The 72,089-nt window shown below is 40.0% G+C and overlaps 1 protein-coding gene across 1 annotated transcript; it reads right to left on the reverse strand.

Annotated features, from left to right (window-relative positions):
• Positions 1-6,751: 6,751 nt before the first annotated feature.
• On the reverse strand, positions 6,752-46,935 carry ASPHD2 (aspartate beta-hydroxylase domain containing 2). Its single transcript, XM_053702088.1, is given in 9 exon segments — positions 6,752-8,171; positions 12,615-12,730; positions 46,022-46,077; positions 46,080-46,163; positions 46,165-46,221; positions 46,224-46,262; positions 46,264-46,301; positions 46,304-46,460; positions 46,462-46,935. Coding segments are annotated over 9 exon segments (1,038 nt in total). The 5' UTR covers positions 46,843-46,935; the 3' UTR covers positions 6,752-8,061.
• Between the last annotated feature and the right edge of the window lie 25,154 nt (positions 46,936-72,089).

Consider the following 72,089-nt stretch of genomic DNA (forward strand, 5'->3'; position numbering starts at 1 on the left):
TTGCCCTGAAAAGGGCATTTGGATGGGCATTGCCCTTCAAAGGGCATTTAGCTCTTTTTCAGCCCAAACCCCTAACCTAAAATTAAAACCCACCCAATAAACCCTTAAAAAAACCTAACACTAACCCCTGAAGATCCACAGTTTTCGAAGACCGGACATCCATCCTCAACGAAACGGCAGAAGTCCTCAGCGAAGCTGGCAGAAGTCTTTATCCAAGCGGGCCAAAGTCTTCATCCAAGCCGGCAGACGTCTTCATCCAGACGGCATCTTCTATCTTCATCCATCCGGTTCGGAGCGACTCCATCTTCAAGACATCCGGTTCGCGGAGCATCCTTTTCTTCCAACGACTTCTGAACAATGAAGTTTACCTTTAAATTACATCATCCAAGATGGCGTCCCTTACATTCCGATTGGCTGATAGAATTCTATCAGCCAATCGGAATTAAGGGGGGAAAATCCTATTGGCTGTTGCAATCAGCCAACAATTGATCTTCACCTGAGACCACCTGACCCACTGTAACTTGAGAAGCCACTTCAGAATCCAGCTTTCTCTATGCACACCAAACTCCAAGGAGACAAGGAGTCACTCTGACACAGATACAAGTCACCACTGGAGGACCAGCACTGATAGATGCGGCAACTTACCTCATATGATTGGGGTAATTTCTAGAGCCACTTCAGAATCCAGCTTTCTCTATGCACACCATACTCCAAGGAGACAAGGAGTCACTCTGACACAGATACAAGTCACCACTGGAGGACCAGTACTGATAGATGCGGCAACTTACCTCATATGATTGGGGTAATTTCTAGAGCCACTTCAGAATCCAGCTTTCTCTATGAACACCATAATCCAAGGAGACAAGGAGTCACTCGGACACAGATACTAGTCACCACTGGAGGACCAGCACTGATAGATGCGGCAACTTACCTCATATGATTGGGGTAATTTCTAGTAAGTGCACTTCCACCAGTATTCTGTATATTCTTTTTACCTTGGACTCTGTCGTTTGGTGTGGAGTAATTCTACATCTACACAATCTCTTTCCTTATTCCATTATATAAGACTTTGCTGATGGTCTATATATACATCAATAGATCAATATTTTATTGTGACTGGAACCATTCACATAAGTATTGTAACTATTCATCTAGGGATGTTGTAAGTGTTGTTTATTTTCATTCTGGGTATATCTGAACAGGCACCCTCTCTTTCTATATATTCGTATATGTTTACACTTTGCTGCCCATCGCTGCGCGACTTACCCCCTTCGCTGCGCTAGGTTCTCTGCCGTGACTATTGGCATGAGAATGAGGCTCCTTTTGGAGCCTATGGAAGCATGGTCTCATGAGAGCAAAGCTTCTGTGCAATGCAAACGCAAGGTTGCGTTCACATTGCGCCTCACTTAAAATATCTCTGCATGCAATTTTGCACTCCACTCGTAATCTAGCCTTAATCAGTGTTATATTGCGTTTTTATTTTAAACCTTATGTATATATTTTGGTTTTGGTTATTTAAACTCCACTTTTCACTTTAAATGTTCAAACATAAGAAAGATTAAACATTACCTCTACCAATCTTGGATTACATTTTGTTCCTTCAGAGATTGCTAGACGCTGACGGCACTAGCCCACCAATAAAACTGATGTACCAGGTGAAAGTTGACTGCATTAGGTAAGAACAATTATATGATTACCCTTTCGACCAACCACATAACATCTTTATCACTTTGCAGTATTTGGAAGAAAGGGCATTTAGAATTATTTGCCATTTTAGAGTCAGCTAATTTCTGGGCCTAAGGAAACAGTTTATGAATAATTGTATTTAATGTTTAAATAACTATTCTTTATTTCATTATTGGACTTCCGACCAGTGGCTGTTCTTTTCCATATTGTTGCAAAGTTGAGTATCTGTATCATCCTATCCTTTATCATCTGAGCTCTGGTTTGATATGGGGGAGGTGGCAATGCTTCCATGCGACAGCGGCTGTTGTGGGAGTGGCTTCCCTAAAAAAATGAGATTCCAGATTCACCAGGTCCCTGGCTCTAAGTTCAGTTGGGGAATTATATAACTACCCATCATGCTTGATTAACACTATCAAGGGCTTGATTTACTGTGAGTGTATTTATTTATGTTATCTTGAAACTGTAGACAAGTTAATTCCCTATGACGAGCCTCCTCGTTTATGTTAAATTACGGAATCCTTGTTGCGGTGAGGTGCCTGGGATATAAGATTGCCAAACACCCCTCATTTCCAGGGATCACCCTTATTTGCCCTGTTTTACAGTCTCCCAGGCTCCCTTATTTATCTGTTCTGAACATTTTCTCCCTTATTTTTTACATTATGTAAAATATTCTTTTAAAATGTTTACTATTATAGTCGTGCTCTTATTTAGTTGTTAATGTTGCTTAATCTGGCAGTTTAATGACTTTACTTCTGATTTGTCTTAAATGACAAATAGCATTCACATATTTGCTGAAAGTTGTTGAATGTTACACTGTGTTAATAAAGATGATTTGTATGAAGAATTCTGTTGTACCAAACAATATAAAATTGCAAAATAAAGTGTCCCCCCCCCCCCCCCAATAACTACTGTATAATTTGTTGATTTCCTATGTGAAATTTGTTGATTCATTATTTTCTTCACAAATGTGGGGTGGCAACCCTACTGGGTATTAATATGGAGTATTACTTGGAATATTTTGTATCATCACTATGGATTTTTTGTCTCTTTATTATTTCGCATTTGATATAAGATTGTAGTCTCATTATAGGGACACAACATTGTGTGCGCCCAGTTATTCCTTGTGTTTATACTTGGTTGTTACATTTTTTGGTTGACATAACACTTTTAAACAAGACAACAAAAACACCAGAGTAGATTTTTTTTAATTACTAAATTCAGCTCCGACGGAGAATTATTTTTAAAGCGAGATCTGTTAATCTAAGTATAAATGTACTCAGCCTTCAAAAGTACAATACACAAATAGATTCAACATAATGCATAGTGGGATGTATGTTAGAAAAAAAGATTATTGCTAGAAAACTCGATCATGCTCTTAAATATATGTCAAAATCAGGAAAAAAAATCAACAAACTGAACCGCTATCATCATCATCTGATCATGAATATTTAAAACATATATTAAGACAACATAATTTGTGCATACCTTACAAATTCCTTTCTTTCATGGTGGTGAGAGTCCACAACCCATTACTCTTGGGAATTGCCCTTCCCTGCCACTAGGAGGAGACAAACATTTCTAAACCCCAAGAGTTCTATAAAACCTTTCCCACCTCACTGGTAAAAGAGGTAGGGAAAGAAATAAAAGCAAAAAATAAGAGCTGGGGGGAAAGATGTGTGCAACCCAAAGGGCAAAACACAATCTTTCTTTTTTTCACAATTCTTTTTTTTTTATTAAATGCAGTTAAAATTAACTGACGGGCAAAAAAATAAATAAACCTGAGACAATTGCCTGACGTACTTTACTACCAATGGCTGCCTCAGAAGAAGCAAAAACATACAAATGGTAGAATTTAGTAAAAGTATATAAAAAAGACCAAGTAGCAGCCCTGCAAATTGAAGCCTTATTCTTAAAAGCCCAAGAAGGGGCAACTGATCTGGTAGAAAAAGCTGTCAAAAAGCTGCGCACCAAGTATGGGGCAATGAGCAGAGGACTGTTGTTAACTAACAGTCATCGATCTTGAGGCTCGTCGGCATTTCCCAGCTTTATTTATATACTGGCACTAAGCACCGCCACTATACTAAACTGTTTAACCCCTATACTGCTGCTCCCGGACCCCGCCGCAACTAAATAAACTTATTAACCCCTAAACCGTCGCTCCCGGAGCCCACTGCCACCCTAATAAACTTATTAACCCCTATTCCTCCGCTCCCGGAGCCCACCGCCACCTACATTATACTAATCTGCCGCCCCCTACACTGCCGCCACCTACATAAAGTTATTAACCCCTATCCTGCTGCTCCCGGAGACCACCGCAACTAAATAAATGTATTAACCTCTAAACCGCCAGCCCCCCACATCGCCATAAACTAAATTAAACTATTAACCCCTAAACCTAACAACCCGCTAAATTTATATTAAATATTAAATCATCCCTATCTTATAATAAATTTAAACTTACCTTTAGATTTAAATTAAACTATATTAAACTAATAATTAACCTACCCTAACTATTATAATAAAATTACATGAAACTATTAATTAACAGACCCCATTATAATAAAAATACATTCAACTATATTAAATTAATGATTAATCCAACCTATCTTTTAAACTAAAATTACATTAAACTATATTAAAATAAAAATGAATCTAACCTAATTAATCTAACCTAATTTTTATACTAAGTTACAAAAAAGTTACACAAAAAAATAAACACTAAGTTATAAAAAATAAAAAAGAAATTATCAAAGCTTTAAACTAATTACACCTAATCTAAGGGCCCTATGAAAATACCCCCCCCCCCCCAAAAAAAATAAAAAAAAACCTAGCCTACAATAAACTACAAATAGCCCTTAAAAGAGCCTTTTGCGGGGCATTGCCCCAAAGTAATCAGCTCTTTTACCTTTAAAAAAAAATACAAACAACCCCCAACAGTAAAACCCACCACCCGCACAACCAACCAAATAAAAAGCCAACTAAAAAAACCTAAGCTCCCTATTGCCCTTAAAAGGGCATTTAGCTCTTTTGCAGCCCAAAACCCTAATCTAAAAATAAAACCCACCCAATAAACCCTTAAAAAATCCTAACACTAACCCCTGAAGATCGACTTACAGTTTTGAAGAACCGACATCCATCCTACAAGAAGCCAGGAGAAGTCTTCATCCAAGCCCGCAGAAGTCTTCACCCAGACGGCATCTTCTATCTTCATCCATCTGGCGTGGAGCGGGTCCATCTTCAAGACATCCAATGCGGAGCATCCTCTTCTTCAGACGGACTAACGACGAATGAAGGTTCCTTTAAATGACGTCATCCAAGATGGCGTCCCTTAGATTCCGATTGGCTGATAGAATTCTATCAGCCAATCGGAATTTAGGTTGAAAAAATTCTATTGGCTGTTGCAATCAGCCAATAGGATTGAACATCAATCCTATTGGCTGATCCAATCAGCCAATAGGATTGATCTCACATTCTATTGGCTGATTGGAATAGCCAATAGAATGCAAGCTCAATCCTATTGGCTGATTGCAACAGCCAATAGGATTTTTTCTACCTTAATTCCGATTGGCTGATAGAATTCTATCAGCCAATCTGAATATAAGGGATGCCATCTTGGATGACGTCATTTAAAAGGAACCTTCATTCGTCGTTAGTCCGTCGGAAGAAGAGGATGCTCCTCGTCGGATGTCTTGAAGATGGATCCGCTCTGCGCCGAATGGATGAAGATTGAAGATGCTAGTGATGTGGGAGGCCAGAGGTTTAGGTGTTAATAACTTTTATTTAGGTGGCGGCAGTGTCGGGGCGGCAGATTAGGGGTTAATAAGTATAATGTAGGTGGTGGCGATGTCGGGTGGCAGATTAGGGGTTAATAAGTATAATGTAGGTGGCGGCGGTGTAGGGGGCGGCAGATTAGGGGTGTTTAGACTCAGGGTACATGTTAGGGTGTTAATTCCAGCGTAATTGCGGTTGACGGCTTGATAAATAGGCGCCTCTATCTGAATCAAAGAAATATTTGGGGTTTAATATCCCTTTAAGGTGCATTACTGAAATATTAAATATAGATATTTTTTTAAATAAATGATTATAAATTAATAAAAACATACTGTAAAATATATAGATATATTCTATTGATTATTTAGAATCAATAACTACATACACTACCATGTTGACGCACTGAGGCTCGAAAGCCGTCGTGCGTTAAAAAATTTACGTGCACAAAAAAAACAGATGTTTGCCGAAAAACGTACACATGCGAAACTCGACATGAGTTTATAAATATATACGTGTGCAAAACTCTGGTGAGCATTAAAAACTTTTTTTTTTAAAGGGGAATTACCAAATTATATATAACTGTCCCAAGGCTATATACGTACATAATAAATAAATAATAAAATAACCTAAGAGGATTATAGAGTACCAAATAATAAAAATATAGTACCTATCAATAGGCACCCTACTACTGGAGGAAACCAGTAGGAAGACAAAACTAGTGCTGAAACATAAAAGCAGAGGATCTGGAATAGAAGTATATCAACGATCAAACAGGACGAGGCAAAGGACAAGTCCCTGTGACACCTGTGGAAGACTTAATTTTGAGAACTCCTCTCACTGAAGCATCAAATGCATCATAATTCTTCACCTTCCTCCAGCAGAGGCAAAGACAAGACTGAGTTACCAGTGAAGCTCTTGCGGTTTAGGAAGCTTTGCCTCCTCCTAGTGGCAGGGAAGAGTAAATCCCAGGTGTATGGATCTTGGACTTTCATCACCTGTATGAAAGAAATATATGTAACCTGAAAAGTAAAAATGTTTTCGCTTTAGAATAAATTATCTGTAGATGTCAAAAGGTGTTTTCTAATACTATTGTGATATGTTTTTATAGATTAAAAACAACAAGAGTCAAAATAAATTTTAGTTTGTTGAGAAACTAGCAATGGAAAAATATAGTATACCTCTTGAAGAAACAATTCAAATGCTACTGATAAAAGAAGCAAAAGTTAAGTGTACTATGGGATAATAAGGGCTAAATATACTACAGTATAACAAATTAGCTGGGACAAAATAATAATGAAATAAAATAACTGTATATATTGTGCAGAAGGAATACCAAAGAATGCATTCTTTATTACAGACACATGTTTTGTTTATTACGGAACAAAATGGAGTCTGTTGCACCGTGAAAGTACAAGACAAGAGTTTGTTTCCACACCAAAGACAAAATGGCTGCTGGACAACCACCAAGAGCAGAGATCCTTAAGTCTGGAGCTGGAACACTAGAGAAACTATATAAGTTCCTTTTATTAAATAAAAAAACAAAAAAGAAAAAAACTTTGGTCAGATAAAGATATATCTCTGAAATTCCTTAAAAATTTACTTTAACCAAGCCCTTCCTATGCCCACAATTATAGGATGGGCACTTACACATCTTAAGTTAAATCTAAATACCATTGAAGAATTATTTCTATATATCAATTCATAAAAGAAGTCTCTTTAGAAATCTGGACCACTGAAGAAAGTCCTTTTTTGACACATGTAAGCTTAATCAGTTTTTAGAAAGACATGGCTACATTGGTTGCAGTTAAGAGTCCTTGATATTTGTCAAAGAACGCAATAAACATGTTTGCGTAGAAAAAAACATTGATAATTCTCTGTTCATACTTGATCTGAGTAAAATATCCTAGCAGGACTTTAAACAAATATCTGAGCACAGTCATTCAAACATCACTTTCTTACCTAGATGCTAATACTAAATGACTGATCCTTTGTTAACATCATCCTAATAGGAGACATATTAGGTTGGTCATGCCAATAAGACATTGCTTTGTCACTTCCTTACCATTTATTTCAGAGTATTGTAAATATACAGTAGCAACATATATATATTAGTGCTGCATTCTTGCTGAAAATGGAAAATATGGCATTAGACGCTATATGAGAGAATTACAATCCTTGAAAACTTTACTAAGGATAGAGCAAAAGTGAGCACTATGGTGAGGGTTTGTGATTCTCGGAATGCTCTCTCACTATTCTTATTATAGTGCCTTTGGCTTCCACCTAATAATCAAAAGCTTGGTTTGTGCTATTTAGTTAATATGGTTCTTTAAGTCTTTATAAACCATATTGAGTGCTCTCTGCTGAGTAGTATTATAGAGCTGTTTCTTTTTTTTTCGTGCTAGAAAATCACAAGTAAATTGATGCATATACACCCTCTCTCTTAAAGTCTATCCTACAATGGAAATCCATGGAAAAGCCAATGATTAAAGAGATAACATAATATGTAGTCCATATACAGAGGATGGGTTTTGTTAGAGACAAGCTTTTCTTTGAGGCAATTTTCCATGAGCATAGATGTTTGGTTGCAAGAGTGGCATTGTGGCATCAGCGTCCAGGAGCAAATATTGAATCCAGTGCTTGACGTTCAGCTGCTGCAACATTAGGGTGCCACAAATCCACCATGAAAATGATTCTAGGTCCGTCTTCCGCTGTACCTAAATAAGAAATAAAACACCTTGGGTCATATAGTTCTATACAGTAAATATCTTAATGGGGACAATAATGTAATGCTTTCCGGTAACTACTAGTTGAAATATTTTTTATTGAACATTTTCATAAATTACCATACAAGCGTTTGGTAATTACCATACAAACATTCAGAGAGCATAATACATGAAAAACTAATAATGAAAAGGTTACACATTCTTTTCTAATTATATATAAGTCCTTAATTGTATGACCTCTGTTGGGCTAGATAGCCCATATTAACTACCCCTGGTATTTTAATGCTTTTTCAAGGAGCATTACTTATTGTGGGGGTGATAGACAGTGTATTATTGTCATCAGGAGCCGTCTTATTAGGTCCATTGTGAGTCATTGAGTATGTGCACCTAAATTTGGTTAGTATTTCAGTCCACGTCGGGGCTCCTGTCTTCCTTTATTTAGAGATGCTGGTTCTAGTAACAGCACATACAATCTTAATAAAAGTCTTAATGTAGTTGTTGAATTTGGGAATCTTCTTGTTAATTAGGGCTTGTGCTACAGTCAGGGAAAATTGTTCTTCTAATATTTTTCTTAAGAATTTGGAGAATTTCATATTGTTTGGATCTCGGGGCACTCCCACCACATATGGATGTACATCCCTGTTTCCCCACACCCTCTATAGCAAGCTCTGGTCAAGTCTTTAATTACATGTGCTGTTTGTATGGGAGTTAAAGAAGTCTTGATGCAGTTTTCTCTCAGGTTTGCACTAAGTAAGCCTTTATATGAATTAAAAAATAACTTGTACCATGTGTCCATGTCTTTTTCTCCTGCTCCATCTGTTTCCCATCTGATTACCGTGGTTTAGTTTAATTTTCACAGATTGAATACTAATGTATAAGTGGGAAATCGTTTTCTTCGGTCTACCTAAAGAACTACAGATACGTTCCAGGGTGGTTAGCGGTTTAAATGTTGTGTTTGCTATGTATTTATGAAGAGCTGTTGTTATCTGTAAGTAAAGAAACCATGTTAGAGGAAGGGGGTCTAATTTTTGCTTCAATTGGTTAAAGGTTAAGGGGGTTTTATTGGTAATAAAGTCTGCTAGTCTATAAAGCCCTTTGTTTCCCCATTTGTTTATCATGAATCTATAGTCTTCGGGTATCAATTATTTTAGAGGTGTAGTCTGGGAGTTCACGGGTAGTATGCACTTATCTTTGTTGATTTCTTTCCATTGTTTTATGGAGAGCTTTGCAATTTGAGAGCATTTAGTGAACCTGTCCCCATTCCCATCTCTGTTTCATAGAAAGTCTTCAAGGGAGTCAAGACTTCCCATATGCGCCTCCAGTATAGACCAGTAACTATTTAATGGGACATTGTACTCCAAGCCTTTCAGTTATCTATATGAAAGAGACTTTAAAAATGTTTAATATGTTTGACTGTAATCTAACACAGCAGTATTGGGTGTGTACTTCCTACAATCCTGGTTGATAGGTAGTTCTTACTTCAGTATACATAAATTGGTTCACAGACAAATGTTCAGCATGTGTAAATCCTGCTCATTTAAAGGAATGCTAGAAGTTTTCTCTCACTAGCTGCAAATATGTATGCAATAATAAAATGCACACATTAGAGCATTATTATATTATATCCCTTTAAAACTTGTCATCTGTTTGACACTGTAAATCAGTCATCAACTCCGTTTTTGCCATCCATAAAAAGAAATCTAAATCAGAATGTTATTCTCTAAATGTAACCCATAATGTTATCTTTCACAAACATTTATATTTCTATGATTCATTTTAAATTAATCTACATTAAAAGTGACACACACACGTATGACTAAACCTAGGTAGGGATGTAGGAGCTTAGGAGCGTGCATGTGTCTATAGTAACTATGTATAACATTGCTATAAACATTGTTGCAAACACTGCTGCCAGATGACTTAAAGTGAAAGTAAATTTTGCACAGTCTAAACACAGTAAGTCATTATCGCCATCTATATAAACATAATCACTATAATCTTTTGTTCTAAAAATATTTAATTCTGCACTTTTTTACTAACTTTTTAATGCAAACGTTTTCGTCATGACTCCTCCCATCTTCAACCTCCTTTCTTGGTCAGTGTTTACGTATAGAGCGGTCTCACCCGGTCTATACGTATCATATATGCACGTTCACAACGAGCCTAGGAATTGCGCATGTGCAATTTAAGGATTCTATACGCAATGCGCATGCGATTGTCAATACCGCTGTTCTCCAAAGCGCATGCGTCTACCCCACTTTGCGAGAAATCTTTAGACGTTTATGGGTATTAAAGTGTGAATGATGTGCGCATGCGCGAAACAGACACGAGCATTCTGATTCCGGATATGCATATTAGATGCTACGCATGCGCAGATGGGCCAATAGGAAGATGACGTAGTGTCACGGACGCCTAACGGCCAGGATTTCAATTGGCAGAGCTGAATACGTAATAAGGAAGTAGGAAAATGATAGAAAAACGGGTTGGTATTAGCGATAACGATATTGAGATTTTAAAACAGGTAAAACTTTGTTTGCAATAAATTATAAGAAATTTGATAAATTAAAGTCATAATGAATTTAAATCTAACATTTAATTATGTTGAGCAAAGGTATAAACTTTACCTTCACTTTAAAGTGATGGTAAAGTTGCGTGTCTGCCCAACCACCATAAGATTACTCTCATTAATTCAATATGACTTTCATTCATGATTTGTAATAATTTAAAAAAATCATTTTTAAAACTTTTATTACTTTTTATTCTTCAGATTTCGATCGTTCCGTAGTCCACCCGGCTCTGTTTTTTTTTTTAAATATTGTGATCACGTTTTCTTTTTAGCCAAATGAAATCCAGGCCGTTAGGCGACCTGGACTTTTTCTGACACTCCCAATTGGTCTAAAGCGCATGCGCGAATCATTGCTGGATGTCAATTATCCCATACACGCTCCCATATGACACATGCATGGTAGTCACACTAGGGAATTCCCAGTTACATATATCATTTTGTATCTCAGCGTTACAGTTGTGAATGTGCCAAAATAAATTTTGTTGGAACGTTATGAAGCAAAATGCTGTGTGCCTGTCATTCATACATTTTACGATCACAATATATTTCAATGTTTCATATAATATTCAAACAACATAATGTTAACAAATTTAATCGTTTACAGTGTGACGTTTATTTTAGAGTAACACATGCGCAAATCGTATGTATTGGGAGCGAGCAAAAATAGTGACGAAGTGAGCGGGGTTGGACCACTCTTGGCTACAGCTCAATCTTCAACAGGAAGTAAGACATGGGAGGAGAAATGAACGGTAGACAATGTTTTAGAAAACAGTTGAACAATAATGTTTATTATGTATTTTTTAACACATAAACCTAGCGACTATTGTCCCACATTAATCTTATACATAAATAACAATAGCATAAGCATCAATTTTACCATCACTTTAAGAGACATGCTTGCCTAGGATTAGTCTTTGACAAAGGATACCAAGAGAATAATGTAAAATTGATAACAGAAGAAAATTGGAAAGTTACTTAACATTTCAAGCTCTAGCCAATTAATTTAAGTTTAATTTTGACTTTACTACTTTGAGAAGAAAGACCTGTTGATGTCTGAAGAGTGTTTGTATGTTAATTGTAAAACATTATTATTTTTTTTAAATATAACTTTTATTACTTTAATTTTTTTGTAATCTAATGTAGTGGGTCTTTTAATAGTTGACTGGTGCTGGGTTAATTTTAGGAAGGTGTTTTCATTGGTGGTTTATTTGTGGTGGGGAGATTTTTCAAAGGCTAGAACACAAGTGTTTTAGAGACAACGCTCAGAAAATCCCTGTGGGCTGACTGTATAAAGGACCTATTTAGTGACCTGCAAATTGTATGCTCTGACTAAATAGCCGACTATGGGCTGGACTCTAAAATAAAACCTTTACAAAAAATGGCAGTGTCGCTATTGTTTGTGTAGCAACTGGCATCTAAGTATTGCTGTTTTAAAAGATCTTCTTCCCTATAAAGAAATATTTGTAAGATCTACAAGACACTAGATATTAGGTGAAAATATGGCATATGCAGGAATTCTCAGGCAATTAAGGACAGAATATATGCTGATGTTTTAGGTCTCTGAAAGGATTATAACAGTTTCCTGGCCTCTTCAGTCTTGTATCCTTTTTTTATACACTTTTCCTTTTATATTCTTTTTTTTCCCTGGCATTTTTCTATTCTAGTTCGTTGGATTCTTGGCTTATAGGCTTATAAAATGATTACTTTACCTCGCTTGAGACCTAGAAATGAATGCTTATATCAGTTTGATGCCCTTTTGGAAATATTTTATTACAGTAAATCGTTTTATTAACAAATTTAATATAGTAGGATCATGAAAAACCTTTATATACAGTAAAGCACAAATTCTTGTTAGATTGTATTCTTACCTTCATGAAATGCTGTGTGCAGGAAAGAATCATCAAAGAGAAGGCAGTGCCCTTCTGCCCAGCACTGAGGCTCTCCGCCAACCACCAGCTCACAATTACTTGGGATTCGTAGACCTTTAATAATAATAATGTATGCAAGTGATTGCCAAAAGATCCATATAATGTTAAACCAAGATACTTGCTTGTTAATAAGCCAATATAGTTATAAAAGGAAGGCAAAGATAAACTATTTAATACTATAGCTGGCTGCTCCTCTCTGCTGAAGGCAGTGCATTAGCTAGGGCATAGCTGACCGCATCTTGCGACCCAATGTTAATATGTATATGAGCATAGGCACCAATCACCAGCTAGCTCATAGTATTGCATTGCCTGAGCTTTCCTAGTTATACATTCCAGCAAATGAAACCAACAGAATAAAGTAAATTTGACAATATAAGTACATTGAAAAGCCTCTTTAAATTGCATGCCCTGTCTAAATCATGAAATTTAAAATTTTGACTTTCATGTCCATTTAGAATTGAAACCTTTACTTTCATGATGCTAAAAGACACATTTATATCAACACCATTCTGAGGAGACGTTGAAGCAAAGGACCATGAGACAGGAATCTGAGGAAGTCAATTTTTCTGACCAAACAGAAGGCCCAGATGCAAAAACCAGATCAAGCTATGTCCAAGATGGGTCCAGAGAAATGCTATGAAAACGTCTTTTTTATATTTTGAATCACACAAAGCAAGCTTACTGGATAGAAGTCATATACCAATCTAACTTCCATTATGTCTTTAGCAATAGGATTTCTGCTTCTGGCACAACACCTGGGCATTTTGAAACTCTTATGTTAATGTTATGAAACCCTCAATACAAAAAAAGTAAGCATTTCCCCATCTAATCAGGTGATTTCTTATGTCTCTGGAAATTTTCCAAGTTGCCCTATGCGGAAGCTTGACAACATCCCAATAAAAATATCAGGAATAAACCAAAATAGACACTTTTTGTGGAATAGAGAGGGGGGCTGCACGTGGGGATCCAAATGTACTAGTGCATGAGAGGGATTACAGTTTTATACCTTTATCTGTAATCGCTAAATGCTACTTAATTCCAAGTAGGAACTTAGTATCATGGAAATAAAAAAAAGGTAAAATCTTATGCATAACAAGCATTTATGAACTTCTTCCTGTTTTTTTTTTGCTAATATCATTGAAATGGTACATATATCCTAATTCATATGCAAGCTAATTCTGAACGGTCTATACTTTATATTAATGGCCTCCTCTAGTATCCCCATGGCAGTGATGCATTAAATCAAAGACATCACATCCATTACAAAAAGAAAATGCTGTTTTAACAAAGATAAATTATTTTGCACATTTTATGATTAGAATTGCTATTTTTTGCTAAATAAAAATGCAAACTTACCTTAGCTGAAAGTTCTAATCAAGCAGCAGTGCAGCCTTGTACCGGGTCTAAGCAGCTTTTGATTGGCTGCACTGAGCAAAGCTGTGTTGAAGAGAAAAAGCAGCCTGAGTGAGGGGGCAGGATTAGAAGATCTATGGTATGTGTGTATTTTTATTTAGCAAATAAAAATGAAGCAAAATCAGTTAGTCTTGTTAAAACAGCATTCTCTTGTTCTGCAATTACAATGATACTTTAAATTCACTTACATATCCCTTTAAAGGATATAAACCTATGACTTCTTTAATCCAAGATACTTTTTTCCATGGAATGTCTTAGAAAGTCTGTTTTGTTGCAAGCTTTGCATTTTTCCAGTTACTCTGTCTTCCCGAGTTTAACTCAATAGACACACAGAGATAGCTTGCATGTTAAATGCAAATTGTGCCCAAAAATGTGTTTCTCTAAAGTGAAATCACAACTAGTTTCCTATCACCATGATCACATGATGTATTTTACTTTTAAGCTCTTTGTGTAAATTAAAGTGACAGCAAGCACCTTGCAATTACAACATTATCTGCAGTCTTCTAATAGATTAACAAAGGGATTTTCGTGGCCCCAGCAGAAAAAATAACGAAATAAGAATTTGTGCAATACTGTTTGTGGCCCTAGGAAAACTTGTTACACAAACTAAAATGTTAACGTGTGTTTTGGGGACTTCTGGTAGGTGTGCACACAAGTGACCACAACTTAAAAGAGCCGTCTGGGGGGGAAAAAACAGAATTTATGTTTACCTGATAAATTACTTTCTCCAACGGTGTGTCCGGTCCACGGCGTCATCCTTACTTGTGGGATATTCTCTTCCCCAACAGGAAATGGCAAAGAGCCCAGCAAAGCTGGTCACATGATCCCTCCTAGGCTCCGCCTACCCCAGTCATTCGACCGACGTTAAGGAGGAATATTTGCATAGGAGAAACCATATGTTACCGTGGTGACTGTAGTTAAAGAAAATAAATTATCAGACCTGATTAAAAAAAAACCAGGGCGGGCCGTGGACCGGACACACCGTTGGAGAAAGTAATTTATCAGGTAAACATAAATTCTGTTTTCTCCAACATAGGTGTGTCCGGTCCACGGCGTCATCCTTACTTGTGGGAACCAATACCAAAGCTTTAGGACACGGATGAAGGGAGGGAGCAAATCAGGTCACCTAAATGGAAGGCACCACGGCTTGCAAAACCTTTCTCCCAAAAATAGCCTCAGAAGAAGCAAAAGTATCAAATTTGTAAAATTTAGAAAAAGTGTGCAGTGAAGACCAAGTCGCTGCCTTACATATCTGATCAACAGAAGCCTCGTTCTTGAAGGCCCATGTGGAAGCCACAGCCCTAGTGGAGTGCGCTGTGATTCTTTCAGGAGGCTGCCGTCCGGCAGTCTCATAAGCCAATCGGATAATGCTTTTAATCCAGAAGGAGAGAGAGGTAGAAGTTGCTTTTTTGACCTCTCCGTTTACCAGAATAAACAACAAACAAAGACGAAGTTTGTCTGAAATCCTTAGTAGCTGCTAAGTAAAATTTGAGAGCACGAACTACATCCAAGTTGTGCAACAAACGTTCCTTCTTTGAAACTGGATTAGGACACAAAGAAGGCACAACTATCTCCTGGTTAATGTTTTTGTTAGAAACAACTTTTGGAAGAAAACCAGGTTTAGTACGCAAAACCACCTTATCTGCATGGAACACCAGATAAGGAGAAGAACACTGCAGAGCAGATAATTCTGAAACTCTTCTAGCAGAAGAAATTGCAACCAAAAACAAAACTTTCCAAGATAATAACTTAATATCAACGGAATGTAAGGGTTCAAACGGAACCCCCTGAAGAACTGAAAGAACTAGGTTGAGACTCCAAGGAGGAGTCAAAATTTTGTAAACAGGCTTGATTCTAACCAGAGCCTGAACAAAGGCTAGAACATCTGGCACAGCTGCCAGCTTTTTGTGAAGTAACACAGACAAGGCAGAAATCTGTCCCATCAAGGGACTAGCAGATAATCCTTTTTCCAATCCTTCTCGAAGGAAGGATAGACTCTTAGGAATCTTAACCTTGTCCCAAGGGAATCCTGCAGATTCACACCAACAGATATACCAAATTATGTGGTAATTTTTCTGGTTACAGGCTTTCAGGCCTGAACAAGAGTATTAATAACAGAATCTGAGAACCCTCGCTTTGATAAGATCAAGCGTTCAATCTCCAAGCAGTCAGCTGGAGTGGGTCGAACGGACCTAGAACAAGAAGGTCTCGTCTCAAAGGTAGCTTCCATGGTGGAGCCGATGACATATTCACCAGATCTGCATACCAAGTCCTGCGTGGCCACGCAGGAGCTATCAAAATCACCGACGCCCTCTCCTGATTGATCCTGGCTACCAGCCTGGGGATGAGAGGAAACGGCGGGAACACATAAGCTAGTTTGAAGGTCCAAGGTGCTACTAGTGCATCCACTAGAGCCGCCTTGGGATCCCTGGATCTGTACCCGTAGTAAGGAACTCTGAAGTTCTGACGAGAGGCCATCAGATCCATGTCTGGAATGCCCCACGGTTGAGTGACTTGGGCAAAGATTTCCGGATGGAGTTCCCACTCCCCCGGATGCAATGTCTGACGACTCAGAAAATCCGCTTCCCAATTTTCCACTCCTGGGATGTGGATAGCAGACAGGTGGCAGGAGTGAGACTCCGCCCCTAGAATGATTTTGGTCACTTCTTCCATCGGTAGGGAACTCCTTGTTCCCCCCTGATGGTTGATGTATGAACTTGGCCCTCGCTAGCTGAGGCCAAGCTTTGAGAGCATTGAATATCGCTCTCAGTTCCAGAATATTTATCGGTAGAAGAGATTCTACCCGAGACCAAAGACCCTGAGCTTTCAGGGATCCCCAGACCGCGCCCCAGCCCATCAGACTGGCGTCGGTCGTGACAATGACCCACTCTGGTCTGCGGAAGGTCATCCCTTGTGACAGGTTGTCCAGGGACAGCCACCAACGGAATGAGTCTCTGGTCCTCTGATTTACTTGTATCTTCGGAGACAAGTCTGAATAGTCCCCATTCCACTGACTGAGCATGAACAGTTGTAATGGTCTTAGATGAATGCGCACAAAAGGAACTATGTCCATTGCCGCTACCATCAAACCTATCACTTCCATGCACTGCGCTATGGAAGGAAGAGGAACGGAATGAAGTATCCGACAAGAGTCTAGAAGTTTTGTTTTTCTGGCTTCTGTCAGAAAAATCCTCATTTCTAAGGAGTCTATTATAGTTCCCAAGAAGGGAACCCTCGTTGACGGAGATAGAGAACTCTTTTCCACGTTCACTTTCCATCCGTGAGATCTGAGAAAGGCCAGGACAATGTCCGTGTGAGCCTTTACTTGAGGAAGGGACGACGCTCGAATCAGAATGTCGTCCAAGTAAGGTACTACAGCAATGCCCCTTGGTCTTAGCACCGCCAGAAGGGACCCTAGTACCTATGAGAAAATCCTAGGAGCAGTGGCTAATCCGAAAGAAAACGCCACGAACTGGAAATGCTTGTCCAGGAATGCAAACCTTAGGAACCGATGATGTTCCTTGTGGATAGGAATATGTAGATACGCATCCTTGAAATCCACCTTGGTCATGAATTGACCTTCCTGGATGGAAGGAAGAAGTGTTCTAATGGTTTCCATCTTGAACGATGGAACCTTGAGAAACTTGTTCAAGATCTTGAGATCTAAGATTGGTCTGAACGTTCCCTCTTTTTTGGGAACTATGAACAGATTGGAGTAGAACCCCATCCCTTGTTCTCCTAATGGAACAGGATGAATCACTCCCATTTTTAGCAGGTCTTCTACCCAATGTAAGAATGCCTGTCTTCTTATGTGGTCTGAAGACAACTGAGACCTGTGGAACCTCCCCCTTGGAGGAAGCCCCTTGAACTCCAGAGAATAACCTTGGGAGACTATTTCTAGCGCCCAAGGATCCAGAACATCTCTTGCCCAAGCCTGAGCGAAGAGAGAGAGTCTGCCCCCCACCAGATCCGGTCCCGGATCGGGGGCCCGCATTTCATGCTGTCTTGGTAGCAGTGGCAGGTTTCCTGGCCTGCTTTCCTTTGTTCCAGCCTTGCATAGGTCTCCAGGCTGGATTGGCTTGAGAAGTATTACCTTCCTGCTTAGAGGACGTAGCCCTTGGGGCTGATCCGTTTCTGCGAAAGGGACGAAACTTAGGTTTATTTTTGGTCTTGAAAAGACCTATCCTGAGGAAGGGCGTGGCCCTTGCCCCCAGTGATATCAGAGATAATCTCTTTCAAGTCAGGGCCAAAGAGTGTTTTCCCCTTGAAAGGAATGTCAAGCAATTTGTTCTTGGAAGACGCATCCGCTGCCCAAGATTTTAACCAAAGCGCTCTGCGCCACAATAGCAAACCCAGAATTTTTTCGCCGCTAACCTAGCCAATTGCAAGGTGGCGTCTAGGGTGAAAGAATTAGCCAATTTAAGAGCACGAATTCTGTCCATAATCTCCTCATAAGAAGAAGAATTACTAATAATCGCCTTTCCTAGCTCATCAAACTAGAAACACGCGGCTGCAGTGACAGGGACAATGCATGCAATTGGTTGTAGAAGGGAACCTTGCTGAACAAACATCTTTTTTAGCAGACCTTCTAATTTTTTATCCATAGGATCTTGGAAAGCACAACTATCTTCTATGGGTATAGTGGCGCGCTTGTGTAGAGTAGAAACCGCCCCCTCGACCTTGGGGACTGTCTGCCATCAGTCCTTTCTGGGGTCGACTATAGGAAAACAATTTTTTTAAAAATGGGGGGAGGTACTAAAGGAATACCGGGCCTGTCCCATACTTTACTAACAATGTACGCCACCCGCTTGGATATAGGAAAAGCTTCGGGGGGCCCCGGGGCCTCTAAGAACTTTTCCATTTTACATAGTGGTTCTGGAATGACCAGATAATCACAATCATCCAAATTGGATAACACCTCCTTAAGCAGAGCGCGGAGATGTTCCAACTTAAATTTAAAAGTAATCACATCAGGTTCAGCTTGTTGAGAAATGTTTCCTGAATCTGAAATTTCTCCCTCAGACAAAACCTCCCTGGCCCCCTCAGACTGGTGTAGGGGCCCTTCAGAAACCATATCATCAGCGTTCTCATGCTCTACAGAATTTTCTAAAACAGAGCAGTCGCGCTTTCGCTGATAAGTGGGCATATTGGCTAAAATGTTTTTGATAGAATTATCCATTACAGCCGTTAAATGTTGCATAGTAAGGAGTATTGGCGCACTAGATGTACTAGGGGCCTCCTGTATGGGCAAGACTGGTGTAGACGAAGGAGGGGATGATGCAGTACCATGCTTACTCCCCTCACTTGAGGAATCATCTTGGGCATCATTTTTACTAAATATTTTTATGACATAAAATACATATAGTTAAATGAGAAGGAACCTTGGTTTCCCCACAGTCAGAACACAATCTATCTGGTAGTTCAGACATGTTAAACAGGCATAAACTTGATAACAAAGCACAAAAAACGTTTTAAAATAAAACCGTTACTGTCACTTTAAATTTTAAACTAAACACACTTTATTACTGCAATTGCGAAAAAGTATGAAGGAATTGTTCAAAATTCACCAAAATTTCACCACAGTGTCTTAAAGCCTTAAAAGTATTGCACACCGAATTTGGAAGCTTTAACCCTTAAAATAACGGAACCGGAGCCGTTTTTATATTTAACCCCTTTACAGTCCCTGGAATCTGCTTTGCTGAGACCCAACCAAGCCCAAAGGGGAATACGATACCAAATGATGCCTTCAGAAAGACTTTTCTATGTATCAGAGCTCCACACACATGCAGCTGCATGCCATGCTGTCCTCAAAAACAAGTGCGCCATACCGGCGCGAAAATGAGGCTCTGACTATGATTAGGGAAAGCCCCTAAAGAATAAGGTGTCTAAAACAGTGCCTGCCGATATAATCATATCAAAATACCCAGAATAAATTATTCCTCAAGGCTAAATATGTGTTAATAATGAATCGATTTAGCCCAGAAAAAGTCTACAGTCTTAATAAGCCCTTGTGAAGCCCTTATTTACTATCTTGATAAACATGGCTTACCGGATCCCATAGGGAAAATGACAGCTTCCAGCATTACATCGTCTTGTTAGAATGTGTCATACCTCAAGCAGTAAGAGACTGCACACTGTTCCCCCAACTGAAGTTAATTGCTCTCAACAGTCCTGTGTGGAACAGCCATGGATTTTAGTTACGGTGCTAAAATCATTTTCCTCATACAAACAGAAATCTTCATCTCTTTTCTGTTTCTGAGTAAATAGTACATACCAGCACTATTTTAAAATAACAAACTCTTGATTGAATAATAAAAACTACAGTTAAACACTAAAAAACTCTAAGCCATCTCCGTGGAGATGTTGCCTGTACAACGGCAAAGAGAATGACTGGGGTAGGCGGAGCCTAGGAGGGATCATGTGACCAGCTTTGCTGGGCTCTTTGCCATTTCCTGTTGGGGAAGAGAATATCCCACAAGTAAGGATGACGCCGTGGACCGGACACACCTATGTTGGAGAAACAGAATTTATGCTTACCTGATAAATTACTTTCTCTTGTGGTGTATCCAGTCCACGGATTCATCCTTTACTTGTGGGATATTCTCAGTCCCTACAGGAAGTAGCAAAGAGAGCACACAGCAAAGCTGTCCATATAGCTCCCCCTCTAGCTCCACCCCCCAGTCATTCGACCAAAGGTTAGGAAGAAAAAGGAGAAGCCATAGGGTGCAGTGGTGACTGTAGTTTAAACAAAAACATTTTTACCTGACTTAAATGCCAGGGCGGGCCGTGGACTGGATACACCGCAAGAGAAAGTAATTTATCAGGTAAGCATAAATTCTGTTTTCTCTTGCAAGGTGTATCCAGTCCACGGATTCATTCTTTACTTGTGGGATACCAATACCAAAGCTTTAGGACACGGATGTAGGGACGAACAAGACAGGTACCTTAAATGGAAGGCACCACTGCTTGCAAAACCTTTCTCCCAAAAATAGCTTCCGAAGAAGCAAAAGTATCGAATTTGTAAAATTTGGCAAAAGTATGCAGTGAAGACCAAGTCGCTGCCTTACAAATCTGTTCAACAGAAGCCTCATTTTTGAAAGCCCATGTGGAAGCCACTGCTCTGGTAGAATGAGCAGTAATTCTTTCAGGAGGCTGCTGGCCAGTAGTCTCATAGGCCAAACGGATGATGCTTTTCAGCCAAAAGGAAAGAGAGGTAGCAGTCGCTTTCTGACCTCTCCTCTTACCAGAATAGATAACAAACAAGGAAGATGTTTGTCTGAAATCCTTAGTTGCTTGAAAATAGAACTTTAAAGCACGAACTACATCAAGATTGTGTAATAGACGTTCCTTCTTCGAAGATGGATTAGGACACAGAGAAGGAACAACTATTTCCTGGTTAATATTCTTGTTAGAAACAACTTTAGGAAGAAAACCAGGCTTGGTACGCAAAACTACCTTATATGCGTGGAACACCAGGTAAGGTGAATCACACTGTAAGGCAGATAATTCTGAAACTCTTCGAGCAGAAGAGATAGCTATCAAAAACAAAACTTTCCAAGATAACAACTTAATGTCTATGGAATGTAAAGGTTCAAACGGAACCCCTTGAAGAACTGTAAGAACTAGATTCAAACTCCATGGCGGAGCCACAGGTTTATAGACAGGCTTGATTCTGACTAAAGCCTGAGCAAACGCTTGAACGTCTGGTACCTCTGCCAGACGCTTGTGTAATAGGATAGACAGAGCAGATATTTGTCCTTTTAAGGAACTAGCTGACAATACTTTCTCCAGTCCTTCTTGGAGAAAGGACAATATCCTGGGAATCCTAATCTTACTCCATGAGTAACCCTTGGATTCACACCAACAAAGATATTTCCGCCATATCTTATGGTAGATTTTCCTGGTGACAGGCTTTCTAGCCTGAATCAGAGTATCTATAACTGACTCAGAGAACCCACGCTTTGATAGAATTAAGCGTTCAATCTCCAAGCAGTCAGACGTAGAGAAACTAAATTTGGATGCTTGAACGGACCCTGTATTAGAAGATCCTGCCTCATTGGCAGTGTCCATGGTGGGACAGATGACATGTCCACTAGGTCTGCATACCAAGTCCTGCGTGGCCACGCAGGCGCTATCAGAATCACCGAAGTCTTCTCCTGCTTGATTCTGGCAACCAAACGCGGGAGGAGAGGAAACGGTGGAAAAACATAAGCCAGATTGAAGGACCAAGGCGCTGCTAGAGCATCTACCAATACCGCCTTGGACCCGTAGAGAGGAAGTTTGGTGTTCTGACGGGACGCCATCAGATCCAACTCTGGGGTGCCCCATAGCTGAGTCAGCTGGGCAAATACCTCTGGGTGGAGTTCCCACTCCCTTGTGTGAAAAGTCTGACGACTTAGAAAATCCGCCTCCCAGTTGTCTACTCCTGGGATGTGAATTGCTGAGAGATGGCAGGAGTGATCCTCCGCCCACCTGATTATTTTGGTTACTTCCGTCATCGCTAGGGAACTCTTTGTTCCCCCCCTGATGATTGACGTAAGCTACAGTCGTGATGTTGTCCGACTGAAATCTGATGAATTTGGCCGCCGCTAGTTGAGGCCATGCCTGAAGAGCGTTGAATATTGCCCTCAGTTCCAGAATGTTTATCGGGAGAAGAGTTTCTTCCCGAGACCATAAGCCCTGAGCTTTCAGGGAGTCCCAGACCGCACCCCAGCCTAACAGACTGGCGTCGGTCGTTACAATGATCCACTCTGGCCTGCGGAAAACATATTCCTTGAGACAGGTGATCCTGAGACAACCACCAGAGAAGAGAATCTCTGGTCTCCTGGTCCAACTGAATTTGAGGAGACAAATCTGCATAATCCCCATTCCACTGTTTGAGCATGCATAGTTGCAGTGGTCTGAGGTGTATCCGAGCAAAAGGGACTATGTCCATTGCCGCAACCATTAGTCCGATTGTCTCCATGCACTGAGCCACAGATGGCCGAGGAATGGAATAAAGAGCTCGGCAAGTAGTTAAGAGTTTTAGCTTTCTGACCTCCATCAGAAATATTTTAATTTCTACTGAGTCTATCAGGGTTCCTAGGAATGGAACTCTTGTGAGGGGGAGAGAGAACTCTTTTTGATGTTCACCTTCCACCCGTGAGACCTCAGAAAGGCCAATACAATATCCGTGTGAGACTTGGTTCATTGGAAAGTTGACGCCTGAATTAAGATGTCGTCTAGGTAAGGCGCCACTGCTATGCCCCGCGGTCTTAGAACCGCCAGGAGGGACCCTAGCACCTTTGTGAAAATTCTGGGAGCAGTGGCCAACCCGAAAGGAAGAGCCACAAACTGAAAATGCTTGTCCAGAAAGGCGAACCTGAGAAACTGGTGATGATCTTTGTGGATAGGAATGTGCAGATACGCATCCTTTAGATCCACGGTAGTCATATATTGACCCTCCTGGATCATTGGTAAGATTGTCCGAATGGTCTCCATCTTGAATGATGGGACTCTGAGGAATTTGTTTAGAATTTTGAGATCCAGGATTGGTCTGAAAGTTACTTCTTTTTTGGGAACCACAAACAGGTTTGAGTAAAACCCCAGTCCTTGTTCTGCAATTGGAACTGGGTGGATCACTCCCATTGTATGTAGATCTTCTACACAGCGTAAAAACGCCTCTTTCTTTGTCTGATCTGTAGACAGAGTCCTTGAATTCTAGAAGGTATCCCTGGGCTACAATCTCTAATGCCCAAGGATCGTGTACATCTCTTGCCCAGGCCTGAGTGAAGAGAGAGTCTGCCCCCTACTAGATCCGGTCCCGGATCGGGGGCTACCCCTTCATGCTGTCTTGGTGGCAAGCTGCAGGCTTTTTGGCCTGTTTACCCTTATTCCAGCCCTGGTAAGGTTTCCAGTTTGCCTTGGGCGGTGAAGCGTTACCCTCTTGCTTTGCAGCCGGAGAGGATGAAGCGGGGCTGTTCCTGAAATTGCGAAAGGAACGAAAATTAGCTTTGTTCTTTGTTTTAAAGGCTTTGTCCTGAGGGAGAGCATGGCCTTTTCCCCCGGTGATATCTGAAATAATCTCTTTCAATTCAGGCCCGAATAGGGTCTTGCCTTTGAAAGGAATGTTCAAAGCTTGGATTTAGACGACACATTGGCCGAGCAGGACTTTAGCCATAGCGCCCTGCGCGCCAAAATGGTGAAACCTGAATTTTGTTTGCCGCTAACTTAGCTATTTGGAAAGCGGCGTCAGTGATAAAAGAATTAGCTAGCTTTAGAGCCTTAATTCTATCCATAATTTCCTCATATGAGGTCTCCGTCTGGAGCGAGTCTTCCAGCGCCTCAAACCAGAAAGCAGCTGCAGTAGTTACAGGAATAATGCAGGATAGGTTGGAGAAGAAAACCTTGTTGAACAAAAATTTTCTTAAGTAAACCCTCTAATTTTTTATCCATAGGGTCTTTAAAAGCACAACTGTCTTCAATTGGTATGGTTGTGCGTTTAGCTAGTGTAGAAACAGCCCCCTCCACTTTAGGGACCGTCTGCCACGAGTCCCGCATGAGGTCAGATATGGGGAACATTTCCTTAAAAACAGGAGGGGGGACAAAAGGGACACCTGGCCTATTCCACTCCCTAGTAACGATATCCGCAATCCTCTTAGGGACCGGAAACATCCGTGTAAACAGGGACCTCTAGGTACTTGTCCATTTTACACAATTTCTCTGGGATCACCAAAGGGTCACAGTCATCCAGAGTAGCTAATACCTCCCTAAGTAAAACACGGAGGTGTTCTAGTTTAAATTTAAAAGCCAATGTATCTGAATCTGTCTGGGGAGGAACCCTTCCTGAATCACAGACTTCTCCCTCAGACATCAAATCCCTCGCTCCCACTTCAGAGCGTTGTGAGGGTATATCGGATACGGCTACCAAAGAGTCAGAATGCTCATAATCTGTTCTTAAAACGGAGCTATCACGCTTTGCAGGTAACACGGGCAGTTTTGATAAGAAGGCTGTAAGAGAATTATCCATGACTGCCGCTAAGTCTTGTAATGTAAAAGGGTTAGACGGACTAGAGGTACTAGGCGTCGCTTGCGCGGGGAGTAACTGGTTGTGACACTTGGGGAGAGGCAGACCGGCTACCCTCGTTACCTTCAGTCTGAGAATCATCTTGGGCCACATTCTTAAGTGCAACAATATGATCTTTAAAGTGTATAGACATATCAGTACAAGTGGGACACATTCTGAGAGGGGGTTCCACCATGGCTTCTAAACACATTGAACAAGGATTTTCCTTAGTGTCAGACATGTTTAACAGACTAGTAGAGTACACAAACAGGCTTGGAATCACTTTAATCAAATAAAAAACACAATTTAAAAAAAATGTTACTGTGCCTTTAAGAGATAGAAAGAGCACACAATTTTACAAAACGGTGAAAAATGCAGTGAAATTTTCACAGTATGTAGCTAAAGCCTTAATAAGATTGCACCCCAAGTTTCAAAACGATTAACCCCTTAATGCCCAAACCGGAGCAGCCTAAAGCCAACACCTGGTTAAATCACTACAGCACCTTGCCACAGCCTTGCTGTGGCCCTACCTTCCCTTAGGGATCAGATTTGGGGGAATATAGCTTCTTTTAGGCCCTCAAACATCAGCAGGACCCTCCATGTGAAACAGCATGAACTTCTCTGCAATTCTAACTGTGCATCTGAGGCAATTGGGCCCCTCCCACTCTACTCTGGAGCTGTGAGGCCTAGTAAATAACTCCTAAGTGACTAAAAAACAGCCATGTGGTAATAACCCCAGAAAAAAACCCCAAAAGGAGTTTCAAAGTGTCTTGCAAAACGATTTTTCCTTAGCCAAACAATCGATTGTCCTGAATAAGTGTCAACCAGTATATTAGCCCTATTATGTAAGCATTCAATTCCTTACTAAGTCTGTGAACATAGCTTACCCTCCCCTCATGGGGATCTTGTCAGTCTTCTAGCATTATCTCAGTCTTGTCTAGAAATAAATGACTTAACATACCTTATTGCAGATCACCCTGCAAACTGTTCCCCCCAACTGAAGTTTTCTGGTACTCCTCAGTCCTGTGTGAGAACAGCAGTGGATTTTAGTTACAACATGCTAAAATCATTTTCCTCTCAGCAGAAATCTTCATCACTTTTCTGCTAGAGAGTAAATACTACAAACTGGTACCATTTAAAATAACAAACTTTTGATTGAAGATAATAAAACTACAATTCTAACACCACATTCACTTTACACTCCCGAGAGAGACCCTAGTGCTTAGAGCCAGCAAAGAGAATGACTGGGGGTGGAGCTAGAGGGGGAGCTATATGGACAGCTTTGCTGTGTGTTCTCTTTGCTACTTCCTGTAGGGAATGAGAATATCCCACAAGTAAAGGATCAATCCGTGGACTGGATACACCTTGCAAGAGAAAACAGCTGATAGAGGGTACCCTGCAACCTTAATACTATATGTGCATTCAATAACTATAAAGTTATATGCGTAGCCTTTAAAGTGATGGTAAACCATTACTAATCAAATGCCATAAAAGTAATCTTTGCCATTAAAAAACATAATTTATGCTTACCTGATAAATTTATTTCTCTTGTAGTGTGTTCAGTCCACGGGTCATCCATTACTTATGGGATATATTCTCCTCCCCAACAGGAAGTTGCAAGAGGATCACCCAAGCAGAGCTGCTATATAGCTCCTCCCCTCACATGTCATATCCAGTCATTCGACCGAAACAAGACGAGAAAGGAGAAACTATAGGGTGCAGTGGTGACTGGAGTTATAATTTAAAATTTAGAACCTGCCTCAACTAGACAGGGCGGGGCTGTGGACTGAACACACTACAAGAGAAATAAATTTATCAGGTAAGCATAAATTATGTTTTCTCTTGTTAAGTGTGTTCAGTCCACGGGTCATCCATTACTTATGGGATACCAATACCAAAGCTAAAGTACACGGATGATGGGAGGGACAAGGCAGGAACATTAAACAGAAGGAACCACTGCCTGTAGAACCTTTCTCCCAAAAACAGCCTCCGAAGAAGCAAAAGTGTCAAATTTGGAAAAAGTATGAAGTGAAGACCAAGTTGCAGCCTTGCAAATCTGTTCAACAGAGGCCTCATTCTTAAAGGCCCAGGTGGAAGCCACAGCTCTAGTGGAATGAGCTGTAATTCTTTCAGGAGGCTGCTGTCCAGCAGTCTCATAGGCTAAGCGTATTATGCTACGAAGCCAAAAAGAGAGAGAGGTAGCCGAAGCCTTTTGACCTCTCCTCTGTCCAGAGTAAACGACAAACAGAGAAGAAGTTTGTCGAAAATCTTTAGTTGCCTGTAAGTAGAACTTCAGAGCACGGACCACGTCTAGATTATGCAAAAGACGTTCCTTCTTTGAAGAAGGATTAGGACATAAGGATGGAACAACAATCTCTTGATTGATATTCTTGTTAGAAACAACCTTAGGTAAAAACCCAGGTTTAGTACGCAGGACTACCTTGTCTGAATGAAAGATCAGATAAGGAGAATCACAATGTAAGGCAGATAACTCAGAGACTCTTCGAGCCGAGGAAATAGCCATCAAAAACAGAACTTTCCAAGATAAAAGCTTAATATCAATGGAATGAAGGGGTTCAAACAGAACACCCTGGAGAACTTTAAGAACCAAGTTTAAGCTCCACGGAGGAGCAACAGCTTTAAACACAGGCTTAATCCTAGCCAAAGCCTGACAAAAAGCCTGGACGTCTGGATTCTCTGCCAGACGCTTGTGTAAAAGAATAGACAGAGCAGAAATCTGTCCCTTTAGTGAACTAGTGGATAAGCCCTTTTCTAAACCCTCTTGTAGAAAAGCCAATATCCTAGGAATCCTAACCTTACTCCATGAGTAACTCTTGGATTCACACCAATATAAATATTTACGCCATATCTTGTGGTAAATTTTTCTGGTAACAGGTTTCCGAGCCTGTATTAATGTATCAATAACCGAATCCGAAAACCCACGCTTTGATAGAATCAAGCATTCAATTTCCAAGCAGTCAGCCTCAGAGAAATTAGGTTTGGATGGTTTAAAGGACCCTGAATTAGAAGGTCCTGCCTCAGGGGTAGAGACCATGGTGGACAGGACGACATGTCCACTAGCTCTGCATACCAGGTCCTGCGTGGCCACGCAGGCGCTATCAGAATCACCGATGCTCTCTCCTGTTTGATCCTGGCAATCAGTCGAGGAAGCAACGGAAAAGGTGGAAACACATAAGCTATGTTGAAAACCCAAGGGGCTGAATAAACATTTTCTTAAGATAACCCTCTAATTTTTTATCCATTGGATCTGAGAAAGCACAGCTATCCTCCACCGGGATAGTGGTACGCTTGGCTAAAGTAGAAACTGCTCCCTCCACCTTAGGGACCGTCTGCCATAAGTCTCGTGTGGTGGCGTCTATAGGGAACATTTTTCTAAATATCGGAGGAGGGGAAAAAGGCACACCGGGTCTATCCCACTCCTTACTAATAATCTCTGTAAGCCTCTTTGGTATAGGAAAAACGTCAGTACACACCGGCACCGCGTAGTATTTATCCAGCTTACATAATTTCTCTGGGATTGCCACCGTGTCACAATCATTCAGAGCTGCTAACACCTCCCCTAGCAACACGCGGAGGTTCTCAAGCTTAAATTTAAAATTTGAAATTTCTGAATCCGGTCTCCCCGAATCAGAACCGTCACCCACAGAATGAAGCTCTCCGTCCTCATGTTCTGCAAATTGTGACGCAGTATCAGACATGGCTCTCGTGTCATCGGCGCGCTCTGTCCTTAACCCAGAACTGTCGCGCTTGCCTCTTAACTCTGGCATATTGTATAATACTTCTTTCATAACATTAGCCATATCATGTAAAGTGATTTGTAAGGTCCTTGATGTACTTGGCGCCTCAATCTCATGCACCTCCCGAGCGGGAGACGAAGGTACTGACACGTGAGGAGAGTTAGACGGCATAACTGCCCCCTCGTTGTCTGGTGATAATTTTTTAAGCGGTACAGATTGATTTTTCAAAGTAACATCAATACAATTGGTACACATATTTCTATTGGGCTCCACAACGGCTTTTAAACATAATGAACAAGCAGATTCCTCTGTATCAGACATGTTTAAACAGACTAGCAATGAAGCTATCAAGCTTGGAAAATACTTTCAATAAGTTTGCAAGCAATATAAAAAACGCTGCAGCGCTTTTAAAAAAACACAGTTGAGTAACTAAAAAATAATTCAGTTATAGTCAACAATTCTTTAAATGTATTAATTAGCAGAGGATTGCACCCATTAGCAACCGGATGATTAACCCCTCAGTACCCAAAAAAACGGATATCAAATTAATATAAAACGTTTTTATAAGAGTCTAACACAGTCACAGGTCTGCTGTGACTGATTACCTCCCTCAAAAAACGAATTTTGAAGACCCATGAGCTCTCTAGAGACGTCCTGGATCAAGGAGGAAGAAGCAGGAAGACTGTGCTAGAATTTTAACTGCGCAACAAGGCGCTAAAAAGAGGCCCCTCCCGCTCATTTACAACAGTGGGAGACCTGATATAACGGTTTCTATGCAGAAATTAGCGTTAGCCATGTGGAAAAAAATTCATGCCCAAAGGATTTATCACCAAAGTACCTCACAAAACGAATAACATGCCAGTAAACGTTTTGAAAATAAACTTCTTTAAATGTCATGCAAAGTTATTACTAAGCCTGCAACCAGTCGCTACCACTGCAGAAAAGGCTTAAGCATTATTTCAGTATTAACAGTATTTTCACAGTCAAATTCTAGTCCCTAGAAAATAACTCTACTGTGCATACATTTATCAGCCTGACACCAGTCACTACTACTGCATTTAAGGCTGTACTTACATCATACGGGTAACAGCAGTATTTTCTTAGTCAATTCCATTCCCAGAAAATATTGTACTGCACATACCTCATTTGCGGTGGACCCCGCATGCTATTCCCATGTTCTGAAGTTACCCCACTCCTCAGAATGTCGAGAACAGCCAGTGGATCTTAGTTACGCCTGCTAAGATCATAGAAAACGCAGGCAGTTTCTTCTTCCAAATACTGCCTGAGATAGAAAAAAACAGCACACTCCGGTGCCATTTAAAATAACAAACTTTTGATTGAAGAATAATTAAGTAAAAACTCCAACTCCTCCCGCGACCTCCTTCTTTGTTGAGGGTTGCAAGAGAATGACTGGATATGACATGTGAGGGGAGGAGCTATATAGCAGCTCTGCTTGGGTGATCCTCTTGCAACTTCCTGTTGGGGAGGAGAATATATCCCATAAGTAATGGATGACCCGTGGACTGAACACACTTAACAAGAGAAAAGTATATGTGTACCTTTTCTATTTTTAATCCATCTGTTAAAGGGTTAAATTACTGCATATGTAATGTTTCTATTGCAATGTTATGCCGGCCCACTTGGATGAACTCTTTTTTTTATGACAATTTTAGTGAACATCCAATCAGCGTGTGTGTCATTTGACATTCTTAGACTCCAGTCCCTTTAAAGCCATTAGAAAGCCTTTGTAGAGAATGGGTGGAACTGCTCTATACTTCACAGCCCAGTCAAAAGAGGAAATGAAGGGGGGCGGAGGAACAGAAAATACCAATTAGGATTATAAATCTTTTATCATAAAATATATATATACACATTTAAAAAAAAATAATGATGTGGTTTTACTAATACATTTTTCATTGCAACATTCTTATAGTCTGAAATTTACCATCACTTAGGCTTTTAAAATATTGATTTGTGGCCCCTGCCCCCATTTGTTATGAAGTTGACCCTCCCTACATTTACATATCAGCAGAATGTGAGTGCTATTATAACCAACTAACATCTTGTTTGCTGCAATTGTTTTTCAAAGATCAAACCCCCACTCACTACTTTCCTTATTTTAAGGAGCCAATCCAGAATTGCATCCAGAGAAGACAGTCTTGATTTTTTTTGGCTTATTTAGAAATGATAAGAAACTGCAAATTAGTAATAGATATGTGTTAGGGTTAGGCTTGTGAAGACTGCTGGAAAATCCACAAGTTTCTGACTTAAAATAAACGGACATAGAGGGCAAAATAAATAATGTATAAATATATAAAGTTGTTTTACTAGATATACATAGTGTTTCAATATCAAAGGAAAGATGTGGGTTTAGCAAAACAATTTTATTTAAAATCCAATGACAATAGAGATATTGCAGTTTCAGGACAATTTGTATATTTCAGTTTCTCCAGTGCTGTGACCAATCATCAGGTCTGCAAAGATACTGTTAGTTTAAAAAATAGCCATAATATATTTATTTGTACCCATTCCTACAAATAATAAAAATATATTAGCACTTGATGTACAAAATAATCATTATTGTTGCACTGTTGCTTGAACTGTGCTGCAAAGAGAAAAAACACATAGTTAAAATCAGCTTCAGAAGGGCAAAGCACTAGCGTTCCTGAGCTGAACATGGCTGCAGAGCCAATAGTTGGTGGCAACCAACCCCTGAGTGAAAGAGTATTGCCTTTAGCAGGTAAGCTCATGAGCCTTCCTGTCCTATGTATCAAATTTTTTACATGGCATGGATGGCAGACCATCGGCAGGGCCCATTTACCCTTCATCATGTTTGTAAATTGTACCATGGAATTATGCACCTATGTAAAGTGTACCATGTCATTATGCACCTATGTAAAGTGTAACATGGCATTATGCACCTATGTAAAGTGTACCATGACATTATGCACCTATGTAAAGTGTACCATGGCATTATGCACCTATGTAAAGTGTACCATCTTGGCATTATGCACCTATGTAAAGTGTACCATGACATTATGCACCTATGTAAATTGTACCATGACATTATGCACCTATGTAAAGTGTACCATGACATTATGCACCTATGTAAAGTGTACCATCTTGGCATTATGCACCTATGTAAAGTGTACCATGGCATTATGCACCTATGTAAAGTGTACCATCTTGGCATTATGCACCTATGTAAAGTGTACCATGGCATTATGCACCTATGTAAAGTGTACCATGACATTATGCACCTATGTAAAGTGTACCATGACATTATGCACCTATGTAAAGTGTACCATCTTGGCATTATACACCTATGTAAAGTGTACCATGACATTATGCACCTATGTAAAGTGTACCATGACATTATGCACCTATGTAAATTGTACCATGACATTATGCACCTATGTAAATTGTACCATGGCATTATGCACCTATGTAAAGTGTAACATGGCATTATGCACCTATGTAAAGTGTACCATGACATTATACACCTATGTAAAGTGTACCATGACATTATGCACCTATGTAAATTGTACCATGGCATTATGCACCTATGTAAATTGTACCATGACATTATGTACCTATGTAAAGTGTACCATGGCATTATGCACCTATGTAAAGTGTACCATCTTGGCATTATGCACCTATGTAAAGTGTACCATCTTGGCATTATACACCTATGTAAAGTGTACCATGACATTATGCACCTATGTAAAGTGTACCATGGCATTATGCACCTATGTAAAGTGTACCATCTTGGCATTATGCACCTATGTAAAGTGTACCATGTCATTATGCACCTATGTAAATTGTACCATGTCATTATGCACCTATGCAAATTGTACCATGACATTATGCACCCATGTAAAGTGTACCATGGCATTATGCACCTACATAAATTGTACCATGACATTATGCACCTACGCAAAGTGTACCATGTCATTATGCACCTATGTAAAGTGTACAATGTCATTATGCACCTATGTAAAGTGTATCATGACATTATGCACCTATGTAAAGTGTACCATGCCATTATGCACCTATGCAAATTGTACCATGTTATTATGCACCTATGTAAAGTGTACCATGTCATTATGCACCTATGTAAAGTGTACAATGTCATTATGCACCTATGTAAAGGGTACAATGTCATTATGCACCTATGTAAAGTGTACCATGGCATTATGCACCTATGTAAAGTGTACCATGACATTATTCACCTATGTAAAGTGTACCATGGCATTATGCACCTATGTAAAGTGTACCATGACATTATGCACCTATGTAAAGTGTACCATGACATTATTCACCTATGTAAAGTGTACCATGGCATTATGCACCTATGTAAAGTGTACCATGACATTATGCACCTATGTAAAGTGTACCATGGCATTATGCACCTATGTAAAGTGTACCATGACATTATGCACCTATGTAAAGTGTACCATGGCATTATGCACCTATGTAAAGTGTACCATGGCATTATGCACCTATGTAAAGTGTACCATGACATTATGCACCTATGTAAAGTGTACCATGACATTATGCACCTATGTAAAGTGTACCATGGCATTATGCACCTATGTAAAGTGTACCATGACATTATGCACCTATGTAAAGTGTACCATGACATTATGCACCTATGTAAAGTGTACCATGGCATTATGCACCTATGTAAAGTGTACCATGGCATTATGCACCTATGTAAAGTGTACCATGACATTATGCACCTATGTAAAGTGTACCATCTTGGCATTATGCACCTATGTAAAGTGTACCATGACATTATGCACCTATGTAAAGTGTACCATGACATTATGCACCTATGTAAAGTGTACCATCTTGGCATTATGCACCTATGTAAAGTGTACCATGACATTATGCACCTATGTAAATTGTACCATGACATTATGCAACCTATGTAAAGTGTACCATGGCATTATGCACCTATGTAAAGTGTACCATGACATTATGCACCTATGTAAAGTGTACCATGACATTATGCACCTATGTAAAGTGTACCATCTTGGCATTATGCACCTATGTAAAGTGTACCATGTCATTATGCACCTATGTAAATTGTACCATGTCATTATGCACCTATGTAAATTGTACCATGACATTATGCACCTATGTAAAGTGTACCATGACATTATGCACCTATGTAAAGTGTACCATGACATTATGCACCTATGTAAATTGTACCATGTCATTATGCACCTATGTAAATTGTACCATGGCATTATGCACCTATGTAAAGTGTACCATGGCATTATGCACCTATGCAAAGTGTACCATGACATTATGCACCTATGTAAAGTGTACCATGACATTATGCACCTATGTAAAGTGTACCATCTTGGCATTATGCACCTATGTAAAGTGTACCATGACATTATGCACCTATGTAAAGTGTACCATGGCATTATGCACCTATGTAAATTGTACCATGGCATTATGCACCTACATAAAGTGTACCATGACATTATGCACCTATGTAAAGTGTACCATGGCATTATTCACCTATTTCCTATCATTAAGGGATATGCTGGTGCTCCACAAATATTATTATTATAACAAAAACAATGATCAATGTGGGTAACTAGCTGCCATTATTTATGTATTTATCTCCTTTTTGGGGCATAAATGGACAGTAAAGTTAAATTAAAGGGACAGTGTATAGTCTATCTGAATCATGCATGTTTAGCAACTTTCCAATTTGCATATCAAATGTGCTTTGTTCTCTTAGTACTTTGCTGAAAAATGAAGCTAGGAAGGTTGAGAGGAACTAAGAAGTGTGTACATGTCTTTAGCAGTACTGTATATGGCACCAGTGTTTGCAACAATGTAAAACATTGCTGTAAACATTGTTTGCAAACACTGCTGCCAGATGGGCTAATGACACATGCACATTCCTGAACTCACTTAGGATATCTATTTAACAAAATATACCAACATAACTATGCAAAATTGATAGTACAAGTAAACTGGACAGTTGTTTCAAATGCAACGCTGCATAGTCAACAAGCGCATAATAAAATACATTGCAATAGCACTGATTATGAATTGTAATATAGCAGTAGATTTTTTTTTCTGACAAATTTCAAAGGTTCCTTTGTTTTTGCTTTCCTAGTGTATCGTGACAGTCATTAGCCAATCACAGACTTGTATATGTCTATGCTGTGTACTCCTGCACATGCTCAGTAGTTGCTGGTATCTCAGAAAGTGTGCATATAAAAAGATTGTGCACAATTTGATAATGTAACTAAATTGGAAAGTCTCTTAAAAAACCTGTTATATCGGGAATCATGAATGTTTGTATTTGATTTTGGTGTCCCTTTCAGTTTAATTTTGACTTCACTGTCATTTTAAACCTTCATGATTCTGCTAGAGCATGCAATTTTAAGACACTTTCAAATGTATTTCTACAGTCTTTTAATATGCAGACTTTGAGTCATCAGCTCCGACTGAGAAAGAGATCACTGTGTATACAAGTCTTCAATTCGCAGATGGCTGTGATACACGTAGAGAAATATTCAAATTTGTCAGAAAAAAAAAAAAAAAACTACTGTTGATTAGAAATTCTGAATACGTGCCACTACATTGTCTTGTTACTATGCAAATTCCACTGTATTATAATGATCCTTTAAGCACACAGTTAATAAAATGTTCTAGCACATTAGATCATGTCATTATTGCTCATTTATAATAATATAATAATACTATATTGCAGAACATATTGTCAGCAAAGGGATTTTAGATTAAGGATTATCCTATCCACAAATAACCCATACAGAATCTACTTTCTCCTAAAGCCAGCAGCAAATACCCTTATAACCTTTTGTGTCTGGCAATGCTACAGCAGACATGATATAATGAAACCTGATTATCAATTAGCGTTATGTTATTGACTTCATCGAGTGGAAGTACTATTCACACCATGTCTGAAGAGAAATCACTGATTGAATAACGCAGGACACATAGCTCGCAAAACAACCATTATTTGCATTTGTGTTAGCGGAATTTCCTTCCAGTCCATTTTGCAGTCTAACAAGATTAACTGTGTGTACAGCAACAAGATTCCTCAATGCAGTAATAGGGAATAGTATGTTCTAAACATTTCCAAAAATGTATATTATGTCTAATTACAAATTCCAATATTACAAACACTCTTAATTACTGTACGTTTTCATATTCACTAGTCTCTAGAGGTTAAAGTAATTGTATAAACATAATTTGATATATCTCAAAGCACTTTTGATTAAAAACAGCTAATAGGATTTAAAAATGAAGACCACTAATTTACACAAGAATAATGTTCAAGTAAATAAAAGTCAGAGCATATTTCATTTCTAAATGGAAATACAATGTCCTCTATCCTGGAGTGGTTTATTACGGGCAAACAGAAATAAGTACCATTTGGTATAACAGATTGATTTGGAAAGTTTTTCTGTCACACAGTGAGCTCAGGTTTAGTAAGCAGAGTATGGAATTATTTTATTTACTATGTCTTGTTAACATAATTATAAAAAAAAGTATAACGGCAGGATTTAATAGAGCAATAGCAAAATTATCTAATAAGATACAGTCTGCACTACTAAGTGCCTCTATGTTTAACAGTTGCAAAGGGGTTAATCATGCACTTCTGCTGTTGAGCTGGATAATCGCAAGTGATTACCTGCTACACTCATATGCTACCCCTGATTGGCTCAACAGCCAGCGCAAAGTTCAGCAGTTGCTGTTTCATGTATAGAAATAAAGACACTAAAAGCTGTTAGTGTGAGGAATCATATTGAACTGAAGAACTACATCCAGGTCAGAGGTAGGAAAAGGAAACAGGAAGTATAAGGCAATGCAATATTACCATAAACAAACAGAGTCACAGTATTTGCATAATAACTCAATTTTTTACATTCAATCCAAAATTTGCTAACAATTTACCTAAAACAGATCCTGATCAGTCTTAAACATAACATACTACATTACTGGTAGATACACTACAGATTGAGTCTATCTGGTGGTCTTGAAACCCGACCACCTACGCAACGCCCACAGGGGATTTTGCCTGGGAGAAGTTGTTCAGCTCCAGAAGGTGTTAAGGAGCTGCCCTCTTTCCCTGCAGGTGTGTTTGTCACCGGAAGAACTTGCTGGTATAAGAGGCTGCATTATGGCATCCTCATTGTATCCTTCTGATATGACAGCAGTATTGTCTCTGCCTTGCTTATGTGGTCCAGTAGGACCTAGGTGCATTGAGAGCCTCGGAATGCTCAAGTGCCGGATGCTTATAGGCTTGTGTGGTGAGATTTTCTGCCAATCGCAGGTCCACTCGGTTGCGGCGGTAGAGACTGTCTTCCACATCCACAAGATATGAGCGAGGAGCAACCCTGCTCTGAACACAGGTACCCAGTCTCCAGCGACCAGTCCTGTCACCAGGGAGTGGCTTCATATGGATTGGCTCTCCAATGCTTAGTTCAGGTAAGTCTTTGACAGACACATCATATGTCAATTTGGAGATCTGTTTCCTCCGTTGCAGCTTCTCCAAGTACCCCTGTTACCACACAAGGTTCAAGTAATTTATTTGCCACTGGCAATGAAGTCTTCAGCCTCCTTGACATGAAGCGCTGTGCAGGACTGCTGTCCAAGCCTTCAGTTGGGGTGTTCCTCCAATGTAGAATGGCTTTCCCATGGGTCATTACCTTCATACTTGACCTTTTTGCAAAGATTCTTCACTATCTTTACAGCTGATTCCGCTTTGCCATTAGCTTGAGGGTGCAGCGGGGGAAGAGGTAAGATGTTCAAACCCCCCAATCTGTAGAGAACCGTCTGAATTGCTCACATGCAAACTGAGGTCCATTATCTGAGATTATCCTGTCTGGCTGTCCATGACGTGCAAACTGTGCTATACAACACTTGATTGTAGTTTCAGCAGACAGGTCGGGAAGAAGCTCAATCTCCAAAAGTCAGAATAGTGATCAACGATTAGTAGAAAAATCTGCCCAGCATAATTCAGTAAATCCATGCTTACAATTTGCCAAGGCCGTGTGGGCAGCACATGTGACATCATGGGTTCTTTCTGTTGTGCCTGTGCATATTCATTGCATCCTGAACAATGGCTAAACAAAGTCTCTAATCTCATTTTGCATGTTAGGCCAAAATAGGGTATCTCGTGCCTATCTATAGCATGCTTCACCACCAATGTGGACTGGCATAAATACGCGTCAGCATCTCCAATCTTAATGATTAAGGAATGATGACCCTTGACCCCTGTACAGTACACCATCCTGAATGCCGATTTCGTCTCGGAACGTCCAATATTCTCTTACAATTAATGGCACCTCTGCCTTTGAAATCTGTCCAACCATTCAGAACAACATACTTAAGTGCTTGCTAAACTCTCGTCAATTTCTGTGTGCTGTTTTATGTGAAGCAATCGTTGGTCTGTGACGTTTAAATAGTCTGAATGATTAATCTGCGACAGGACATCCAGGTCCTGTTGAACACTGCAAACTGTGTGTTGTGAACCACTTGCTGCTGTAGCTCTGCTAAGAGTGTCACTAATGTACATTTCAGGTCAAAAGGCTTAGAAATTAGCATATGAGCCCTACCTATGTTTAGTTTATACTAAGAATACCAGACAAAAAAGCAAATTTGATGATAAAGTAAATTTGGAAAGTTGATTAAAATTAAAAGTCCTATCTGAATAATGAAAACATAATTTATGCTTACCTGATAAATTTATTTCTCTTGTAGTGTATCCAGTCCACGGATCATTCATTACTTGTGGGATATTCTCCTTCCCAACAGGAAGTTGCAAAGAGGCATCACCCACAGCAGAGCTGCTATATAGCCTCCTCCCCTCACTGCCATATCCAGTCATTCGACCGAAACAAGACGAGAAAGGAGAAACCATAGGGTGCAGAGGTGACTGTAGTTTAATTAAAATTTAGACCTGCCTTAAAAGGGACAGGGCGGGCCGTGGACTGGATACACTACAAGAGAAATAAATTTATCAGGTAAGCATAAATTATCTTTTCTCTTGTTAAGTGTATCCAGTCCACGGATCATCCATTACTTGTGGGATACCAATACCAAAGCTAAAGTACACGGATGATGGGAGGACAAGGCAGGAACTTAAACAGAAGGAGACCACTGCCTGTAGAACCTTTCTCCCAAAAACAGCTCCCGAAGAAGCAAAAGTGTCAATTTGTAAAATTTTGAAAAGGTGTGAAGCGAAGACCAAGTCGCAGCCTTGCAACTCTGTTCAACAGAGGCCCTCATTTTTAAAGGCCCAGGTGGAAGCCACAAGCTCTAGTAGAATGAGCTGTAATCCTTTCAGGGGGCTGCTGTCCAGCAGTCTCATAGGCTAAGCGTTATTATGCTCCGAAGCCAAAAGGAGAGAGAGGTTGCCGAAGCTTTTTGACCTCTCCTCTGTCCAAGAGTAAACGACAAAACAGGGCAGATGTTTGACGAAAATATTTAGTAGCCTGTAAGTAAAACTTCAAGGCACGGACTACGTCCAGAATATGCAAAAGACGTTCCTTCTTTGAAGAAGGATTAGGACACAATGATGGAACAACAATCTCCTTGATTGATATTCCTGTTAGAAAACCACCTTGGGTAAAAACCCAGGTTTGGTACGCAGAACTAACCTTGTCTGAATGAAAAATCAGATAAGGAGAATCACAATGTAAGGCAGATAACTCAGAGACTCTTCGAGCCGAGGAAATAGCCATCAAAAACAGAACTTTCCAAGATAAACAGTTTAATATCAATGGAATGAAGGGGTTCAAACGGAACTCCCTGAAGAACTTTAAGAACCAAGTTTAAGCTCCACGGGGGAGCAACAGTTTTAAACACAGGCTTAATCCTAACCAAAGCCTGACAAAATGCCTGGACGTCTGGAACTTCTGCCAGACGCCTTGTGCAAAAGAATAGACAGAGCAGAGATATGTCCTTTTAAAGAACTAGCTGATAAGCCTTTGTCCAAACCCTCTTGGAGAAAGGACATATCCCTAGGAATCCTAACCTTACTCCATGAGTAACTCTTGGATTTCACACCAATAAAGATATTTACGCCATATCTTATGGTAGATTTTCCTGGTGACAGGCTTCCGACTCGGAGAAGCCACGCCTTGATAGACTCAAGCGTTCAATCTCCATGCAGTCAGTCTCAGAGAAAGTAGATTTGGATGATTGAAAGGACCTTGTATTAGAAGGTCCTGCCTCAGAGCAGAGTCCATGGTGGAAGAGATGACATGTCCACTAGGTCTGCATACCAGGTCCTGCGTGGCCACGCAGGCGCGCTATCAGAATCACCGATGCTCTCTCTGTTTGATTTTGGCAATCCAGTCGAGGGAGCAGAGGAAACGGGTGGAAAACATAGGCCAGGTTGAAGAACCAAGGAGCTGCTAGAGCATCTATCAGCGTTGCTCCCGGGTCCCTGGACCTGGATCCGTAACAAGGAAGCTTGGCGTTCTGGCGAGACGATGGACCAGTTGAGCAAACACCTCCGGATGGAGTTCCCACTCCCCCGGATGAAAAGTCTGACGACTTAGAAAATCCGCCTCCCAGTTCTCTACGCCTGGGATGTGGATCGCTGACGCGGTGGCAAGAGTGGAGACTCTGCCCCAGCGAATTATCTTTGAAACTTCTAACATCGCTAGGGAACTCCTGGTACCCCCTTGATGGTTGATGTAAGCCACAGTCGAGATGTTGTCCGACTGAAATCTGATGAACCTCAGGGTTGCTAACTGAGGCCAAGCTAGAATAGCATTGAATATTGCTCTTAACTCCAGAATATTTATTGGGAGGAGTTTCTCCTCCTGAGTCCACGATCCCTGAGCCTTCAGGGAGTTCCAGACTGCGCCCCAAACCTAGAAGGCTGGCATCTGTTGTTACAATCGTCCAATCTGGCCTGCGAAAGGTCATACCCTTGGACAGATGGACCCGAGAGAAGCCACCAGAGAAGAGAATCTCTGGTCTCTTGATCCAGATTTAGTAGAGGGGACAAATCTGAGTAATCCCCATTCCACTGACCTTAGCATGCATAATTGCAGCGGTCTGAGATGCAGGCGCGCAAATGGCACTATGTCCATTGCCGCTAACCATAATCCGATTACTTCCATGCACTGAGCCACTGACGGGCGTGGAATGGAATGAAGGACACGGCAAGCATTTAGAAGTTTGATAACCTGGACTCCGTCAGGTAAATTTTCATCTCTACAGAATCTATAAGAGTCCCTAGGAAGGAGACTCTTGTGAGTGGTGATAGAGAACTCTTTTCCACGTTCACTTTCCACCCATTGCAACCTCAGAAATGCCAGAACTATCTCTGTATGAGACTTGGCAATTTGAAAGCTTGACGCCTGTATCAGGATGTCGTCTAGATACGGAGCCACCGCTATGCCTCGCGGTCTTAGAACCGCCAGAAGTGAGCCCAGAACCTTTGTAAAAATTCTTGGGGCAGTGGCCAAACCCGAAGGGAAGAGCTACAAATTGGTAATGCCTGTCTAGAAAGGCAAACCTTAGGAACTGATGATGATTTTTGTGAATCGGTATGTGAAGGTAGGCATCCTTTAAGTCCCACTGTGGTCATGTACTGACTCTCTTGGATCATGGGTAGGATGGTCCGAATAGTTTCCATTTTTAATGATGGAACTCTGAGGAATTTGTTTAAGATCTTTAGATCCAAGATTGGTCTGAAGGTTCCCTCTTTCTTGGGAACCCACAAACAGATTTGAATAAAATCCCTGTCCTTGTTCCATACGCGGAACTGGATGGATCACTCCCATTACTAGGAGGTCTTGCACACAGCTTAGGAATGCCTCTTTCTTTATCTGGTTTGCTGATAACCTTGAAAGATGAAATCTCCCTTGTGGAGGAGAAGCTTTGAAGTCCAGAAGATATCCCTGAGATATGATCTCCAACGCCCAGGGATCCTGACCATCTCTTGGGCGAAGAGAGAAAGTCTGCCCCCCACTAGATCCGTTTCCGGATAGGGGGCCATTCCTTCATGCTGTCTTGGGGGCAGCAGAAGGCTTCCTGGCCTGCTTGCCCTTGTTCCAGGACTGGTTAAGTTTCCAGGCCTGTCTGGAATGAGCAACAGTTCCCTCTTGTTTTGAAGCGGAGGAAGTTGATGCTGCTCCTGCCTTGAAAATCTCGAAAGGCACAAAAATTAGACTGTTTGGCCTTTGATTTGGCCCTGTCCTGAGAAGGGTATGACCCTTGCCTCCAGTAATGTCAGCAATAATTTCCTTCAAGCCAGGCCCGAATAAGGTCTGCCCTTGAAAGGAATGTTGAGTAATTTAGACTCTGAAGTCACGTCAGCTGACCAGGATTTAAGCCATAGCGCCCAACGCGACTGGATGGCGAATCCGGAATTCTTATCCGTTAGTTTAGTCAAATGAACAATGGCATCAGAAACAAATGAGTTAGCTAGCTTAAAGCGTTCTAAGCTTGTCAATAATTTCATTCAATGGAGCTGTCTGGATGGCCTCTTCCAGGGCCCTCAAACCAGAATGCCGCCGCAGCAGTGACAGGCGCAATGCATGCAAGGGGCTGTAAAATAAAACCTTGTTAAATAAACATTTTCTTAAGGTAACGCTCCAATTTTTTATCCATTGGATCTGAAAAAGCACAACTGTCCCTCAACCGGGATAGTGGTACGCTTTGCTAAAGTAGAAACTGCTCCCTCCACCTTAGGGACCGTCTGCCATAAGTCCCAGTGTAGTGGCGTCTATTGGAAACATTTTTCTAAATATAGGAGGTGGGGAAAAGGGCACACCGGGGTCTATCCACCCCTTGCTAATAATTTCTGTAAGCCTTTTAGGTATAGGAAAAACGTCAGTACACACCGGCACTGCATAGTATCTATCCAGCCTACACAATTTCTCAGGAATTGCAACTGTGTTACAGTCATTCAGAGCAGCTAATACCTCCCCAAGCAATACACGGAGGTTCTCAAGCTAAATTTAAAATGAGAAATCTCTGAATCAGGTTTCCCCGAGTCAGAGATGTCACCCACAGACTGAAGCTCTCCGTCCACATGTTCTGCATACTGTGACGCAGTATCTCAGACATGGCTCTAACAGCATTGCGCGCTCTGTATCTCTCCTAACCCCCAGAGCTATCGCGCTTGCCTCTTAATTCAGGCAATCTAGATAATACCTCTGACAGGGTATTATTCATGATTGCAGCCATGTCCTGCAAGGTAATCGCTATGGGCGTCCCTGATGTAATTGGCGCCATATTAGCGTGCGTCCCCTGAGCGGGAGGCGAAGGGTCTGACACGTGGGGAGAGTTAGTCGGCATAACTTCCCCCTCGACAGAACTCTCTGGTGATAATTCTTTTATAGATAAAGACTGATCTTTACTGTTTTAAGGTGAAATCAATACATTTAGTACCACATTTCTCCTATGGGGCCTCCACCATGGCTTTCAAACATAATGAACAAGTAGGTTCCCTCTGTGTCAGTCATGTTTAAACAGACTAGCAATGAGACTAGCAAGCTTGGAAAACCACTTTAAAACCAAGTTTACAAGCAATATAAAAAACGTTACTGCGCCCTTTAAGAAACACAAATTTTCCCAAATTTTGAAATAACAGTAAAAAAATGAAGTTACACTAACGAAATTTTTACAGTGTATGTAATAAGTTAGCAGAGCATTGCACCCACTTGCAAATGGATGAATAACCCCTTAATACCCAAAAACGGAATAACAAATGACAAAACGTTTTTTAAACAGTCACAACAACTGCCACAGCTCTACTGTGGCTTTTTACCTCCCTCAATCCGACTTTTGAGCCTTTTGAGCCCTTCAGAGAAGTCCTCGGATCATGCAGGAAGAAGCTGGATGTATCTCTATTAATAAGCCTGATACACAGTCGCTATCACTGCATTTAAGGCATTTACTTACATTACTTCATTATCAGCAGCATTTTCTAGCAATTCCATCCCTAGAAAAATATTTTAACTGCACATACCTTATTGCAGGAAAACCTGCACGCTATTCCCCCTCTGAAGTTACCTCACTCCTCAGAATATGTGAGAACAGCAAAGGATCTTAGGTTACTTCTGCTAAGATCATAGAAACGCAGGCAGATTCTTCTTCTAAATACTGCCTGAGATAAACAGTACACCTCGACGGTACCATTTAAAATAACAAACTATTGATTGAAGAAATAAACTAAGTATAAAACACCACAGTCCTCTTACGACCTCCATTCTTAGTTGAGAGTTGCAAGAGAATGACTGGAATATGGCAGTGAGGGGAGGAGCTATATAGCAGCTCTGCTGTGGGTGATCCTCTTGCAACTTCCTGTTGGGAAGGAGAATATCCCACAAGTAATGGATGATCCGTGGACTGGATACACTTAACAAGAGAAAGTTTAATTTATACTAGGCTGTCCCTTTAAATCATTAAGATATAGAACTAACTTCAGTGAAAAGTACTAAAAATCACAGAAAACATCTCTTTCAGTGAACTAATGGCTAATGCCATTGCAAATCAATCCTACAGACACTACAAGATCTGCAGAAATGACAGTGATTCTTTATATCACGCCATGTGGAAAAATATCCAGAGCACCACAAAAAAAAAACCCTTGGCTGTAATATAGTAGCAACTAACTTATGCTAAAACTTTTTTTTTCCTTTTTCATATAAACGCCAACACCAAAATGCATTTATTTCTTATATGCATCTGTTAAGTAAGATAGCTGACCTTTCCTTTGTCTGAGTAGGGCCAAGTTTTGTATCAAGAGAACATCAGACAGCTCTAAAACCGAGTTAATACTTTCACAAGGTTCAAACTGTTTACATATGGAGACATGTTATAGGTGTAAATATTTTTTGATATACCTGTCAGTGTTGCTAGAAATATGATTGTGATTAGACTTTGCTATTACTGCAAGATTTGTCCTGTGTACAGTATTATAAGTAAAGTGTTTGATGGGTTACGTTTTAGATGAACCTATCGTATCTAACTTTTGTCTTGTAAATTCAGAAAGAGCAGTGTAGTGTGTACAAAGATATAGAAGCTAAGTGTCAGTCAAGGGGAGCTCTGTTAATTTTAGCGACATTAGCATTTATTGTTTTAGTTGTATCTGAAAGAGAGTATTTTCTAATTGATTACAGTTTTTGTTTCTTAATTTTTTTTAAAAAAAAAAATCATTATCTGCCAGTAGAGTGGTGAGGAATTTCCTTGTTAGTCAACTTACAGTTTATGCCCAGATAGAACCAATTCACTTTGAAATTCTAGTCCTTTTTCTGGACACTTTAAAACATTTTAAGGACATTTTAGTGCACTAATAAAAATACTCTATTTCCTTAGAGAATGTTATACAAATTTCCTCTGCAAGCATTAAGCACACTGTTAAAAGTAACACACCCAACATCTATGTATAGCGTCTCCTAATTTGCCTGATCAGCCATTTCCTTCTCAAAAGCAGTAATACACCATTTATGACTTTTATCAGTTTAACCCTCGAAGAGTGATAACTGCATAACAAAAAAATCTAATGTATTTAAAAACACAATTTACTAGAACTGCAATGACTAAATGTAATTTATTTTGAAAACAGAATGCCCCTTAAAGGGGCACAAAACTCATTGTTTTCTTTCATTATTTAGATATACAATGTTAAACAACTTTCAATTTTACCTTCTATTATCAAATGTGCTTCAATCTCTTGGTATTCTTTTTAAAGGAGCACGCAATGCACTGCAGGGAGCTAGCTAAATGCATTGCTTGAGCGAATAACATGGGGCATATATATGCAGCCACCAATCAGCAGCTCCTGAGCCCACCTAGGTATCAACAAATGACACCAAGAGAACAAAACAATTTAGATAATAGAAATAAATTGGAAAGTTGTTTAAAATCACACGATCTCTATTTGAATAATGGGAAAAAAAATGTTTTACATGTCACTTTAAATTTTAGCCAAATGTTTAAGAAATGCTCCTTTGAATGGAAAATCCATAATCAAAAGTTGTGTTAGAACATTAAATATTTGAACAGGTAACCCATACTATTTTCATACCAATAATCTAGAAATCTGTCCCTCATGTTACAAAAAGGAATGTATTTAAAATGAAAGTAAAATTTCAACATACCTAAATAGGCATCTTATCCTGATGTTGGTTGGCCCATAGTGCTCTGTGATTGACTGTCCCAGGAGTCAGATACAGAGATGCAAGCATTCCCAAATAAATTGTTGCCAATGAAGGTGCGGAGACTTGCAAGCAAACGGTACGTCCTGTGGGCATTTCTTGCAGTTGGCTGGTATGCACACACCTTGGTTGACTAAACTAAAATGTAGAACCACTCCCCACTTGGGGTACTATTTAATTTCCATCCCTTGTGGTAAGCTGCAATTAGAAAATGCTTTGTAGATTGCTCAATTCACCAATTATAGTGGGCAAAGTTCTGCTCCAACAATTCAACATCATGCTTTTGCGCATCCCGCGGGAAATAGGGCATAGTGGGTAAATCAGGAAGGAAAAAAACCTCAGGTTTCTGTATGGATGGTCTATCATTTTTATATCGACTTTGCTCTACGGATGCCCTTGTGGATTCTGGCCCAATTCCCTGACCAGGAGTATCTTTTGGCATATTCCTGCAGATTGTGATAAAGTTTTTGGTTCAGCCCCATCATTATGGGTACACTCGTACACACTCACGTGAGTGGCAAAAAGCAAAACCCGTTCTGCAAGCCTTTGGCTTCTGAACTCTGGATGAGTAAATTCACAGTGTGCAAAGGAGAGACGGGGTTGGTCCATACCAACTCTAAACAGTACCATGCAAACAACAATAAGAGACAAATAACAGTGGTTAGTGCAAGGGTGTGCAGTCACCGCACAGCCTGGATGGTACCAGCAATCAATTCCCGAAGTCCATTCAGCAAACAGCTCCAGTCAGTCAGCCACTCTGCAGACATTTTTGTCAGGCGAGGTCAAGATTGTAAGATGAAGCAATGTAACAAAGGCTAGAGAAGTTCTAGGAGGGGCCACACCATGCGGGTTAATATGGATGAGTTTGGTGGACAAGACCACATGTTCCCAGCCTGTTCTTTTTAGGACATCTAAGCAGTTTGTTAGTAGCTAAGAGGTGTCTGGTGTTGACATCTAAATGCACATAGGAACACATAGGAATATACAGATTTCCCGGGGATCTGGTAGTTATATAGAACGTAGCAATGTGTCATCACCGGTTTTACTGCGATCACACTGGAAAGAGGTCATTCTGAAGAAGACTTCGTGCTGGCTAGACCTGTTGAAAAGTAAAAAAAAAACAACTGCATTTTTTTTTCATTATATACTAAATTACATTTATCTGTTGTCAATTCTTTAAGATGAGCATTATATTTTTCTGCTCAAATAGGTATTTAAAAAATAAATTCAATAACAGATATGCTTGTATTAATAAACACATTTTTTCTTATGCTAGTAGGAGAATCTGCCTGTGTACCAAACGAGAAAAGGGAACTGTCTTATCAGCAAAAAGCTGCTTTGTGATGCAAAAAACGCATTACTAACGTAACCAGCAGATGCTCTTATATTAACTATAAAATATTATTTGTACTTAATGTCACTTTAAAGCATTATTTGTTGTACAATATCACATGTAAGATTAATGTATCCCATCTGATTTATCACATATGAACTTACTAATGAACAAGGACTTCCCCACTGGTGTATTGTGGGTCTGTACATAAAGGATCTTGCCCCTGTGAAACATTCCATTTGTTCTCCTAGTAAGTTAATGAGCAAGATTATGAATAATGAAAACTCAACAACAATACATAGAAATGATTAGAAGATAATTACGTCTTGTCTTGTTTCTGAGACCTTCTACACCTTTGTGCACGAATAAGTATCCATAAACCCACTCTCTAACTTCTCTCAATACGATTCCCACCTAGTTTATAAAGATAACCCAAACTGTCTTTTATGCATGTTATATAGCAAGAAACCTTTTATCTATTAACTGTAGGCGTCTGAATAAACATATTGTGCTTGATTTAGTAGGCACATTCTGAAGTAAATGTCTATCTTTCTTCACATTAACATAAAAAAAAAAAACTTTTTTAATACAAAAATAAAGGACCTTTTCAGGGCTAGATTACGAGTGTACCACGCAAGCGATAAGGGTATTTTGCAGGTTTTTTTTGTAGTGCGTCAGAAATAGTGCACGTAATACGAGTTTAAAATAAACACTTTTGCCTTGAGTGCAATCAAATTTAGTGCGCTTTTCCGTTTAGTGTGACTTCCAGAGCTCTGGTTAACTGTTTTGCGAGACAAAAAAGTTGCACGAAAAAACAACAAAAAATACATTTAAATGGGAGAACAAAAAAAAACCAGAGAACCGCTGCCTTCCAAACAGTCTCTCTCAAAGCTGTACAATACGATGTATATTGGCAGATAGAGGCGCTGGTTCTAAGGGGTCTCCAAAGGATTTTTCTCTATGTTTCACAATTTTCCCAGAAGAATTCTGTCTGTATCTGTGTTCAAAGAATATCACATTGACATAGTATGTCTGTGCACCTTAATATATAAGTGCAGTATACTCACAGAATGATATCAGGCAAACAGCTCCACAGGTAATATCACAAAAAAACAGCAGGTGATTTCACAAAAAACAACGATCAGGAATGGACAAAAGCTGCACTTATGTATTAAGGTGCTCAGACATACTATGCCAATGTGATATTCTTTGAACACAGATACAGACAGAATTCTTCTGAAAAAAATTGTGAAACAGAGAAAAATCCATTGGAGATCCCTTAGAACCAGCGCCTCTATCTGCCAATATACATCATTTAAATGGGAGACTCTACTTGAAAATGTTTATTGTTTAAATCCCTTTAGTGCCCGTTCCCAGGTTTTGCATAACCAACAGATATATTAATACACTTTTTACTTCTTTAATTACTTTGTAGCTAAGCCTCTGCAAACTACCCCCCTTATCTCAGTTCTTTTGACAGACTTGTATCTTAGCCTATCAGTGCTGATAAATAACTCCACAGGAGTGAGGACAATGCTATCTACATGGCACACATGAACTTGTATATGTAGATGTATATTTTATATGAACATTATCTGATATATATAAAAATATATATTTAATAATAAACAGTACATTATTTTCTATCACCTAGATTACAAAGTTTTGTGCTATAGAGGGTGCAAAACAAACGCAACAAAAGTTACATTATTTCACCCTCCATAGCGCTGCCATTATGAGTTTTGAAAAAAGCCACCTTGTGCATGCGATATAGTTGCGATGAGCTCCATTACCGCACAAATACAAGCGCTGCTTTGACGTGCTCGTGCACGCTTTCCCCATAGACATCAATTGGGAGAAAGTGTTAGAAAAAAACCTAACACCTGCGATCGCAGAATGAAAAGCTCTGTAACGCAACCCCAGAGATGTCTATGGGGAAAAAAAGTTACGTGTAAACCTAACACCCTAACATAAAACCCACGTCTAAACACACCCCTAATCTGCTGCCCCTGACATCGCAGACACCTAAATAATGTATTAACTCCTAATCAGACGCTCCCAACATAATAAATCTATTAACCCCTAATCTGCTGCTCCCAATATCGGCCCCAACCACTCTAACTAAAGTTATTTAACCCCTATTCCCCCGCACCCCAACATCGCCCACACTATAATAAAGATATTAACCCCTATTCCACCGCTCTCCGACATCGCCGCCACTAAATAAAGTTATTAACCTCTAAACCTCTGGCCTCCCACATCAATGCACTAAATAAACCTATTAACCCCTAAACCGTCAGTCCCCCACATCGCCAAAACTAAATTAAACTATTAACCCCTAAACCTATTACTATTATACAAAAATTAAAATGACTATCAATTAAATAGATTAAATTACTGATTTGAACAGCCAATAGGATTTAGTAGCTCTCATCCTATTGGCTGATTTGAATTTAAAAATCAAATCAGCCAATAGGAATGCAAGGGAGGCCATTTTGAAAAGGCCTCCCTTGCATTTAAGATTCAGTATATGGCGGCAGACCGTATGAAGAGAATGCTCTGCGCCGGATGTCTTCAGGATGGAGCCACACCCGCGCCGCTGGGATGAAAATAGAAGATGCAGTCTGGAATGAAGATAGAAGACGCCGCCTGGATGGATGAAGACTTCTCGCCACCTGGATGAGAATGGATGTCCGGACTTCAAAAACTGTAACATGGATCATCGGAGGTTAGTGTTAGGTTGTTTTAACTTTTTTTTGGGGTGCTTTTTTTTTTTAGATTAGGGTTTGGGCTTGTCTTAAAAGAGCTGAATGCCCTTTTAAGGGCAATGCCCATACAAATGCCCTTTTCAGGACAATAGGTAGCTTAGGTTTTTTTTAGAGTTAGGTTTTTTATTTTGGGGGGTTGGTTGGGTGGTGGGTTTTACTGTTGGCTAAGGGCTATTTGTAGTTTATTGTAGGCTAGGGTTTTTTTTTTATTTTGGAGGGCTTTTTTATTTTTAATAGGGCTATTAGATTAGGTGTAATTGTTTTTATTTTGGATAATTTCGTTTTGTTAATTTTTTGTAATTTAGTATTTTTTGTAATTTTGTATTTTGAAATTTCTTGTAATTTAGTATTTTTAATTTTTTATAACTGTAGATTTTTTTTTTAGTATTGTTAGGTTTTTTTAATGAGTAATTTAATTTATTTAATTGATAGTTATTTTAATTTTAGTATAAATAGTAATGTTAGTTTAATTTATAGTTTAAACTTAGTTTTTTTTAATTTCCCAGTAAGTTTTTATTCATTTTAAGATAGGGATTTTGTAATTTTAATTTAAAGTTAGGGGGTTGTTAGGTTTAGGGGTCCAATAGTTTAATTTAGTTTTTGGCGATGTGGGGGTGCTGGCAATTAGGGGTTAATAGGTTTATTTAGTGGCCGAGATTTGGAGGCCAGAGGTTTAGGGGTTGATAACTTAATTTAGTGGTGGCGATGTCAGGGAGCGGCGGAATAGGAGTTAATATCTTTTATATAGTGTGGGCAATGTTGGGGTGCAGGGGGAATAGGGGTTAATAACTTTAGTATAGTGGTGACAATGTCGGGAGCGGCGGAATAGAGGTTAATAAATTTTATCAGTGGCGGTGATGTCGGGACCGACAGATTAGTGGTGACAGATTAGGGGTTAATAACTTTAAAATGGTGTTTGCGATGTGGGAGGGTCTCGGTTAAGGGGTTAATAGGTAGTTTATGGATGTTAGTGTACTTTGTAACGGATCGTGTCATTATAGGGTGTAACGCAAGCTTTTTAGCCTCCGCAAAACTTGTAATGGCAGCGCTATGGAAATCCCATGCAAAAACGTAATTTTTTGAGTGCCGGACTGACGTTGCGTTACAGGCTAAAAGGCTTGTTGGTACAGCTATACCGACAAGAGTCGTAATGGCTGCGTTGCTGTTTAACGCTGAAATGGCCCTGGCCATTTTTTTCAGCGTTAAAACAAGAACGCAAAACTCGTAATTTAGGTGTATGTGAAGAACATAGGAATGTAAAATATGCATTTTGCTCATAGATTTAATCTGATAGAGTTAGTGCTTTGCAGGTTATACAGTGTTCTGCCACTTCCATTTCTATCAGTAACTGAAAAGCTCACAAGTTAAGAATGGAATTACAGGGAAAACAGAATTTATGTTTACCTGATAAATTTCTTTCTCCAACGGTGTGTCCGGTCCACGGCTTCATCCTTACTTGTGGGATATTCTCTTCCCCTACAGGAAATGGCAAAGAGAGAACCCAGCAAGAGCTGTCCATATAGCTCCCCCTCTGGCTCCGCCCCCCACAGTCATTCGACCGACGGTTAGGAAGAAAAAGGAGAAACTATAGGGTGCCGTGGTGACTGTAGTGTATAAAGAAAGAAATTTTTCAAACCTGGTTAAAAAACCAGGGCGGGCCGTGGACCGGACACACCGTTTGGAGAAAGAAATTTATCAGGTAAACATAAATTCTGTTTTCCTCCAACATTGGTGTGTCCGGTCCACGGCTTCATCCTTACTTGTGGGAACCAATACCAAAGCTTTAGGACACGGATGAAGGGAGGGAGCAAACCAGGTTACCTAAACGGAAGGCACCACGGCTTGCAAAACCTTTCTCCCAAAAATAGCCTCCAAAGAAGCATAAGTATCGAATTTGTAAAATTTGGCAAAAGTATGCAGAGAAGACCAAGTCGCTGCCTTACCGATCTGATCAACAGAAGCCTCGTTCTTGAAAGCCCATGTGGAAGCCACAGCTCTAGTAGAATGAGCTGTAATTCGTTCAGGAGGCTGCCGTCCGGCAGTCTCATAAGCCAATCGGATGATGCTTTTCAGCCAAAAAGAAAGAGAGGTAGCAGTAGCTTTCTGCCCTCTCCTCTTACCAGAATACACAACAAACAAAGATGATGTCTGTCTGAAATCCTTTGTTGCTTCTAAATAGAACTTTAAAGCACAGACCACATCTTAGATTGTGTAACAAGCGTTCCTTCTTTGAAACTGGATTCGGACACAGAGAAGGAACAACAATTTCCTGGTTAATATTCCTGTTGGAAACGACCTTTGGAAGAAAACCAGGCTTGGTACGTAAAACTACCTATCTGTATGGAATACCAGATAGGGAGAAGTACACTGCAAAGCAGATAATTCAGAAACTCTTCTAGCAGAAGAAATAGAAACCAAAAACAGAACTTTCCAAGATAGTAACTTAATATCTATGGAATGCATGGGTTCAAACGGAACCCCATGAAGAACTGAAAGAACTAAATTTAGACTCCAAGGAGGAGTCATGGGTCTGTAAACAGGCTTGATTCTAACTAACGCCTGTACAAACGCCTGTACATCTGGCACTGCTGCCAGACGTTTGTGTAACAAAACAGACAGAGCAGATATCTGTCCTTTTAAGGAACTAGCTGACAAACCTTTATCCAGACCTTCTTGGAGAAAGGAAAGTATCCTAGGGATTTTAAATTTTACTCCAAGGGAATCCCTTGGATTCACACCAACGGATATATTTTTGCCATATCTTATGGTAAATCTTCCTAGTTACAGGTTTTCTGGCTTGAACCAGAGTATCTATGACTGTATCTGAAAAACCCACGCTTAGATAGAATCAAGCGTTCAATTTCCAAGCAGTCAGTTGGAGAGAGACTAGATTTGGATGTTACGAACGGACCTTGTACTAGAAGATCCTGCCTCAAAGGTAGCTTCCATGGTGGAGCCGATGACATATTCACCAGGTCTGCATACCAAGTCCTGCGTGGCCACGCAGGGGCTATTAGAATCACTGAGGCCTGCTCCTGTTTGATCCTGGCTACAAGCCTGGGAAGGAGAGGAAACGGTGGAAATACATAAGCTAGGTTGAACGACCAAGGCGCCCACTAATGCATCCACCCAGTGTCGCCTTGGGATCCCTGGATCTGGACCCGTATCGAAGAACCTTTGCGTTCTGGCGAGACGCCATCAGATCCATATCTGGAATGCCCCATAGTTGAGTTAACTGGGCAAAAACACTCCGGGTGGAGTTCCCACTCCCCCGAATGAAAAGTCTGACGACTCAAATAATCCGCCTCCCAGTTGTCCACTCCTGGGATGTGAATTGCAGATAGGTGGCAGGAGTGATCCTCCGCCCATTTGATGATCTTGGATACCTCTCTCATCGCTAAGGAACTCTTTGTTCCCCCCTGATGATTGATGTCCGCTACAGTCGTCATGTTGTCCGACTGGAACCTTATGAATTTGGCCTTTGCTAGGTGAGGCCACGCCAGGAGCGCATTGAATATCGCTCTCTGTTCTAAAATGTTTTATCGGGAGAAGAGACACTTCTCGAGACCATAGACCTTGAGCTTTCAGAGAGTCCCAGACCGCACCCCAGCCTAAGAGACTGGCGTCGGTCTTGACAATGACCCATTCTGGTCTGCGGAAACTCATTCCTTGAGACAGGTGATCGTGAGACAACACCAGCGGAGAGAATCCCTGGGTTACCTGGACTACTTGAATCTGGGGAGACAAGTCTGCATAGTCCCCATTCCACTGATTGAGCATGCACAGTTGTAATGGTCTTAGATGAATTCGAGCAAAAGGAACTATGTCCATTGCTGCAACCATCAATCCTCCTACTACTTCCATGCACTGAGCTATGGAAGGCTGAAGAATAGAGTGAAGAACTTGACAAGCGTTTAGAAGCTTTGACTTTCTGACATCTGTCAGGAAGATCTTAATTTCTAAAGAATCTATATTGTTCCCAAAAAGGGAACTCTTGTCGACGGAGACAGGGAACTCTTTTCTACGTTCACCTTCCACCCCGTGAGATCTGAGAAAGGCTAGAACAACGTCTGTATGAGCCTTTGCTTTGGAAAGAGACGACGCTTGGATTAGAATGTCGTCTAGGTAAGGTGCTACAGCAAGGCCCCTCGGTCGTAGAACCGCTAGAAGGGAACCCTAGCACCTTTGTGAAGATTCTGGGGAGCAGTGGCTAAAACCGAACGGAAAGAGCCACAAACTGGTAATGTTTGTCCATGAAGGCGAACCTCAGGAACTGATGATGATCTTTGTGGATAGGAAATATGCAGGTAGGCATCCTAAGTCACGGTAGTCATATATTGACCCTCCTGGATTGTTGGTAAAATTGTCCGAATGGTTTCCCATTTTGAATGATGGAAACTCTGAGGAATTTGTTTAGAATTTTTAGATCCAGAATTGGCCTGAAAGTTCCCTCTTTTTTGGGACTACAAACCAGGTTTGAGTAAAAAACCCAGACCTTGTTCCGCTGTTGGAACTGGGTTTATCATTTATCACACCGCTCACTAGGAGATAACCTTCTATAAAAAGATTGTATATATAGGGGACAAGTAAGTCTATCCTACTCCTATGATATAATGTATTTGAGATGTATAATGTATCTTTAAAATTCTCCCTAATAGCGATAGACTTACTTGTCCCCTATATATACAATCTTTTTATAGAAGATATCTCCTAGTGAGGTGTGATTAAGTAAATACGTGGAGACAACGACATACACAAGCCGATAGTAATTAATACATATATCTTTATTTCATATATTTTCCATTTTCTTTTTTACTAGAGATCGCTATAACAGTAAGCTTAAAGTTTTATATATCACCCCACGTAGTGAGGGATTATTCTAATGTACTATTTTAAACAGTTTAAATTTCCACCACGGATATCATTTTTATATGAGTCATTAACAATATATACAATCTGCAATTTATTGTACATGTAGTTGAATATAGAAATAAATGTTTAATTTTGCAAAATGTTGATTGACCAAGACCACCCTAAAGAGGACGTTTAATACTACCTTTATACACAAAAGACTGCAATCTTTAAATTCACCTTAAAATAAAGAAGGTGTGATGTCATGAAATTCACCTTGATTACCTGACCAATCATAATACAAGAACCACCTTTATAAGGATGAACTCAACCTGTCTGGAGTATCTTGATAAAGCCCCCAGAGGGTGAGAACGCGAAGAATTTACTCCAGACTACCTGTATTACAACCTTTGAAGTATTCTTTAAAGCTGCGATCCAGCCCCTCAAGTGGACCTCTTTAATTCCCATGATTTAGGAGTAAAAGCCACCAGGAGGACCAAGGATCTGATCAGCTGCATTAAAGAACGATACCTTGTTTCTACAACAGTATATCTTCCAATCCTGCGCTCACAGTGGGCAAGAAGAAAAGTTGTAACAGTTTCAGTTTAAAATAATCTGTTACGGATCACCTACATCTCCATACGCTAAACATTCAGCGTACTGCTACAGCCTATCAAAAAAGAGGCGTTACCTCTAACTACAAATAGGAAACGGAGGTTTGCTTGTTCACATTAAAGCCGCGAAAAAGCAAAACATAGAAGGACGCTCATAGAAGCGCTACAGTGACTCAGAGACACTTCCGATTCTTAAACGGACACAAGTAAGGTACCTTACGTTTTTTCTAAACAACGTTTTTGCCTAACAACTTTTTAAACCCATAGGGTGGCTACATTTTGACCTAAGGAATAACAACTTTATGTTAAAAGAGCTATTTAGTTCATTAAATTAGAATTTATCTATATTGAACGATCCTTATTTACCCACCAATTAACATCATCTACAAACACAGCTACTATTCTATATACTCAATTTATACTTCTTTTTCTCACATATCCACAAAAGACAATTGACTCCACATCACCATATCCCTCAGAAAATAGGACACGCTTCACAAATAGCATTTAATCTGTACTCATTTTGTCTATATTTACAGACAATTATTAACTTAAGGTAAACACCATTTTCTAGTCCAATCACAAGGATCAAAATAATTACCGGATGTCATAGACTCTCAGACATCTGCATTTTTATTATCGCTGTTGATTTGAAACACAACAGAGTTACATAAGACCTAATAGGTTTCACATGAGATAAACTTAAGTCACTTTAAATATCTCCCTTTTCACTTTCTATTTTTTCACTTAGACAAGTCACTATTAGTTGGTAGGACAAATCCTAGCTTAATTTATTAGCGCCAGTGGTAATCTACACATGTACATTCTTGGCCTGTTTACCCTTGTTCCAGCCTTGCAATGGTTTCCATGCTGGCTTAGGCTGGGAAGAGTTGCCTTCTTGTCTGGAGGCCGCAGAGTTAGGATTCGGTCCGTTCCTGAAATTGCGAAAGGAATGAAAATTAGATTTGTTCTTGCCTTGAAAGGCCTATCCTGTGGGAGGGCATGTCCCTTTCCACCAGTAATGTCTGAAATTATCTCTTTCAATTCCGGCCCTCATACCTTGAGCAGAAAAGTCTGCAAACTGTTCCCCCCAACTGAAGTTCTCTGGGCTCAACAGTACTGCGTGGGAACAGCAATTGATTTTAGTTACTGCTGCTAAATCATACTCCTCTTTAAACAGAAACTCTTCATCCATTTCTGTTTTAGAGTAAATAGTACAAACCGGCACTATTTTAAAATAACAAACTCTTGATAGAAGAATAAAAAACTACAACTAACACTACATACTCTTTACCATCCCCGTGGAGATGCTACTTGTTCAGAGTGGCAAAGAGAAATGACTGGGGGGCGGAGCCAGAGGGGGAGCTATATGGACAGCTCTTGCTATATGGACAGCTCTCCTGAACATCTCTTGCCCACGCCTGGGCGAAGAGAGAGAGTCTGCCCCCGACTAAATCCGTTGTCGGATAGGGGGGCGCTCCTTCATGCTGTCTTAGAGGCAGCAGCAGGCTTTCTGGCCTGCTTGCCCTTGTTTCCAGGACTGGTTAGGTTTTCCAGGCCTGCTTGGATTGAGCAAAAGTTCCCTCTTGTTTTGAAGCAGAGGAAGTTGATGCTGCACCTGCCTTGAAATTTCGAAAGGCCACGAAAATTAGACTGTTTGGCCTTTGATTTGGCCCTGTCCTGAGGAAGGGTATAACCCTTACCTCCAGTAATGTCAGCAATAATTTCTTTCAAACCAGGCCCGAATAAGGTCTGCCCTTGAAAGGAATGTTAAGTAATTTAGACTTTGAAGTCACATCAGCTGACCAGGATTTGAGCCATAGCGCCCTAACGCGCCTGGATGGCGAATCCGGAATTCTTAGCCGTTAGTTTAGTCAAAATGAACAATGGCATAAGAAACAAATGAGTTAGCTAGCTTAAGAGTTCTAAGCTTGTCAACAATTTCAGTCAATGGAGCTGTATGGATGGCCTCTTCCAGGGCCTCAAACCAGAATGCCGCCGCCGCAGCAGTGACAGCGCGCAATGCATGCAAGGGGCTGTAAAATAAAACCTTGTTGAATAAACATTTTCTTAAGGTAACCCTCTAATTTTTTATCCATTGGATCTGAAAAAGCACAACTGTCCTCAACCGGGATAGTGGTACGCTTTGCTAAAGTAGAAAAAGTTAAATATGCAATGCAGTTATAGCACACTGGTAAAAATATTCAGTCACTGTGAATGTTAAAATGTCTCTGTTTAAAGACAAAATGATAGCATATACGTGACGGTATCAAACTGGTAGTGACGTGTACACAGTGAGTGTAGTAAGTCCTTATTATCTAAAGGTGGAACTGTAGTAATGATAAAATTTGCTGGTAATGCAGAATAAACGGCAGTTAAGTAATGCATGTAAATCACGGTGCAAAAATAAGCCAGGTATTCTCACCACTTCTGCCGCTTATGAAGCTCCACCTTTAGGACGTCCTGTTAACAGGTAGGGAGACGCTCCTCTGGTTCCCGGATGCACAGGCAATGAATATAGAACAAAGAAACCTGTATTGGGACTGAACACATCCAGAGGGCGATTGGTGCAGGTAAAAACACAAACTTTATTGTAAGTAGTACAACAATCACAGGGTGCAATCAAGCTCAGGAGGTGAACTAAGAGCAACTGAAACGTCCGACGCGTTTCCTGCCTGTAGGCACTTCGTCAGGTTTCTTTGTTCTATATTAATTGCTAAAGTAGAAAACTGCTCCCTTCACCTTAGGGACAGTCTGCCATAAGTCCCGTGTAGTGGCATCTATTGGAAACATTTTTCTAAATATAGGAGGTGGGGAAAAGGGCACACCGGGCCTATCCCACTCCTTACTAATAATTTCTGTAAGCCTTTTAGGTATTGGAAAAACATCAGTACTCACCGGCACTGCATAGTATTTATCCAGCCTACACAATTTCTCTGGCACTGCAATTGTGTCACAGTCATTCAGAGCAGCTAATACCTCCCCAAGCAATACACGGAGGTTCTCAAGCTTAAATTTAAAATTAGAAATCTCTGAATCAGGTCTCCCCGATTCAGAGACGTCACCCACAGACTGAAGCTCTCCGTCCTCAGGTTCTGCATATTGTGACGCAGTATCAGACATGGCTCATACAGCATCTACGCGCTTCTATATCTCGTCTAACCCCAGAGCTATCGCGCTTGCCTCTCAATTCAAGGGCAATCTGGATAAAACCTCTGACAGGGTATTATTCATGATTGCAGCCATGTCCTGCAAAGTAATCGCTATGGGCGTCCCTGATGTACTTTGGCGCCATATTAGCGTGCGTCCCTTGAGCGGGAGGCGAAGGGTCCGACACGTGGGGGAGAGTTAATCGGCATAACTTTCCCCTCGACAGACCCCTCTGGTGACAATTCTTTTATAGATAAAGACCTGATCTTTACTGTTTAAAGGTGAAATCAATACATTTAGTACACATTCTCCTATGGGGGCCTCCACCATGGCTTTTAAACATAATGAACAAGTATCTCTGTTTCAGACATGTTTGTACAGACTAGCAATGAGACTAGCAAGCTTGGAAAACACTTTAAAGCAAGTTAACAAGCAATATAAAAAAGTTACTGTGCCTTAAAGAGAAACAAATTTTGACAAAATTTGAAATAACAGTGAAAAAAGGCAGTTACACTAACAAAATTTTTACAGTGTATGTAACAAGTCAGCAGAGCATTGCACCCACTTGAAAATGGATGATTAACCCCTTAATAACAAAAACAGAATAATAAATGACAAAAACGTTTTTTAAACACAGTCACAACAACCTGCCACAGTCTACTGTGATTGTTACCCTCCTCAAACACTGTGACAACAAAAGTCCAGCGCAACCCGGCAGCAATGAGACTCAACAATTAGATATGCCTTGATATATACCTTTTTATTCTGTTAGATGTTGATCAAAGACAAAGCCAAATATGCCTAATGGCCAAACAGTCCAACACGCTAAAAGTAAAACAGCATATGACAGGCAGCAGTTAGGGAAAGAAATAATGGTCAGACGCGTTTCCTTATGTTGTTTACATAGCAATCCTCAGTGACCATGCCTGTTTCCCACAATTCATTGCCTTTTATACACACCTGTAGTGCAATCTTTAGCACTCTGAAAATTACCTAATTAGTGAGTAGCCAATAAAAAAAGGGGGGAAAAAAATAGAAATGTGGGAAAAGGAGATCACTGTGGTAACAGTGCAACAAACATTTACAAGTGTATTGTCCAAAATGTCTAATACTTAAATAAATTATACAACAAAACAAAACACTACTCCTGTCTGCAAAAAAAGTCTAATAAGTTTAAAATGTAATAACTTATACTGACGTGTAAGCATCTGATTTTGCAGAAAATATATATATTTAAATAAATAGAGCAGTTTCCCATTAATTAATGGGGATAATGTAAAATAATAATAATAAAGTGTATAAGTTAAAGCAAAAAACTGGGTTTAGTGAATCGGAGGACATTATAAAAATAATAAAGTAAATAGAAATTAAAAGTCAATAGATACTAAGAAACTCATTGATCTACAAATAGTCTTACATCCCAATCAAAATTTAACCCTGTCGGCACTCTGGTGCCCAGCTGAAAAAATCCAATAAACTTCTCTTTTGCTGAGAATAGTGCCTCTATTTCCACCTCTTGGGTGTCTAGGGATTAATTGAATAGCTTGGAATGTTAGCAATGAACTGTCTGAGTTGTGATATCGTTTGAAATGTAATGAAATGGGGGTGGTTGACTCTGGATCCTCAATTGAGCGCAAATGCTCAAGAAAACGATCCTTTTAGCGCACGTGTTGTTTGTTCCCACGTACTGCCTATGACACCCCCTACAGGCAAAAAGATATATGACATAGCACGAGTTACATGTCATGTGCTCACGAATCTCAAAAATCTTGTGGCTATTGCTTGATTCAAAGCTTGTGCCAAAAGTAGCATAGGCACATGACTTGCATCTCGTACTGCCACAATTAAAGAAACCAGGTTTAATAGAAAAGCCAATTCCTGTGTGACTGTTTGCCTAGGCAGCATGGAAGGAGACAATATGCTCCCTAAGGTTTTGGGCCCTACGAGATACAAAAACATTACACCCTCTTTGACTATATCCACCAGTGTGTCGTCTGTAGTCAGAATTGGGAGTGCCTTTCTGATTATATCGCAAATTTTGCCTTATTCCCATGCTGTATGAAGTAATGCAATTTTAGTTGTTTAGGACCCTATCTGTATTCTTAGATCTACCAGACACAAGAAGATCTTTTCTATCACGTAAATCAATATCTCGTTTTTGTTAGTTTGTAAATGATTAGGAGAATACCCTCTCTGTGCTAACCTTTCAGTTAATTCATTAGAGTGTTTTTCATAACTCAATTGATTGGTACAATTACGCTTCACCCTTAAATACTGGCTCTTGGAGAATAGATTGTATGGTATGCTTTGGATGACATAGATTTTGCATTTAGGATGGTTGTTATCCAGATGTGGATTTACGGAACAATTCGATGTCGATACACGAAGTCCTGAAGATTCGAATGCAACTCAATGTCCCAGAAGGAAATTGAGTGTGCATTACTTTCCATGGTTGAACCTTAAATTCAGATCATTGTTCTGTAATACGCAAGAAACGATTAAGTAGGTCTGCTGGACCCTTCCAAATTAACAATATGTCATCTATGTAACGACCAAAATAATGTATAAACTCTCTGTAGGGATTCCCATCTCCATAGACATGGGACAGCTCCCACCAACCCAAATAAAGGTTGGCATAGGAAGGGGCAAACTTTGCCCCCATTGCTGTCCCACGCCTCTGGAGATAGAAATCCCCCTCAAAAAGAAAAATAATTGTGGGTCAACAAATATTCAATGGAGACCTCAATGAATCGCCTCAAAGCAACATCATATGTGGAAAATGTGTCCAAAAAGAACCGAATTGCCTGGCTGCCCTTGTCATGAGGTATACAAGTATACAAAGAGACAACGTCGATAGTTACAAAAATGAAACCATCTTGCCAAACTAGGCTTTCAATTTGATGTGATTACATCAGACGTGTCCTCTAATGGTAGATCATAAGACTCAAGACCAAGGGCTGCAAGTAACCATCAATTAGTTGGGAAAGAGGCTCATTTAAAGAGCCTATCCCTGCCACAATGGGTCTGCCCAGGTGGGCGTGTTGGATGCTTGTGGACTTTTGGAAGATAGTGAAAAATGGCAGATCCGGGTGCTCAGTGTATAGAAAATCAAAATTGGCTTGTTGAATAATGCCCATCTTTTAATGCCTGCTCCAAAATAGTTTTAAGAGCCGATTTGTAATTAGAACACAGGATTATTTTTAAGTTTCTCATACACGGAGTCATCCAGTAGCTGTCTATAAGCCTCATCCAAATAGTCCCGGCGATTGAGAACCACTACCTTACCCACCTTTGTCCTGAGTTGCGAATAACAAGCTCCTGATTATTTTTTTAATTCCTGAATAGATAGAATTGTGCCTTAGATAGAATTATCCCTGTGATGTCTTTTTTCAAATTCACATAAACTGAGTTTTTTCAATTCCATTTCTACTGTTTTCTGAAAGACCTCTATGGAATTGGATCTAGATTTTACTGGATAAAATTTAGATTTACATTTTAATTTAGTGATATCCTGTGTATCCCCAATATCAAGTGGGTTACATTCCTGATTATCTCTATCCAAATCCATAAGGTCTAAAACAGAACAAACCTCTGAAAAAATCAAAACCACTTCGAATGGGTGCTGGCTTCCCCCTGACCACTTCATCCTGTGCAGTGTTTGGTCACTCCCAAGAAATGTTTCTTTAGAACAAGCAACCTGACTAATTTTGTTAAGATCAACGACAGTGTTGAAAAGATTGAAATGTGTGGTGGGGGAGAAACCAAGACCCAAAGACAAAACCTCAATTTTGTGTCCTAGATAGAACAAAAGAAGACAGGGTTAATAACATTCTCAATGTTCATGCATATTTCTGGTAATAGTGTTGCTCTCCTCCTCTGAGGGTAACGCCTGGGCTTGGGTACTTGGTCCTGGCTTGGACTTGTGCGATTTTTCCTCTTCCCCCTCTGCGTATTTTTTTCGGCGTGCAGTGGATTGTGGATGGCTCTTCCCGTTTTTTGACTGTGACACTGTATGAGAATCAAGTGCAAAAGACTTTGAAGCCTTTTGAGCCCTTCAGAGATGTCCTGTATCATGCAGAGGGAAGCTGAATGTCTCTGTCAGCATTTTTAGCTGCACCAGAAAATGCACTAAAATAGGCCCTTCCCACTCATATTGCAACAGTGAAAGCTTCAGGAAACTGTTTCTAGGCAAAAAACAGCCAGCCATGTGGAAAAAAAACTAGGCCCCAATAAGTTTTGTCACCAAACATATATAAAACGATTAACATGCCAGCAAACATTTTATATTACACTTTTAAAAGAGTATGTATCTCTGTTAATAAGCCTGATACCAGTCGCTATCACTGCATTTAAGGCTTAACTTACATTAATCCGGTATCAGCAGCATTTTTCTAGCAAATTCCATCCCTAGAAATATATTAACTGCACATACCTTATTGCAGGAAAACTTGCACGCCATTCCCCCTCTGAAGTTACCTCACTCTCAGAATATGTGAGAACGGCAGTGGATCTTAGTTACTTCTGCTAAGATCATAGAAATCACAGGCAGATTCTTCTTCTAATGCTGCCTGAGATGAAACAGTTCACTCCGGTACCATTTAAAAATAACAAACTTTTGATTGAAGTTAAAAAACTAACTATAATACACCACTCTCCTCTTACTACGTCCATCTTTGTTGAGAGTTGCAAGAGAATGACTGGGTATGCAGTGAGGGGAGGAGCTTATATAGCAGCTCTGCTGTGGGTGATCCTCTTGCAACTTCCTGTTGGGAAGGAGAATATCCCACAAGTAATGGATGATCCGTGGACTGGATACACTTAACAAGAGAAAACTACCTTATCTGCGTGGAACACCAGGTAAGGTGAATCACACTGTAAAGCAGATAATTCTGAAACTCTTCGAGCAGAAGAGATAGCTACCAAAAACAAAACTTTCCAAGATAACAACTTAATGTCTATGGAATGTAAAGGGTTCAAACGGAACCCCTTGAAGAACTGAAAGAACTAGATTCAAACTCCATGGCGGAGCACAGGTTATAGACAGGCTTGATTCTGACTAAAGCCTGAGCAAACGCTTGAACGTCTGGTACCTCTGCCAGACGCTTGTGTAACAGGATAGACAAAGCAGATATTTGTCCTTTTAAGGAACTAGCTGACAATCCTTTCTCCAATCCTTCTTTGAGAAAGGACAATATCCTGGGAATCCTAATCTTACTCCATGAGCAACCCTTGGATTCACACCAACAAAGATATTTCCTCCATATCTTATGGTAGATTTTCCTGGTGACAGGCTTTCTAGCCTGAATCAGAGTATCTATAACTGATCTCAGAGAACCCAGCCTTTGATAGAATTAAGCGTTCAATCTCCAAGCAGTCAGACGTAGGGAAACTAAATTTGGATGCTTGAACGGACCCTGTATTAGAAGATCCTGCCTCATTGGCAGTGTCCATGGTGGGACAGATGACATGTCCACTAGGTCTGCATACCAAGTCCTGCGTGGCCACGCATGCGCTATCAGAATCACCGAAGCCTTCTCCTGCTTGATTCTGGCAACCAGACGCGGGGGAGGAGAGGAAATGGTGGAAAAACATAAGCCAGATTGAAGGACCAAGGCGCTGCTTGAGCATCTATCAATACCACCTTGGGGTCCCGGGACCTGGACCCGTAGAGAGGAAGTTTGGCGTTCTGATGGGACGCCATCAGATCCAATTCTGGAGTGCCCCATAGCTGAGTCAGCTGGGCAAATACCTCCGGGTGGAGTTCCCACTCCCCCGGGTGAAAAGTCTGACGACTTAGGAAATCCGCCTCCCAGTTGTCTACTCCTGGGATGTGAATTGCTGAGAGATGGCAGGAGTGATCCTCCGCCCACCTGATTATTTTGGTTACTTCTGTCATCGCTAGGGAACTCTTTGTTCCCCCCTGATGATTGACGTAAGCTACAGTCGTGATGTTGTCCGACTGAAATCTGATGAATTTGGCCGCAGCTAGTTGAGGCCATGCCTGAAGAGCGTTGAATATCGCCCTCAGTTCCAGAATGTTTATCGGGAGAAGCTTTTCTTCCCGAGACTATAAGCCCTGAGCTTTCAGGGAGTCCCAGACCGCCCCCCCCAGCCTAACAGACTGGCGTCGGTCGTTACAATGATCGACTCTGGTCTGCGGAAACATATTCCCTGAGACAGGCGATCCTGAGACAACCCCCAGAGAAGAGAATCTCTGGTCTCCTGGTCCAACTGAATTTGAGGAGACAAATCTGCATAATCCCCATTCCACTGTTTGAGCATGCATAGTTGCAGTGGTCTGAGGTGTATCCGAGCAAAAGGTACTATGTCCATTGCCGCTACCATTAATCCGATTGTCTCCATGCACTGAGCCACAGATGGCCGGGGAATGGAATGAAGAACTCAGCAAGTAGTTAAGAGTTTTAATTTTCTGACCTCCGTCAGAAATATTTTCATTTCTACCGAGTCTATTAGGAAGGGAACCCTTGTGAGAGGGGAAAGGGAACTCTTTTTGAGGTTCACCTTCCACCCGTGAGACCTCAGAAACGCCAATACAATCTCCGTGTGAGACTTGGCTCCTTGGAAAGACGGTGCCTGAATTAAGATGTCGTCTAGGGTAAGGGTGCCACTGCTATGCCCCGCGGTCTTAGAACCGCCAGGAGGGACCCTAGCACCTTTGTGAAAATTCTGGGAGCAGTGGCTAAGCCGAAAGGAAGAGCCACAAACTGGTAATGCTTGTCCAGAAAGGTGAACCTGAGAAAACTAACACCACATTCACTTTACCCTCCCGCAGAGAGACCCTAGTGCTTAGAGCCGGCAAATAGAATGACTGGGGGGTGGAGCTAGAGGGGGAGCTATATGGACAGCTCTGCTGTGTGCTCTCTTTGCCACTTCCTGTAGGGAATGAGAATATCCCACAAGTAAAGGATGAATCCGTGGACTGGATACACCTTGCAAGAGAAATCTAGAAAAATAACAGTCAAAACATTAAACTTGGGGGGGGCGGAGCTAACCGCCAAAGCATCTAGACGTACATAGCTGGAGCTCCTGGCCTGAATGGGACTTTTGGGTCTTTTCTATTGACTAGTTGGCCCATAATAAGTACCAGATGGTCTCTGAATCCCTTCCCAAGAGCCTATCGTGAGGATCTGCAAAATATCTGGGAGCTTCACCCATAACCTTCTGACAGGGTAACTTACTGCGGCCTAACTAGGAGGCAGCGCAACATGGCGGACTCCCGCGCAACTATCTTAGCTTCTCTTTGAGGAATATGAACGATACATCCTCAGCAGATTTGACCGGCTTATCTCGCTTGTTGCATGCCGGGCTGACAAAGAAGTAAGCGCTGAGCCTAATGGAGGAGCGATCGAGGCTTCGGGAAAGCGCATGATTGGTGACAAGGTGACTATCGTCCGACACTCCACACCGGAGACAGCTTATCCTCCAGAGAATGCTCCAACTTCCGGGAGCATCGGTTGCCCTCCTTACCTCTGTACTCCGGGAACTGTGGCTGACGATCGGGAGCCAACTGAGACCTCATTGCACCTGCAGGAGGGCACATTGCTGAGGAAGGCTGAGGCTGGGGTCCTTGCGATGATTGGAGTAGGACCCATGGCGCAGACTGCACGCAACATTTCCACTCCTGAGGTACACTGGCCTGCCAGATGGGCATTCTTGCTACAGGGGCTGGGACTGCAGCGGAGCTGTTTTAACATCCTCATACTTGTGCGGTCTCATTGGGGACCGGGAGAGATTGGCCGCGCCAACATGAAAGTAGGAGTCGGGTGACATCTTTGCAGGGGCAGCTAACCCCAAACGCTTTAGCTTGCAGCACCACTATTATCCGCCCCTAGCTATAACATTTTATTACTTGAGAACAGAGCACCAGCACTTATGAGGATTCCGATCTAAATATGTGTGTATTCTACAGTTGAACCTTCCAACTATTTCTAAAGTATACCTTTACTATCTGGCGAATAGATTTGTTATCCAAAAAGAATTGATATATCTGCAAAAAGTGATAGACTTACTACGCTAGTACATTTTCTGCAACCTGACTTGCTACACTAGGTTGCCTAGATATAATATGGACGCATTTTTCTGTAAGAGAGGTTTGATTTATTGCCTGGGGTCCAGCGCAACTTCAAGTGAGAGTGACATACTCTTTGAAAACCAAGCTATATAATGCTGCTTCTTGTGTTGATCTGGGTCTATCTATCTATACCTCTCAAACCCATTAGTTCCTTAATGCTTTATTATAGCTGGGCCTGTGAAAATCCTCTCTAGGGCTGTATAGTCCTCTACCATTTAATTCCTAATGTTGAAAGTCCCTTTATGTCCATAATCCTGGGAGTGGGGCAGTTTGTTCCGTTATTTTTTTTATTGAATTTATCTGCTGTTCTTTATTTTTCCTATGGATCAGAGCTATGTCTAAGAATAACTTAAAAATGTTTTAAGGCAGACTGAGCATTGCCAAGCAGGGCCCTGTTGGTTTTGAATTTTATCATACTGTCTGCAAGACGCAGGATGACAAGTGATATCACTGCAGTAAGAGTGTAAAGTCTAATGGATAAGATAATATAAATGGGAACAAAGAGCATTGTATAAATGTTTATATGTCATATTGTACTAGTTGTCCATTGTACTAATATTGAAATGCAGGACTGTGTAAGCAACAATGTATTACTGACAGGTAAAACGCATCTTCACTGATTAAGTTATTCCCACCCAGGATGAGACAAACTTGTAATGTTGTTTAAACAAATTTTTGTGATTTCTGCTAATATACACGGGATGCATGCTGTTTGAATAATGAGAGCATTCACAGAGGATACAGGTCAGACTAGGAATCAATTTTGATAAGGAGACTTCATTAGTAATCTTTTTATGCGCCCCCCATTCTCCCCCATCTCTCCCCTCCCCTTCTCTCCCCCCCCCATTATACGATAAGAGACTATTTATCCCCCACACTCAAATTGTTAGTAGAGCTTTGTTGCCTTTACCCTCCCGTAGAGCCATTTCATAGTTCGTCCATTATAAGTATAAAGAAAGGCTCTCCGGGCCCTAGTGTGGAGGAGCCAACTGTGCCTTTCTGTATGTGTTTCCCTAGCTTTATGTGAGTTATCACCGTATTCACTGTTATTAGGTCTAAATTCTGTTAAAAAGTTGTGAATCCCTTCCATTCGTGTACCAGTTTTCTGGACCTTACCCATGGTCCTGGCAGTAGTGTGAAGGAATAGGTTAATTATAGGCCCAAAAGTGGCCTAAAGCTTTTAAAAATCCTCTGATTGTAACTTTAAGTGCATTGGGGTCCAAAAGTGGCCGCAGCCATTCCTGAGGTACAAAAAAAGAGGGAGGTTTGATGTTTGCTCTCTAACCATTATGCACGTTCAATCAAACTGTTATACTTGAGGTTATATATGTTACTGTACATCGCTGTATCAATTTATGACTTTTGTTATACTGAGCAAACGGAATTGTGTATTTGTATTGTTAGTCCCTCAATAAAAAACTATTAAATAAAAAAAAAAAAAAAAAAAAAAACATTAAACTTGCTTTTTATTCATTTTGTTTTCTATTTTATTTTATTTTCTATTCTTATTTTAATTTATTAATTTTCCAAAACCTAGTGTATTCAAACAGTATATTTTAAACTTGTTACACCTATGATATTTTTCTCAGTATACAAATATGCGCCTCTTGTATTGATTTTATGATACATTGATACGTTGTTAAATGAATAATGTATACCAACTGTTAAATGAATTGTTCAAAATCAAGGAAAGGGTTAATTTACAAATAAGAATAGTAATTGAGTGTATGTCTTTAAATAGAATGATGGCAGACTAACTTGTGAAGCAGTGAACAAGTGCAGTAACCCCGCATGAAACGCGTCTGCTCTTGTTGCCTGCGCTCATCTCTCTTTTCCTTGATGACTCTTTTCTGTTACTTTTTGTTTTGTATGAGTGCACAAAAAATATATTTGTTTTATCACTCATCCTGATTTAGGATGGTTATTTGGAATTTACAGTGGAGCCGGAAACCTTTTGTGATTTTACAGTTTCTAGAGAATCTGGCTGCCAGGGCAAAATTCCAAAATATGCCACCCCCCAAATTCTAGAGTGCAACTTTCCTTCTCTTTGAACCTAATTGACTGACAACACAACACACAGAAAGGAGGGAGGCTGAGAATTCTAAATGTTTAAGTGTTAATTAACACTGCATAGTCCTGACACTGCTGCTACAAGATATATTTAGCCACTCCTCTTCAATCTCCACCTTTTAATCTTACTCCTAACATGAGAAGGTATATATTAAACCACTTCAATAACATTCTAATGCTAGTTCTGTTTCATTTATATAAATTACTTACAATAGAAATAGGTGTATTCTTGATATAAATGTTTGACTTTAAAGTGTATTAGAGATTTTAGCTTCTGACTACACACCATGTAGAAGGTGTTCAGTAGCTAGTGTCATTAAATGGCCAGCCCCTAGGTTCTCAGAAGTACCACACTATACTTTAATATGGTGTCCAAGCATATACACACACATAAAACATGCACAACACATTATCATACACAGGCACTTATTTAGACACACAGACCTGTACACACACACACAACACACACACACTCTCGCATGTAAAGACATTCACATAGACACTCATACACACAAAGACAAATTCATACACACTTACACAAACTCACACACACCCATACACAGGTATACATACATACAGTAGAAAAACTATACAAAAGTATAGTAATAGATTGCCAGAGAAATCCAAATCCCAATTAAGTAGCAAAAATAGCTAATTTTGTCTCTATAATGTAGGACAACTGCAATTTTGTGGTAAATGAAAAAGCAACAAAGTATGACAAAATATTATCAAAATATAAAGATAATAATAACCAAATGAAAAACCAAAATTGTGCTCAAATAAAAATTAGTGACATTTGGATTCAATATCTATTTAAAAGGAAAAAAGTTTATCATTGCTTATCATGAAAAGTCCCAAAGATGATTGTGAGCGATGTCTCAGAAAGTGAGTGTCTCTAAAGCTGAATGTAGACTCCGGTGCAATGGTGATAATATAGGTGCAATAGGCTGCTGGTCTTGAAACTGTGTGATCAGTCCAGTAATAACTAGAAAATTAACAAAGAAAGACAGCGCCTCATAGTGCAGGTAAGTTTCATAAGCTGGGGTCACAGAGAAAAACAAACAGTTATAGGGTATACTCACAAGAGTACTGGCACTCTTGTATAAAGAAGTGCGAATAGGTAGACTGCCATTCAACAGCAGTCAGTACGCTGGAACGGATGGCATCCAAACTTCAAAGGCGCAGCTGTGGGGCTCTCCTCCGCAAGCAGAAGGGGATCGTCTGGATCAGCACACTGTGTTGAAGAGTGCAGCTTTTTACTGCATACAGCTTCCACTGGAGGCTGAAAAAACGCCAGCGATGTCCCAACATTAGTAAAAAGCTGTATTTTAAAAGAATACCCTTGCAGAAACAACAGGGTATATGCAAATAAAAAAGCCAAATGACAAGGCCTTATGGAATAAGAACTAAGAACAATTTATTTTGTGAGCTTAAACGCGTTTCTCGGACCGCAAGCTCCTGGCCGTTTCCTCAGATTAGTTAATTACATTTGTAGATTGGAAGCACATTTAAAAAGAGTGCCAACACATTTCATTGGTCAGATTTACACCAATCCAAGCTTGAGAAACATCATGAGTAAATTCAAACAGAGAAATATGTATCGATGTTAAACATGATAAATAAAAACAAGTAAAAACATCCTTATAAAAATTATAGATACAATGTTAGTGAGAAAACTCAGATATAAATATCTACATCTAAATAACCTTAGATACATTTAATCGATAGACTGTTAGAATCATTGTATGTATTGGAATTAAATATTTATAAATAGTGTGTGATATTTGTTAAGTCTTTCATTATGTTCAATAGTATCTGAATATGAAAAATGTATACGTTGTGAATTGGAAATGGACTACTTACGAAATACAATATGTCAAGTCTATTCTGCTTGGAAAATTTTTGTTATGTGAGACCCAAATGTAACAAATATGTGTATCACGGACTCAGACCAAAATTTGTGGACCCGTTGTGAATATTATTATAATCAAATGGTGGATTTGTTTAAGACCCAAACGGAGGGTATAGAAAAAATTAAATGCGAACAGTTTGAAAGAGAAAGCATTATATTTAATGGGGAATAATAATAATATATAAAGGGTATGATAGTAATATAAACCGAAAGGTTTTTCCTACTGCCAATCTTTTGGTGAAATCACAAAGCAATACCTAGCTGGTTTAATATTGTGTGTAGTTAATAACTGATGTCAAAAAGATCTATAATATAGCTATCTGTTAAAAAAATACTTTTTGTTTGTTAGTGTAATGGACTGATTAATATGTGTTTGCGCGAATAAGAAAGCGCAATTAAAAACGGTGTTATTTGTCAGTAAAACTTAAATACAAAAAATGGTGTGTTACAATAGAAGAGAAATATTGAGAACATGGAGATGCATCAAAAGACCATGGATATTGTATAGAGTAGTGGTTATAACTGCAATGCGTAAAAGAGGATGTGTGCAACTGAAAATTATATGAAAAAAATGTATGATGAATGTGCAAAAAATTTGTCAGAACTATATGCAATATTAATAATGGAATGTAATGGATAGAGTTTGGTTGAAAACGAAGAAAAAAAATTATATATAAACATATATATAATATATATACAGTATACAATTATAAACATGAAATAATGTGTATGCACGTATACCCACATCAAACAAATGGAAATATAATGGAGAATGGAGAACTGTGTACCCTAAATGGGGTAAAAGGAGGAAAACAGATGTATGTGTATGAAAAATTATGCTGGATGGTAGACAAAGATATATGTCTAAAAGAGAGCTGTATGTATATCAATATGTATGGTGTGAGATATGTGATAGGGAGTGAAATGAGATCTAACAAGTGGAAATATAATGGAGAACTATGTACCCTAAATGGGGTAATAGGAGGAAAACAGATGTGTGTGTATGTAAAAGATTGTACTGAAAGGTATAACATAGATATATGTCTGAAAAATAGCTGTGTGTATATCAATATGCATGGTGTGAGATATGTGATAATATACCTATTTAGTAATGTGATGATAAACATTGTTATAAATTTGTGTCTAAAAAATGGAAATTCTGAGTGTATGCATACTGTGGTCTGAAGGCTGTACCTATAGGGTTGGTGAAAAAACATAATTTAT

Source organism: Bombina bombina, chromosome 2 (assembly GCF_027579735.1).
Source record: "Bombina bombina isolate aBomBom1 chromosome 2, aBomBom1.pri, whole genome shotgun sequence".
Lineage (NCBI taxonomy): Eukaryota > Metazoa > Chordata > Amphibia > Anura > Bombinatoridae > Bombina > Bombina bombina.